The sequence below is a fragment of the Bidens hawaiensis genome, unplaced genomic scaffold (genome assembly GCF_021521415.1).
Source record: "Bidens hawaiensis isolate Kalapana, Puna unplaced genomic scaffold, B.hawaiensis_p1.1 tig00022149_1, whole genome shotgun sequence".
NCBI classification, from domain to species: domain Eukaryota; kingdom Viridiplantae; phylum Streptophyta; class Magnoliopsida; order Asterales; family Asteraceae; genus Bidens; species Bidens hawaiensis.
In genome coordinates this window covers 154,937-207,881 of record NW_027493430.1, presented here as the reverse complement: position 1 = coordinate 207,881, position 52,945 = coordinate 154,937, and the positions used below count along the sequence as shown (strand labels likewise).

The window sequence follows — 52,945 nt, the reverse complement described above, 5'->3', positions numbered from 1 at the left end:
TGAAAATGATTCAAAATCATGGAAATTTATTAAATACACTTTGACCAACAACAATATAAGATTAATTATATAAAAATCAATTAAATTACATGAATTGTGAAAAATACAAAAATACATGAATAATAAAAATATATACATCTAATCTTGAACAAAAAGTAAGACATTTTTACAACAAATACTCCATCCATGACATTAGCATTTTTAGTTGGGAGCCATAAGCTGAAATGATAAAATTAAATAAATGTTAAATAATATATTATTCTAACTAAACGGAACTTTAGTTATTAACCGGAATAATCATAATTAAATACAATAACAATTAATGTAAAATAATAGAAAAAATTACCAATTATGGAATATTTGAATTATGTGAACAAAAGTAAAATTGTTGTTATAATGTATAGCCGGAATAATTACCAATAGCCGGAAAAATTAATATTACAATGACTATAACCTGAATAATTAACAATAACAAAAATAATTTAATTCCAAATGGATGTAACATAAATAATAAAAATAATAAAACCAATAATTTAAATGGCAAATAAATGAATGAACAATGAAATAATGAATAATATGAGAATCGGGAATTATAGTATTTTCCATAATACCATACCAGAAACCCGTAATAGTTCAACATCTCCATTAAATCTTTGATTTTGATATAGAACCTAAAAAGATTATAAGAAAAATATATAATAATTAAATCAATACAAACAAAAAAGGGAAAAGAAAAATAATTGTTAATGAAATAATGAATAATATGATAATCGGCCATTAAAGTATCAATTAAAAACTTACCGGAAAATAATTAATCTTTCTTACCGGAATTGGTTCAAGATGGTGATGTCTTTTGGCTCCATTTTCCTAGTGGTTAAAAAATAAAAAAAAAACACAAAGTTGATTTATGAACAATATGAATTTTAAGCCGAAAAATACATTAAAAAATGGGAGAAAATAAGAACAAAATTTAAAAACCTTAAAAAGAAAGTAAAATGTTGTTGCTAAGGAAGTTTGGATAATGTAAGAATGAGCGTATGAATGCTAAGTATTTATACATGAATTTCGTATTGAATTAGAAAGAATAATTTAGGAAAAGTCAATTAACTTAAAATAAGGACGAAAATAAGGTAATTGCGATTAATGAATTTTTAAAATTTTAAATTTTGAATTAAAAGTTCATAAATTAGGGAACAATGGTGAAAACCTTAAATGTAATGTTCCTAAAATAATTCTATACTATATTTAAATTTAGACTATACTTAAATAGGGAATTAAAGTCTCTAAAGTTACTAACGTAAAAATATAAATTAACTTTATGTATTTACTATTATATAAAAAATGTATTTGAATGCCATCAAATATAATGATTGAACAAATATAATAGGCTATATCTAAAATACAAATTTACGGTATATATTTATATACTAAATACCCTGATTGAAAATTATAAAATTTTTGAAAATAATGTAATAGGTTATATATAAAATATAAAATTACGGTATATATCAGCATTTAAATAATTCTAAACTTAATATAAGGTGTGGAAAAATAACTAACTAATATGGTTTTGATTTATTAATATTAAAACATTTTAAATAGAATTGAACCGTATTATCAATTAGAATAATATGAATTAGAATTTGAATATTTAAAATTATAAATCAAAACAATATATTTATATCAATGTTTACTTATTTAGAAGCATTAAATTGGTCAACAGTTGTATTTATAATAAACACTTAAATGCTTAAAATATTTAAATCATTATTCAAATAATATACAACTTATAATTAAAATATACAATTACCATAAATAAATAATTTCATAATAAAAAAGGTGATTAATTGATAATTTGCGAAATTATAATAAAATGGGTCAAAATTGTATATTTAAATAATTAATTGCTAATTCAGAATAAGTTAATGGGTCAAAATCCGTTGTATAATTGTTAAAACTTAATGACCGTAATTAAGTCAGTGGGTCAACGGGTCACCACCCGTAATAATAGTAAAACTTAATGATTGTTATTTAATTCAAATTTGCATTCAAATTTACACCATAATTTATACAATAATTAATTCAAATTTACAAATTAATTACATTCAAAGAATAGATGATAATTAATTCAATTTTACAAATTCCGTAATTAAACCATTTCCTTAATCAAATGGGTCATCCTTTCCTAAATTTAACATGAATGTTTCAAACCTTTACAACTTTATGAATTTGTAAAAACCTTTACATTTATATATAATAACAAAATATTAGCAAAAAAATATAATAATTATACCTCAAATCACAAAACTCCATTGTTCTTCGGTTTTGATGTTGAGCTTCCCTTAAGAATGAGTTCTTATTATTAAAAAACTTGGTAACATGTCCGATGACATTTAGAAATAAAATATATAAATAATTATACATATAATGAGGGTTATTATGTTTAAAGTTAGTCACAAAATGTTTAATAATCAAAAAGAGGTGGTAAAAAATAAATACAAATAACCTATAGTTTCGTTATGTGGAAAGTTTTTGGCTTTTATGTCATCAAAAGTAACAAATTTCAGCCCATACAAGTGGCCTTCAAATTCATAGGAATTAGAGAGATGCGTCTCGGCTGCGAAACAAAGTTTGTGTGGGCAATCGATGTATTTGTAAGTAGACATATTTGCACCGAGCGAGGCCTTCCGAACAATCATAGATTTATTCTCTGCAAGTCAAACATCATGTTTGGGAATGCAAGGCTTCCTTACATAGGCTTGCATTTTGTTGCCCTGCCACATTATTATTAAGATTAGTAAATAGTTGTATGAATAATATAGTAAATTAATGAACGTGTTAAGATACCATTTCGTCTTGAACAATCATTTCGATGGACCAATCTTGCCCGGGCTTTGAGTTGTCCTTCAGCCGCCAAAGTTTCAAAATACGGACCTTTAGGATACACTCACTGTTAAGAACATCGAGTTGGTTCAACATGGTGATATTTGTTGGCTCCATCTTGCTAGTAAAATTTAACAAAAACACAAAAAAAATTAAAATTAAATAACAATAACAATTTTAAGCCTCAAAAATGAAATATGAAAATGGAAGATATATAAACAACAAAAACTAAAAACCTTGGCACAAAGAAACTCTTTTTTGCTAAAGATACCTTGATGGTGTAAGAATTAGCCTATCAAATGTACATATTTATACCAAATGAATTAGGGTAGAGAAAATTATAGAAGGAAGGTATAAATGTTTTTGATTAGAAACATAAATTTAGGAAATTTCAAAAAAATTATAGTAAGAAGGAATAGAATTGATATCGTAATTAATGGATTTTCAAATAATATGCAATGCTACATAATTAGATTCGAAATACAAATAATATATTTACAAATTTTTGAATTTTATGTAATGGTAGTTCTGTAAAATGCAATGTTACATAATGTAAAAATGTAAGTTACTAATCATATAGTATGTATTGTAATTGATATAAGGTGTGAATATAAAAAAGTTACTAATTGTTGTAATATATTGACAATAATAAGTGAATGGGTGAAAGGGTCAATGGGTTTATATTTTAATTCTTATAAGTTAATGACTGTAATGAAATCAGTGGGTCAATTGGTCAATTGGTCAACTAACGTAATTATAGTAAAACTTAATGATTGTTAATTAAATAAAATTTACATTCAAATTTAGACTATAATTTAGACAATAATTAATTCAAATAGGAAGGAGGGAATATCAAATTTAAAAATTTACAAATCCGTAATTTCCTTAATTTTCTTAATAAAATAGGTCATCCTTTCCTAATTTCCTTACGAATTTGACAAATTTAATTTAAATAATATAATATTTTAACAGAATTATAATATTTTATATCGGTATCTATATATATTATATATATATATATATATATATATATATTATCCGTAATCTCTTCTATTGATGAAATAATAAATAATTAATTAAATTATTTATTATATATTATAGTAAAACTTAATTCAAATAAGAAGGAGGGAATATCAAATTTAAAAATTTATAAATCCGTAATTAAACCTTACCTTAATAAAATGGGTCATCCTTTCCTAATTTCCTTAATTTCCTTACGAATTTGACATATTTAATTTATTTTATTTAAATTTAAATAATATAATATTTTAACACAATTATAATATTTTATATCGGTATCTCTATATATTCTATATATATATATATATATATATATATATATATATATATATTATCCGTAATCTCTTCTATTGATGAATATAACAAATAATTAATTAAATTATTTATTATATATTATCTATATAATTAATACAAGTGGTGAATGAAATCAAGCAAAAAATAACAAACGTGGTGAATGAAATCAACCAAAAATAATTAAATTTTCCAAAAGAAATTTTGAATATTTGGTATTCAAACTATAGCTAAATAATATTTCGTATTCTTGTCTTGACTTTTTTTCATTTTTGAATACTTAAATATTTCGTATTCAAACTATAGCTAAATAATATTTCGTATTTAATTAATCTAATTTACACTTTTTATAACAACGTGAAAATTTCGAGTTCAAAGTATAAATTTTCCGAAGTCTAGGGACTAAAATTGCCAAATTCCAAACTTGAGGGTTAAAAATGAAAATTCTGTTTTCCTGACCCATCGCGCTACGCGATGAGTCAGAAGAGACTCCCATCGCGTACCGCGATGGGATGTCTGACAACGTGTGCCATGTGGCACACGGTGGCACCATGTGCTGCCACGTGTCACCACGTGGCAACACTGCCGCCAAGTGGAGCGGCGCTTGCCACGTGTCAACACGTGGCAGGTCTACGATCTGCGTCAGCAGACCTATATCGCGGTACGCGATAGGTCTGCCGAAGCACCCATCGCGTACCGCGATGGGATCCGAAAATTTGCCTATAAATAGCAGCCATGGGATGTTCATTTCACACATCCAAAACTCAGCTTTCCACTCTCTCTTTAACCTCTCTCTAGAACCGATAACCGATTTGCCTCGATAAGCGTGCCACGATCCTTCGTTTGTGTATAACGTTTCCTAGAAGTACTTGCCAACCCTCTACCCACACTCAATCAAGAAGGTGTTGTTATAATGGCGAGGAATCTCGAGAGTCGTGTCCTCGAGTGTTGAAGATTTGGCGTTCCTCGATTAGCGTGTCGAGCAAAGTAAGGCGGCATCAGAGTGCTGCTCGAGTCCCTAGCATCTAAACGCCAACGAGGTTAGGCGTAATAATGAATTCAATATAATTGAATATTATATTCAAGGCTTAAGCCTTAAGTCGAGGTTATACTCGATACCTCGATAAAAGAAAAGAAAATAAAACATAACAAAGAAATGAATGAAAGATTGAATGTTGAATACGTGATAACATATATATGTGTGTAAGTATATATGTATGTATTCTTTGTTATGAAAATATTATTTAATGAATAAAGAGTATTCTTAAATAATAAAAGATTACGTTTCTTGGAGAAGAAGAAACGTCGGGTTTTTAATATAAACTAAAGGTTTATAATTTACTTTTAAACAAGAGGTTTTCAAGTAAATAAGAATTGAACTAGAGGTTCAATCGAGGATTGAGATATAAGACTAAAGGTCTTAAGCCGGATCGTGTATCCAACTAACAAATATTTATACTCGTAACTATAGGTTCGAGATAAAAGAAAAGGAAAGACCCTTGGACGGTGAGTGAAGCCGATCCTAAAGAGATAAGGTGAATACGCCCCCAAACTTTTAAACTTATTTCAAAAGAGTCAACTTGTTATATGAAATTGTTTACAAGGGACTATGTGTTCCTAAAACCGTTATAACTATGGGTATAAACCTAGCCCTCAGGCTGTGGTATACATATGTCTGGATCCTTACATAGGTGGTACTATGCGATGTATGGGCATGATCGCACCACCCTTGGTCGTAGGACGCTCTCCTGCAGGGAGTACGACCGTATGTGTATATTTACGGGTACTTAATGAAGTCGAACGCTGCGGTGTTTGTGAGGTGACCTAGTGTAGAGGCTCTAGTTTATAATGTGTTATTTGACTTTGTTATTCCTAAGCCACGTTGGGCCGAGACAGGCGTAGTCTCGAGGGGTAATAAAGTAAAAGAATTATTTTTGCGTCAGCGTGTTCACCAGCATTCGTTGCTGACGTATTTTCTTACATTTTGCAGGTGAACAAGTTTAGCACTTGGAGTGTCGAAGTGTTACTAATATCCGATGGCTCGGATTATTTTGTAATACCTTAATATGGTGGTTTGTAATCATAAACACATAAATATTTTGTAATAACTTAAACGGGTATTTTATAATCCCGTCTTTTGATTATATATATAAAGTTACACTTTCAATCCTTAAAGTTTTATAAGTCTTCCGCAACTAAATGCCACTCTGATTTATTTACAATTACGATACCAACTATTGAGTCACGCTCCTAGGCCCTAGACGGGGGTGTGACACTTTTAGCTAAATGTAATATTAAAATATTACATTATTACATTATTATTTATTATTTACGTATTCAAAATGAAAAATTAAAGATTAAAGGAAAGAGGAAAGATAATAATTTAATATCATTGATGAATTTTAATTTAATATATTATTGATTTATTTTATTAACTTGAAAATTAGAGAATGCATTGATATAAATTGAAACTATGAGAATCAACCAACAAGAAGGGGGTATATGGACTTAAAGCTTATTGCTTTAATAGTATAGTTATATGTTTATTTGGAATGATAAAAATATTATGAGTTGTTTATTTTCCTAAAATAAGTTTTCTTGATTTGCAAGTTGTTAGTTAGTATAAATAGATTGTTAGGGTTTATGTAATTTACAAGCATAAAAAATTATATAAAGCAGAGAAAGAGTCGATATTAGTTGAGATCAAATTTCGTGTTCGTATTCTAGGGCATGATTTCCAACAATTGTGACCTTTAAATAAAAACCGAATATACCGTAATCCAACCCGTAATGAAGAAAGACAACTCCGAAGATTTATGATGATGAAGAAGGTCAAGAACAACAAGAAAAGAATGGGAAAATGAAAATCATGAGCGCCTTGTAAGCATTGGAATAACGAGCAACAAGATGCTTTGGCCAATGTATGGATTCATATTCCCGAAGATCCTACAGTCATGTATCAACAAAAGGACAACTGTTTGTTTGGGTCGAGTGCATGATCATTACAAGTCACTAGTCAAGTGGAAGCAACCGAATGATTCAAGAAATATATTCAAAATAGTGGAAGCAGCAAGATGATTCAATAAACATATTTAAAATAAGACACTTAAAATAAGATGTTTAGTTGGTTCAACATAATGTAGATTTAAGCGGTACTATTTCTATAATTTTATTTTAAACACCTAATATAGAGGTAGGGTACCAAAAAGACCCAAATACCCTTAAGTGCTACCTGCAGGTTAACCAGAAGTCCCTCATAAGGCACCCGCGAGACATATGAACCATCCGCATAAATCATCTAAGGGAGAAACATTCCCGCAAGGCATGCGGAAGCATCCTGGCACCCTCAAAGGTCATCCGCAAGAAGGAATATCCTTCCGCATAAATGACCACGAGGTAATGCTCCGGGACAGTTGTCAATAATTAATTACCTTCTAGAAGACTTTCCAAGATGCTTTCTTGAGCAATACGTGATTCCTCAGCTAATCAGAGAAGGATACCTGGCAAGGCCGTTATAACCGTGCACATGGCCAGGGGGTGTATTCCACCCTATCAGATAAAGACGCGTGCCCAGGTTGTTATACATGCACATGCAACGTATAGACTGAGCCTATCACATGAGGACACGTGTCCAGACGGTTATTCGAGCATCTTCTAAAGGGACAGCTGGCCCAATCACTTCCCCACACCCTTCGGCTTTAAATACCCTCTCAATCATGAGGTATTCATTCACTCCCACTGTACTCTCTCAATTTACTTAAGTGCATTATTTTCATCGGAACTGTACTTATTCTCACGCCGGAGGGTGGTTACGGGAAGACCCCTCCTCTTGTCCTTCCCGTAACGAGCTCACGGTGTCTGTTTTGAAGGTCTTTGTCACTGGACTTTGGGCAATTGAGTTCATATCGTATTGGCTGTTAACCGTATCCTACCCTGTTGACTCATTGGATCTAGGACCCGTTAAGGGGAGTAGATCCGTGTTTCTTCACCTAATGTTATTTTAAGTTCCTATTTTTATTAATTTGTATTTGTAAAACTATGTAGGATTGTCTGAGGGCGAGTGGATGTGCCGATATTAATGTAATGAAGAAATCATGAAAAGTTTTGATATGAACCCATCCTTTTGATTGATGAGGAATTTTATGGTCAATCACAAATAAGAAGAAAATCATCATATTCTGGCGACTACACAACGACAATTCCAACACGAACATGAAAGAAATCGAGCGAGTTGTCAAGCAAAAGAAGTTTGCCCGACGCTGTTGCGAACTACACAACGTTGAAGGAAGATGTGGTAAGAAATGGTGGATTCCATAAAGAAAAAGAACATGCATATGTTATAACAATGAAGGAAGAGCAACAGTCGGCTATCCGGGAATGAGCATTATGATTGGGATAAGGAGACGTTTATAAAACCACATGACCATACTATCAAACCAGTGTTGAACATAATTCTTCAACGTAAAAGAAAATTTGCTTAGAATTGGGGATGTCCTTATAATCGTGGATTTACCAATCGTCATGAAACCATATATCATTACATGCACTCTTTAAATATCAAATCACATAATCACATGTATTAAGACATTCCATTCAATAAATGTTGAATAGACATCCATTCAATAGATTTTCATTTAACATACAAGAGTCAGTTATGTATTTATCAATTAAAATAAACAAACCCTAAAATGAGAAATATTACAATTTAATTGTCGTTTATTAAACTAAAACAAGTAGAAAGTGAAGTATGCTCTTCTTGACACTCGATGACGGATGAAAAACGTTCTCAACAACTGAAACTCGACCTATACTATTTTAGAGGTGGTACGGAATGGGATGAGAATTATGGGTTTGAACTTTGAACCCTCTATTTACAGGAAAATTTCAGACCGAGCATGACCATGCCAACATATAAGCACGGTTGTGGCATTCATGCTCCATTTGAATAATGTGAGGTCAGACAGTGTCTGTCAACACAAGCATGTGATTCTGGGAGCACAGATCTTGACTTTCAAGAATCGTGTATGCCCACCCGTGCTAACATCGAGGCACGATCGTGACATCTTCATATCATGCCCGCCAACTAGGCATGTGCAAAAGGTATGATCATGAATTAGATAACTCAAGTTGACCCGCTCATGCTTCTTCATTTGTACGATTGTGCTTCCTAGAGATCTTGTTGGACCAACCATGCTTGTGGGTGGCCACTATCGTGCCACCCTGCTTGGTCATTGAAGAAACACTAAGTGACCCGGGGCAGATTATAGATAATCTGGGGGTTAGGTAATGTTTCCCACGAGGATGAGGTTCAGCAGAGAAGATTGTTCTTCAGATGACCTGCAAAACAGACACCGTAAGCTCGTCACTGAGAAGGGGGGGTTCCTCCTTGTGACCACCCTCCGGCGTGAGAATCAGACTAGATTGCTCTGAATATAAGTGTATATTAAGAGATTGCTAGATAAGATGAGATATCAGATGATGTCCTTACCATTCCAAGGTGCTGGAGTATTTATAGCCGAAGGTAGGTTTCCTAGAAGGTACAGCCGGCTGAATAGTATTCCTGTTCTACCAACAGTGGACTACGCACAGGCCATGCTGGTTGGTGGATAGGCTACGGCCGACAGTAACAAGGTCGGCTGTACACTGTTCCTTTACTGCCGGCTATGCACTGTTCCACCAACTGTAGGCTGCGCACGTCCTATAGTAAGGGTTGGTGAGTAGGCAGCGGCTAATAGTGACAAACAGTACTAGAGGGTGCTCCTCCTCGTACTGTTGTCGGTGAGCTGTCACCCTGTGATTGGTTCATGGGCTGTTCTGGTCAGATCGTCTGTTCTGCCCATACCTTAGTAGGTATAGTACAAAAGATCTTCCAGAAGCATACGGACTGGCTCATTTAGGCGGGAGTATTCCCGCCTTGCTCATTCCTTCATGTGACTACTGAAGTAGCTAGTGCCTTGTGCGTGTAACCTTGCTGTTAGTGCGGGTAGCCTTCCCTGATGGCTTGTATCCGCAACTGCGGGAACAGGCGGGGTACTTCACCATTGGGAGGCTTTCCCCGCGGGTATAGCTAGCGTACTGCGCGTAAGGTTTTCTCTGAGCATGGTGGGTCCTGCGGGAGCAGTTGGTTGTTGCGCAGACGTCCCTGTTCAAGGTGAGTCTTGCGGGTCCAACTGGGCTCTGCTGGGACCTACCTCTTCAAGTCCCCCCAGTCCAATGTTCTTCTCATGAATTATTAATAAGTGAGGTGAACTTTTGGACTAGCAAGGGGTTTTGAAAAGGGTTTTTAGTTTTAGGTTTTCCGTGGGGATTCTTCCCGCGGTTTTCCTGATGTCACGCAGAAATTCCCGACTTTTCTGCTTGATCTTTGGGTATGAAGCGGGTAGGTTTGTAACCTCCTCGCAAGTCAGGAGCGTTGAGTCCCACTTGTGTGGATTCTCCATGGGGTTTTGGTAGTTTTCAACATTTTGATCAATTATGCTAAAACCACCAATTCCACCTTGGAGTTTCAAACAATATAGTTCTCGACGTTCCCGTCATGCGGGGATGTTATTCCCGTTTCCGCAAGCATGGCCCAGGAGATCCTTCTTGGTTTGAATTCCCTACAGAGTGCTAAGTATGTGAAGGGTTTTGCCTTGACACTGTACCCGCACTCGTCTTACGGTTACTTTACTTCCAAGGTATTCCTGGCGTCAATTCCCTGCGGGTGCTAAGTATGTGAAGGGTTTTGCCTTGACACTGTACCCGCACCCGTCTTATGGTTACTTGGTTGCCAAGGTAAGGGGTATTTTCCCGCTTACTTTTGAATCTTTTTGAATTTTTTTTGAAATTCGAAGAGTTGGTGAAAGGATAAGAACAGTCCAAACCTCTGAAACGTCGTGCGACGGTTTCTTCTGACTGTGTCAGGACGTGCAGGAAGTTATGGTGACGTGACAGTACATGGTCATTCCAGACGCTTTTTCAGGCGCGTGGGCGCGATTTTTCGGGCGCGTGGCCGCGAAATTAATGGTACGCGTCCTTTCAACAGCTGTTGCCAGCTTGCTTTTCGCCACGTGTCATAGTTTCATTGCACCTTCGATTTCTCTCTCTTCCGCATTAAATTCATCGCATTAATTGCGATTAGTATATAAAGGGGGAGAGGGTTCTTTGTAATCCACACTTTCACTCTTCTCTTCATCTTCAAAACAATTTCCGGCGAATACTCATCTTTTCAGTCGAGCATTCCCTTGAAATCGTTTTCTTCTTTCATCTGCAAGATGTCTTCACGTGATCTCGAATCTACAGCCGATGACAAGAGTACTGCTGGCGAGTGCCAGTGTGCTCTGCCTGTCGATCTGTATCAGTACATCGTCAGGAAGTTCATGCTCGAGTCTCTCGAGCCTGAGTTTCCTGAACCCCATCAGACGGTGTATGATGCCCCCAGAGGCAAGATCGGGGTATATGCTGCATTCTTTGTCTATGGGAATCTTAGGTTCCCATTGACAAAGTTTGTTTACCGTGTCCTTGAGAGGCACAGTGTACACTTGACCGAGGTGCACCCGATGGCGATCGCGAAGATTCGCCACTTCGAGTGGGTGTGCCGGATTCTGGGCATTGAGCCCTATGTCGACCGCCTGATGACCTTCTACTCTTGGAGGTGCATCCAGGGGTGGTATACGTTGATAACCCGGATCAAGGGTTTGAAGATTAGCGCAACCGAGCGCAGTCTTCGCTCATGGAAGCGGGAGTTCTTCTACATATCCGCTCGCGCCATCCCCCTTGCCATGAAGTTCAAGAATGGGCAAGCACTTCCCAGCCTTCACGCCTCCAACTACGAGGAGGCGGAATGGTTTTCGAAGATATCCCGAGTCCAATCTCCGGTTTACCGGTTTGCGGAGTCCGGGATGGTGATGCTCGGGATGAGCCGGGTGTGGAAGGATGCGGATGCGCGAAAGATCCCGATCGTCCTCGAATACGGTTTGAACTCTGTTCCTTACGGTATGCTCTGTTTCTTTTTGTTGATTTAGAATTTCTTCTAACTTCTTTCCTGTTTATTTCAGAGGGGAACGACTTGCAGTCGCTCCTGTACCCGCGGGAGGCTGACGGTCCCGCTCGGATGGGTACTCGCGCTCTAGACGAGAACGAGTTGCCCATCCTAGAACAAACGGCGGATCGGTTCGTGGAGGTCTACCCGCTAGGCCACGAGATCCTGAGCGCCAGGCGGCCAGGTAAGGCGCTATTCAACCCTCGACCCCTCAATGTTGAAACCTCTGCTGGAATTCCTCTAATCGTATGTTCTGATGAGGAATCCGCAGATGGTCCTCCGTTGGTGCGGAAGAAGAAGGCTGCCGGCGGGAAAGGGAAGGAGAAGGCCTCCACTGCCGATCCAGTGCCTCGGTCTGACTCAGAGGCCGAGAGCGAGGATGTGGCGGGGAACCCCGGTGGTGATAAAACCACTGCTCCGGAGGCTGCGACGATTGTCGCCTCCGGAGAGCCTAGGATGACAACGGTGACCGGCGTGAAGAGGCCGGCTCCATCGGATTCATTCCCGCCTGTCCGCACTTTTAGGCTCAAGAAAACCCGTAAGTACAAACTATATTTTTAACTGCATAGTTTTCCATCATTAATACTTCTTCTTGTGCAGGCGTGGATGTTGACGCATTCCAGGGCGGAGCGGGGAGGAGTACCCCTCCGCCCGTGACGGTAGGCTTGGTCAGCCTACCTGAGGCGACGACCCAGGCGGCTGCGCCTGCTTCCACTGGTTCAGTTGCTCATTCCATTGAGCCAACTGTTCCAGTTGTGACGACATCACCGCCGGCTGTCAGTGCCATCTTTACCGCATCTTTCACTGAGCCGGCGGTTACTTTTGCTGCGGACTCCACCATGCCTCCTCCGTCATCGGCCTCGACGGCCGATCCTTCAGGTATGCATGGGGCTTCTCGCCAACCTCTGCCTCCTTCCCATCTACCTGACCTCTTGGACGGATTTCCCTTGGGTTCAGGTGACGGGTTTGGCGGCTATCGACCTGTTATTGACCCTACAGGTGCGTAGGGTTCTCTTGGCCTATTATTATATATATATTTTTTTTATCATCTTTTCCTAACTGCTTTTTATTTTTTGCAGTGTCGGATTCCAATGAAGTGTATATTCCACGATGGAACATCCGCCGAGGAACAACCCTTCGCACCCCTGTGGAGTGCGTGGATTGGGCTCGTCACGCAGCTCCCAGTGGTGCGTTGGGGGAAGCCATGGCTAGCTACCAGGAGGGTAGGCTAACCAATGAGCTTCGGGTTCTCCTGGCCCGGATGCAGCCGCGCGTCGAGCTGCTTTGTCGTGAAAACGACAAGTTAAAAGCAGCTCGCATTCAAGAAGTGGCTCAGGCGCGGGCTGTCCGGGAGGAGAATAGGAGGCTCTCCGCCGCGGCTGCAGAGAAGGAGAAGGCGTTCAAGGCCCTTGAAGTTGAGGTTCAGGCCCGTCTCGAGGCCCGTTCCAAGGCTGCCCAAGCTGTTAACGAACAGCTTCGGCTGGCTAAGGAAACTGCTAGGAACTCAACTGAAAGGGCCACCAAGGCTGAAGCTGTTGCTGAGCCTCTACGCCTCGAGAATGAGGAACTTAAAGCTAAATTAGAGGCGCTTCAACAGGCTCATGATGCCTTGGCGATGGAGGACGCGAAGAAGCTCCAAGAGATCCTGGACCAGAGGGGCGTGCTTGACCACACTGAGCGGAAGCTAAAGCGCGTCGAAGAGGCTGCTGCAAAGAAAGTGTTGCTTGCCAACCTTAATAAAAGTGAAGCCGAACGCGCCTGTACCCAAGCTCAAGCCGCCCTCCAAGAAGCTCTGGTTGCCAAGGAATGGCTTCTTCGAGAAGCGTTGTCTCAGATAAGCTTTTCATGTCTTTACGCTTTTCTTTGTAAATAGAAAAGGTTTTGATACTTGTATTTTTTCTTTTTTGTAGGTTGTGCATCGGGTCTTCTCAGAGACGTCTTATGACGATGCTATGAGCGCAGCCCTCAACGCTTCTCATGAGGATGGGGAAAAGGCCGGCTTCCTGCTTGGTCTAGGGTTCGTTGAGAAAGGCATCCCGCCTTCCAACTTCCCTTTGTATGATGTGGATATTGAAGCTGTTTATGACCAAGCAGTGAACCAGTATGCCGCCTTCCCGCATCCGGCGGTGGAGAAGGTGAACGAAGTCGCTGCTGCTGATGATGGGCTAGCTATCCTTAAAGCTTTCCTTGAACCACCACGCTCTACTGATGGAGCGGGTCCAAGTGGAAGTGGTCCTGAAGCTTGATTCTGAAGATCCCTTTCCACCATTAGTGTAGATTTTTGCTTTTGTATAGCAATCTTTGTAATATTTGAATTTGATGGAATAAAGATTGTGTTAGTTCTTTGCCTTGTTTATTTTACGCATGTTTTGATCTAACTTAGCAATTTCTTTAGTACTTAGATAAGTTAACTTTTTAACGTGGCAAATTATAAGTTTGTTTCGCTTCCTCTTTCATGATTGTGCGGGTGTGACCGTCACTTACACTTAGTAGGATGGCTTAACTTTACTTATATCTGACCTGCGTGGAAGTTTTCCTCATCTTTTCCTTTGAAATTTTCTAAGTGTTCAGAATAAGTTAACCTTTGTGTAACACCCCGACCAAAGGCGGATTATACATCGGGGCGCCACATATTGCTTCATTACTCGCGACACTATTGGTGTCAATATTTATTAATACACATTTTATCACGCACGCGCAGCGGGGAAAATAAAGAACATAAATCAAACATAAATCAATATATTATAAATTATAACATTCAAACAACATTAACTTGTCTTGATACATTTTAATTCTAGGTCCAAAAGTGAAAACGTCCTACGTGTCCACAAGCTCCAAAACAGCTACTGCAAACCTGAACATGTGTTAAAATAAACGTCAAACACTTGCGTGTTGGTGAGAAATCAAGTTTAATACAATACATAGATAATCATAAATCTGCGCGCAACACGTGTATGTCTGGTGTTTAACAAGGGTGCAATCAGATTGTGATCAAGCCTAGATAGATCATAGCTCATAGTTCATAGTTCAATCCGTGCTCCCAATTGAGCACAAAAACGAGAAAACATCTGTGCAAGTGTAAACAAAGAAAACCGTAAACGATAGGTCTCCCGTGTTCATCTAATGGATCCATGAAAACTGCGGAATAGGCCGAACAAAGCGGTTAATGATACACACATACAAATAAACAGCCAAGTAAACGTCCTCAACACATGGGATACTGCGCGACTAAAGTTCATAAACAGTTTAAGACTCAAGTTTTGTATGAACACATGAACATCCCAAAGCATTTAAAATAAAAAGGGATTAGATACGAGATAACTCACTTGATAAACGATGCGGTGTAAGATAAAGCAAGAACCAACTTTAAACAAGCACAAGTTAACCTATAAATAAGATTATTGTTTTAACGATCGGTTTTAAGTCTTGATTACAAGTTAGCATAATTAATAAGTAAATTATTATATATAATATATATATTACCGAAAAAGCAGGGCAGAACAGGGAGGAAGACGGAGGCAGAGAGGAAGACGGCAGAGAGAGCAAGGGGCAAGAGAACAGGAGAGATTAAGTGTTTTGTGTGTGTAGTGTTAGGAAAAATAATACTATTATTTATAGAGAAACCCTAGGAGACACAATCCCTAGAAAAAGGGGAAAAGATCTCAAAAAGTAAAAGATTCCAAAATCAAAAGATATGGAAAGATATGGCAGCTGCAGGGGGCAAAGGAAAAGCTGACAGGGAACAGTAAAAAGCATGGGCGGGTCAGATAAAGGTACTGGTCAAGCATGGCAAAAGCAGATCTCAAAAGATAATGTCAGTCACTTTTTCTACCAACCAATGGGGTTGGTACGCATGCTGCGCCGAAAGTAACTATTCAGACATTAGATAGGTTAGGTCAATAGCTCAGAAGAAAAGACATTACAAAAGCAAACGGCTAGAATAAACAGAAGACTAGACTAAAGGGTCAAGCGCGAGAAGGCTGAGTGCGCGAGCGCGAAGGCTGGCACAACAAACCTTAGCGTGCTGCGGGAAGAATCACAAATCCTTAGCGCGCTGCGTGAAGAACCTGGAATTCTAAGCGCATCGCGGGAAGAACATACATTCTTAGCGCATTGCGGGAAGAACATGCATTCTTAGCGCGCTGCGAGAAGAGTTCTCTTCACGCATCGCAGGAACAAGATGTCTTCACGCAGGCTTCCATGTAAGGAGTCTGGCGCGTGGAGCTGCAGACATCCTTAGGCGGGAAGAACCAAAGGACAAGCAAAGAGTTGAAAGAGGGAAACAAGGCGTAAGGGCGGGACGGCGACAAGAGGGAAAAGAAGGCGGAAAGAGAGAAGGAAGAGGGAGGGGACGGCGGAAAGAAAGAGAGAGAAAGAGGCGGAAAGGAAAATATATATATATATTATTATTAAAAGTAAAATATAAGTATAGATAAATATTAAATCATAAAAGAAAGATCGGGTCAGAGAAACGGGTACCTGGGTCGGGTCGGACCGGGTCAGATGTCACAGTCTCCCCTACTTTAAGAAATTTCGTCCCGAAATTTATCTCGAAGTAGGTTGCGCAGAGAACAGGTGCGGGTACTTGATCTTCATTTGATCTTCCCTTTCCCATGTAAACTCGGCTCCGCGCTTGGACTCCCAGCGAACTTTCACGATAGAGATACGACTGCGCTTGGTTTGCTTAACCTCGCGATCCATAATCTCAACAGGCTTCTCAACGAAATGCATAGTTTCATCAACTTGAACTTCATCAAGTGGAATGTGAAGGTTCTCGTCAGCTAAACACTTCTTGAGATTGGATACATGGAACGTTGGATGCACATTACTGAGCGCGGGCGGCAGGTCAAGTCTGTAGGCAACTTTTCCCACACGCGCGAGAATCTTGAATGGACCAACATAACGAGGAGCAAGCTTACCTTTCTTCCCAAAGCGGACAACACCTTTCCAAGGCGACACTTTGAGGAGAACAAGATCACCAACTTGAAATTCGAGAGGCTTTCGCCTACGATCTGCGTAACTCTTCTGTCGGCTTCTGGCAGTCAGCAGATGATCACGGATCTTGGCGATTTTATCGGTTGTCTCTTGAACAAGTTCGGGTCCTGTGATCTGAGTTTCACCCACTTCGCTCCAACAAATCGGGGAGCGGCACTTACGACCGTAAAGTGCTTCAAATGGGGCCATACCAATACTGGAATGATAGCTGTTGTTATAAGAGAACTCGATCAAAGGCAGGTGTGAATCCCAATTACCTCCAAAATCAAGAACACAAGATCGGAGCATATCCTCAAGAGTTTGGATAGTTCGCTCAGACTGACCGTCAGTCTGAGGATGATATGCCGTACTCATGTCCAAGCGAGTTCCTAGCGCAGATTGGAGAGATTTCCAAAAGCGAGATATAAAACGGCCATCGCGATCGGATATGATGCTCAAAGGAGTACCATGGCGGCAGACAATTTCCTTGACATAAAGCTGCGCGAGATGCTCAACACGGTAGTTTTCACGAATGGGCAGAAAGTGAGCAGACTTAGTCAATCGATCCACTATTACCCAAATGCTATCATGTTTGCTTGCTGTCAAAGGTAACTTGGTAATAAAGTCCATCGCTACACATTCCCATTTCCACGTAGGAATTTCTGGTTGTTCGAGCAAACCAGATGGGCGTTGGTGTTCAGCTTTCACTTTAGAACAAGTCAGACATCTAGCTACGAACACAGCAATATCCTTTTTCATACCGGGCCACCAATAAGTAATGCGCAAATCCTTGTACATCTTATCAGCGCCAGGATGAATAGAATACCGAGATTTGTGCGCTTCACTCAGGATATCAGCGCGAAGATTCTCATCAAAGGGAATCCAGATGCGATTGAGATAACAGAGAATTCCACTCAGATTGGGCACAAAATGCGCTTCCGCGCCACACGCTAACTCGGCGCGAAGGTTACCATTACTGATGGATGCGCGCTGCGCGTCACGAATACGCGATTCAAGGTTGCTTTGAATCGGCGCGAAGTGAAGCTGGGTGCGCGGCAAGATACAGTTAAGCTGACAGGGTTTTCGGCTGAGCGCGTCGGCTACCACATTAGCCTTACCAGGATGATACCGGATCTCACAATCGTAATCGCTGATGAGTTCGTTCCATCGGCGTTGCCTCATGTTAAGTTCCTTTTGATCAAAGATATGCTGAAGGCTTTTATGGTCAGTGTAGAGGATACACTTAGTACCATAAAGGTAGTGTCTCCAGATCTTCAAGGCAAAAACAACTGCACCAAGTTCGAGATCGTGAGTTGTATAATTCTTTTCATGAACCTTAAGTTGCCTTGATGCGTAAGCGATAACCTTGCCTCGTTGCATAAGAACACAACCGAGACCTTGGTTGGATGCATCGCAATACACGACAAAATCATCATTACCCTCAGGTAGCGCAAGAACAGGAGCTTCACACAACAAACGCTTGAGCGTCAGAAAGGCTTCTTCTTGCTTCGAGCCCCAAATATACGGTTTACCTTTGTGCGTTAAAGCTGTTAAAGGCAAAGCGATCTTCGAGAAGTTCGAAATGAATCGCCGGTAGTAACCAGCTAAGCCCAGAAAGGAACGGATCTCAGAAGGAGAGGATGGCGTAATCCAGTTCTTGATTGCTTCAATCTTGGATGGGTCGACATGAATACCCATCTTGTTAACAACATGACCAAGAAACTGTACTTCATCAGACCAGAATTCACACTTGGAAAGCTTAGCATAGAGTTGCTCAGCTCTAAGCTTTTGCAATACCAATCGGAGATGTTGCTCATGCTCGGCCTTGGTCTTAGAATACACCAGAACATCATCGATAAACACGATCACGAATTTATCCAAGAAAGGCCTACACACCCGATTCATTAGATCCATGAAAACGGCGGGTGCATTGGTTAAACCGAAGGACATGACCAAGAATTCAAAATGGCCATAACGAGTTCGAAAAGCAGTCTTCGGAACATCTTCATCGCGGATGCGCAACTGGTGATAGCCAGAGCGGAGATCGATCTTCGAGAAACAAGAGGCACCTTGGAGTTGATCAAAGAGGTCGTCAATACGCGGTAAGGGATACCGGTTTTTAATGGTGAGTTTGTTCAACTCGCGGTAATCAATACACATGCGAAATGATCCATCTTTCTTTTTAACGAACAACACCGGAGCACCCCAGGGCGAAGAGCTAGGGCGGATGAATCCTTTAGCAGTCAACTCTTGAAGTTGGCTTGCCAATTCTTGCATCTCAGCGGGTGCAAGACGATAAGGAGATTTAGCTACGGGGGAAGCACCAGGGACAAGATCAATACGGAACTCGACTTCACGAGCGGGAGGGATACCAGGAAGATCATCAGGAAAAACTTCAGGGAAATCACGCACGACAGGGATATCGCGAAGCTTCTTCTCTTCAGCAGGTTTAACCACATGGGCTAAGAAGGCAACACACTTCTTCCGCATGAGTCTTTGGGCTTCGGCGCAAGACATAAGTTTAAGACCGCGGGAGGGTTTTTCGCCGTAAATATGAAGATCACCATTTTCTCGAGGTATGCGAATCAATTTCTTGGCGCAAATAACTTCGGCGCGATTCTTCGAGAGCCAGTCCATACCAATGATAACATCAAAGCTTCCAAGAGGCATGGGGATGAGGTCGATCAGAAAATCGTTTTCGTTAAGGTTAAGCGTACAATCTTTAATCACTGAGTTTATTAAAACAGTTTCACCATTAGCCAATTCAACTGAAAAATCTTCTTTTAAGTCATCGCGCGGTCGCGCAAGCTTCTGTTCGAAGGCGCGAGAAATAAAACTTCGATCGGCGCCAGTATCAAAAAGTACAGAAGCATAAAATCCGTTAAGCAAAAATGTACCATTAACTACGTCATTATTCGCTTGCGCTTGGTGCGCGGTTATATTAAAAGCTCGTCCACGCGTCACTTGGTTCGAAATCTGGTTCACCGGATTCGCTTGTGTGATTTGCACTTGTAGTCTCGGGCACGCGTTCCGGAAATGACTGGGATCACCGCAGTTAAAGCACGATCTGGGTCGTGGGTTTTGGTAGGTTGGTTGTGGGTTCTGCGGGTAGACTGGTGGTGTTGGCGCAATTGGGTTGGCGGGAGGGACTCTACAGAACTCAGCAGAGTGACCAACGCGGCCACATCGGTTACATTGACGACACGGGGTTTGGGTTGGGTGGTGAAGTCTACAGGTTGGGCAAAAGGGTTGATTTCCTGTGTAAGGTTTCTTAGGTGGCGGGGCAGGGAGTGCTGGATTGGTTAAGGCATAGTTGTGAACTACAGGGGGAGTTGGGTAGGCTGACAGTGGGTTAGGCGTGTAAACTGGAGGTTGATAAATGGGTTGTTGGGTAATGGGCGGGTTGGTAAGCGCATAGGCCTTGCGCCTGCGCTTGAGGTTGTTACGGTTTGAGGGTTCTGGTTTGGTTTCTGTTGGTTCAGGGGCAGTCTTGGTGAGTTTGATCTTCTCAGTTCCCCGCAGGAACAGGGTTCCTGCTCTGACATGGTTGTCGCTGAGCACAGCGGCCAACTCAATGGCGTCAGAGAGGGTAACTGGGTTTCTGGCCCATACAGAATCTTGAATTTCCATGGGGAGACCCCCAAGGAATTTCTCGATTGCTCGGCGTGAAGGGGTAACAAGGTGAGGGACCAGTAAGCTTAGCTCGTGGAAGCGCGTCGCGTATTCGCGCGCTTCTCCGCTGTACTGCTTAAGATTCCAAAATTCTTCCTCCAGGCGCTTAACTTCGTTGGGAGGGCAGAATTCTCGCGTCAAGAGATCCTTAAATTCCTCCCAGAGTATGCTGGAAGCAGCTTCTGCGCCACGCGCATGAGCTACTCCATTCCACCATGTAAGCGCTCTGGATTCCAGGACACTGGAAGCATATAGGGTTCGTCTGTCTGAGGGGCATTGGGTGTGGAGGAAAGTGTTTTCAATCTTCTCGAGCCATTGGAGCATCACGGTGGCTCCTTCAAGACCTGTGAACTTTGGAGGGTTACCCGCATTAAATGACTTAATGTTATAACTCGAGGTGTTGGTATTGTTTTGGCTCAAAGCTTGGGCTATTGCGGCGGCCATTTCCTGGGAACGTTGCTGTCTACGCATGCGCGAGGCTTCTCTTCTCTGAAATCGGCGAGATAGCGGAGGCATTCTATAAAAGTTTTAATTTTGGTTAATGTCTTAGCGCAAAGTATAATCTTATAAAGCTTGGTTTCACGGAGTCAGTTACAGTCAAGAGTTAAAGTAAAATAAATGATCCTAAATGCAGACTTAATAAAGGTAACAAATTTGAATCAAGAATCGACAATTCATGTATCACCATGACTTTCCGAATTCCCAATTTAAAATATACGAGCAAACGAGCATTGGAGATTGACGATTCATGTATCACCATGACTTTTCAATCCTCAATATAAAATATACAAGAAAATGAGTATTGGAGGTTGACAATTCATGTATCACCATGACTTTTCAAGTCTCCAACCTCAGAACATAATCGTAAATGGAAATTGAAAATCAACTATTCATGTATCACCATGACTTTTCGGATTTTCAATCCCAACAAACGAATATGTAAGTAAAATCAATAAAAATCGAAATTCACAAAAATCGAAATATCGCGGAATAAAATCGTATACTGCGCAAGTGCGAGCATATTCATAAATAACGAGTAATTAACAATAAGCGTGCAAACATGAGATTTCTCTCATGCGCGAGAAGGGACTCTTAGGTATTCTAGGCCGTTACGTCTAACCACCTATCCTAAAGTCAACGAGCTCTGATACCAATCTGTAACACCCCGACCAAAGGCGGATTATACATCGGGGCGCCACATATTGCTTCATTACTCGCGACACTATTGGTGTCAATATTTATTAATACACATTTTATCACGCACGCGCAGCGGGGAAAATAAAGAACATAAATCAAACATAAATCAATATATTATAAATTATAACATTCAAACAACATTAACTTGTCTTGATACATTTTAATTCTAGGTCCAAAAGTGAAAACGTCCTACGTGTCCACAAGCTCCAAAACAGCTACTGCAAACCTGAACATGTGTTAAAATAAACGTCAAACACTTGCGTGTTGGTGAGAAATCAAGTTTAATACAATACATAGATAATCATAAATCTGCGCGCAACACGTGTATGTCTGGTGTTTAACAAGGGTGCAATCAGATTGTGATCAAGCCTAGATAGATCATAGCTCATAGTTCATAGTTCAATCCGTGCTCCCAATTGAGCACAAAAACGAGAAAACATCTGTGCAAGTGTAAACAAAGAAAACCGTAAACGATAGGTCTCCCGTGTTCATCTAATGGATCCATGAAAACTGCGGAATAGGCCGAACAAAGCGGTTAATGATACACACATACAAATAAACAGCCAAGTAAACGTCCTCAACACATGGGATACTGCGCGACTAAAGTTCATAAACAGTTTAAGACTCAAGTTTTGTATGAACACATGAACATCCCAAAGCATTTAAAATAAAAAGGGATTAGATACGAGATAACTCACTTGATAAACGATGCGGTGTAAGATAAAGCAAGAACCAACTTTAAACAAGCACAAGTTAACCTATAAATAAGATTATTGTTTTAACGATCGGTTTTAAGTCTTGATTACAAGTTAGCATAATTAATAAGTAAATTATTATATATAATATATATATTACCGAAAAAGCAGGGCAGAACAGGGAGGAAGACGGAGGCAGAGAGGAAGACGGCAGAGAGAGCAAGGGGCAAGAGAACAGGAGAGATTAAGTGTTTTGTGTGTGTAGTGTTAGGAAAAATAATACTATTATTTATAGAGAAACCCTAGGAGACACAATCCCTAGAAAAAGGGGAAAAGATCTCAAAAAGTAAAAGATTCCAAAATCAAAAGATATGGAAAGATATGGCAGCTGCAGGGGGCAAAGGAAAAGCTGACAGGGAACAGTAAAAAGCATGGGCGGGTCAGATAAAGGTACTGGTCAAGCATGGCAAAAGCAGATCTCAAAAGATAATGTCAGTCACTTTTTCTACCAACCAATGGGGTTGGTACGCATGCTGCGCCGAAAGTAACTATTCAGACATTAGATAGGTTAGGTCAACAGCTCAGAAGAAAAGACATTACAAAAGCAAACGGCTAGAATAAACAGAAGACTAGACTAAAGGGTCAAGCGCGAGAAGGCTGAGTGCGCGAGCGCGAAGGCTGGCACAACAAACCTTAGCGTGCTGCGGGAAGAATCACAAATCCTTAGCGCGCTGCGTGAAGAACCTGGAATTCTAAGCGCATCGCGGGAAGAACATACATTCTTAGCGCATTGCGGGAAGAACATGCATTCTTAGCGCGCTGCGAGAAGAGTTCTCTTCACGCATCGCAGGAACAAGATGTCTTCACGCAGGCTTCCATGTAAGGAGTCTGGCGCGTGGAGCTGCAGACATCCTTAGGCGGGAAGAACCAAAGGACAAGCAAAGAGTTGAAAGAGGGAAACAAGGCGTAAGGGCGGGACGGCGACAAGAGGGAAAAGAAGGCGGAAAGAGAGAAGGAAGAGGGAGGGGACGGCGGAAAGAAAGAGAGAGAAAGAGGCGGGAAGGAAAATATATATATATTATTATTAAAAGTAAAATATAAGTATAGATAAATATTAAATCATAAAAGAAAGATCGGGTCAGAGAAACGGGTACCTGGGTCGGGTCGGACCGGGTCAGATGTCACACTTTGGACGTGGTAGATGATAGGTTGAAGTTTTGCCTCCTTGTTCGTGATTGTGCGGGTAAGACCGTCACTTGCACTTACAAGGATGGCTAAACTTTACTTACATCTGACCTGCGTGTAGGTTTTCCTTAAAACTTGAAATTTTTACTGTTGTGTTTATGCGGGTTTTGCCGCCTTCCACACGTAACGACTTACTTCTTCCCCTATTTATGCGGTGAATACCGGCACATCAGTGTGGGAAGTTCATAAGTATAAAGGTAAGGCTATTAACACATTGCGAAAGGAGAATCATTTCCATTAGAAGTGGCTCTAGGCCTTTTCTTTACAAGTTTGGAATTGATCTACATATAACATTTGCGTAATTGAGCTCCATTCCATGTTCTTAGGATGGGAGTGCCATCGAGCCTTTCGAGCCGGTACGCGCCCTTTCCCAGAACTTCTTTGATAAGGTATGGCCCTTCCCAGATCGGGGCCAGCTTTCCTGGGCGTTCTTGGTTCGAAGCCTCGTTGTTACGCAGTATGTAGTCTCCTACATTGAAGTTGCAGAGTTTTACCCGCGTGTTGTAGTACTTTTGCATTTGTCGCTTGTAGTTCTCTTCACGTACTGCGGCTAAGTCTCTGCGTTCCTCGGTTAGCATAAGATCTAACCGTCTTTCCGCATCATTGTCTTCTGGCTGAATCAAGACCCTTGGTGAGGGTAAACCAATTTCGACCGGGACCATGGCTTCAGTGCCATAAGTGAGACTGAACGGGGTTTCTCCCGTACTGGCCTTCTTCAGCGTTCTGTTTGCCCAAAGGACGTGCGGAAGCTCGTCCACCCAGCCGGATCTGTGTTTCAAGAGTCTTTTCTTTATGCCTTCAACGATGCTCTTATTTGCTCTTTCCACCTCACCATTACCTTGCGGGTGTGCCACTGAGGTAAAGGTGTGGGTGATTTAAAGTTCTTTCAGCCACTGTTGTAGCTTCTTGTCAGCAAAGTTGGTGCCGTTATCGCTCACCAAATTCTGTGGAAGTCCAAAACGACAAATAATAAATTCCCAAATAAATTTTTTGATATGTTTCGCGGTTGTTTGGGCTAAGGGTTTTGCTTCTATCCACTTGGTGAAGTAGTCGATGGCTACCACTAGGAACTGAACATTTCCTGCTGCTGTAGGAAATGGGCCTGTCACATCGATGGCCCACTTCTGAAATGGCCATGAAGAGGTGACTGGAACAAGTTCATTCTTCGGGCGGTGCGTGTTGGGTGCGTAGAGCTGGCAAGACCTGCATTTTCTGATGTATGCCAGCGCATCCGTATGCATCCCCGGCCAAAAGTATCCCGCGTTGTTTAGCTTAGCTACAACAGCGCGGGGACCTGCGTGTACTCCACAGATGCCTTCGTGTACTTCCCTTAGGAGGTAGTCAGCATCTTGGTTGTCCACGCATCTTAAGAGTGGGCCAAGAAAGTTACGTCTGTAAAGGATGTCATCGATGAGTTGATAATTCAGTGCTTTACAGCGTAGTTTTCATGCTTGATACTTTGATGTGGCACGGCTCTAGCTTCAATTTTGGTTGGCTGCTTTGTGGTCCACACTTGTATTTGTTTCGAAAATATTCCTTTCTCATGTTTTTCTCATTGAAACCACATCTGTTTGGCCCTGTTTATTTTTCAATGTGAAAGGACATTCTTTTTGACTTGATGTTGATGTAGTGATGCAACTCATGGATAACGTGGGTGAAGTCATTGATATTTGCTAATGTTGTGGTGATGTCACTCATAGATATCTATTTTGTGAAGTTTCTCATATAATTTGGCTAGTTACAATCTAAAAAGAAGTTTGCTCATACTTAATATTTTTATTTATGTATATTACGTTAAAAAAAATTAACGTAACCGTTTTAAAAAATAGTAGGATTTTTTCACCTTTTTTTTCTTTTAACAGCGCTTGAAATGATTTTAAAAAATTGTATAATTCATAACAGATACACAATGAATTTTATGATTGTTTAGGTTATCAAAACCGATTATTTTGATTTCTTATCCGTGTGAGATTTTACATGATGATCTAACTTGACGTGTTCTATTTACTAAGAATAAAAGTGATCGGTTTTTCACAAATTTAAGGTGTTCTATTCATGACCTGGATGAAACTTGAAAGTAATATTTTTTTAGAAAAAGATAGGATTTATGTGACTTTTTCTTATATGAGAAACAATAAACATTTTATTAAAATTGAGAGTCATGTCATGTGTTACACGTATTTATTCTCCACTTGTGGTTTAGTGGTAGAAGGCTTGGTTCTCCAGTGGAGACTCAAGTTCGAATCTCACTTGTGTCACATTTGGGTGGTATTGGCAATGAATGATTTGAGTTATACCTTGTGCAAAGGTTATCAGTTCAACCCCTGAGCCCACCCGGGTTTTCGTCCCACCGTGTTTTATGCCAGAGAGTCATGCTCTTGTGGTGGCACAACGACTGTCAAGTGGAAGTCGGCAGTATGGTTTCCCGTGAGAACGCCCAAGCCAAACTCTGAAGCCAACGTTGATCCGGTTAAGACAACATAGTCTGGCCAGAGTAGGGCATCGGAGCTCTTCAAATTTAAAGAGTGCGGTATCCTAAATTCAAGAAAGACCTTGTTTAAAAAAATGTGTTACACGCATTTCAACGTTAGGAACTTCGTGGAAGCTAGTGACATGATCGTACTTCCTTTTAAGTATGGAGTACCAATGTGGCAACTGCCTCGCAAATATATCATATTATCAATATGGGTAACTTCTTGGATGATGACGTAAACAATGTTTCCAAACACACATACACACACATATATATTTGCATATAAATATATGTGTACATGCAGCAGTGTCTCAATCATTAATAATATCATTATAAGTAGTAAGTAGCAAGATGAGTACCGGCTTAAAGAGAGGTTCATGGAGTGCTGAAGAAGATGAGAAGTTGATATCTTATATCAAAAGATATGGCATCTGGAACTGGTCTCAAATGCCCAAATTTGCTGGTGAATATACATCGGGTCTTGTATCTTTTAGATCACACATATATATGCATGAGATAAACATTAAAGAAACTTATAAAACTTTGTTTTAAATATTTATAGGTTTGTCCCGAAGCGGGAAGAGTTGTAGACTTCGATGGATGAACTTTTTGAAGCCTGACTTAAAGAAAGGCGAGTTTTCTAAGGAAGAAGAAGAGTCCATCCTCCATCTTCATTCACTTCTCGGCAATAAGTATGATGCTATTTGTTAACAAAAAATGAAAATTAAAGACAAATTGGATTTTGATTATCCAAATTCCAAACTATCATCATTGGTCAATAATAGTCTATACTAACAACGTGACCAATGATACTCATAACTTTCATTACTGTTGTTACCGATGTCAATCAAACTATAACAAAGGGTAACTATGGTTGCCTAATGGACAACTGGATGGTTTTTATCGCAATAAAAGTTAGGAGTTGGTAGAGTTATTTCTTTGTGAAGTTTCATTTGTCACATTATAGGTATGGACTATTTATTGGTCACTATGTTATAGTTTGAGTTATAAAAATTGTATTTCCCTAATAAAATGTATATTTAAAGCAATTTGTTGACGTGTAATTGGAATGGTAGGTGGTCTGCCATAGCAGCGAGACTTCCTGGAAGGACCGATAACGGTGTAAAAAACTATTGGCATGCACATTTGAAGAAATGCACATGTGAACAGAACCTACGAGCATGCCAAACAGTCGAGCAAGATAACAATAACTCATCATCATCATTTGACAACATACAAGAGCCTACTTGTCCTATAACCAATGGCATCTCTTCATCTCGATGCACTACAAGTTCCGAGGATCAATGGCTCGAGTTTAGGGACAACTATACCGACACTAGTTCACAAGGAACAACAACCTTTGATGATCTTCATTGTTTCTGGGACCAACTTTGCCCGTTTGAGAATTTGGAGTTTAGAAACATTAATCATCATATTGATACGTTTTATGGTCATGTCTTTCAAGATTCAAACTATGATCCGATAAGCTCATACACATCGTACACCGACGACTACAATGGCAGTTTACTACCCGACCCTTAGAATATTATAATTGTAAGTTGTAGCAATTTTCATTCAATAAATAAACTATGAAGGTTGGTGTTTAAACAAAAATGTACGGCAATTAATGAAAGTGAAAGGTGGTTGTGGTCTATGTAGTTGAATTTATGACATGGACTAATCATACCTTCTTGGACCATGACAGTTCACGTGAAGACCACTTAATAAGTCCATCCTCTATCACGAGGGGTTTCAAACTCCCTTCACACTACCATTTAAGCGTCACGTGTCCATTAGAGCATCAAAAAGCCCACCAAAAAATGTCCCTTTATGGTGAGGGCTTCGAAGCCTCTTTAATTTTTTTTATAAAACCAGAAAATCAACAAATTTATTAAATACAATAATAATAAAAATCAAACTAAATTAAATTTAAAAACATAAAACTAAAAAAAATCAACTATTTTTAGTTGTTGTCATTGCCGTCGTTTTGTTGTTTATTTTTCCAGATATGTTCTACCAAATCCGATCGAAAACTGAAATTTGTTTCACTTCTTCGTGTTTTTAATAAACTAGCAAGTTTCTCATCTTCGTTTAGTATTGTGATCGGCTCTGGCACATCGTTGTACTCGTCTTGGCAAATTGCTCTACCAGAGTCCTCCACTATCATATTATGCAATATAATACAAGTGTACATGACATTTTTTTTAACTTATCCATTTGCTGAATACGAGCCGAATGTCTAACGATAGACCAACGTTTATTTAATACCCTGAATGCCCTTTCGACGTCCTTTCTGGCCGACTCGTATTTTTCTTGTAATATTTTCGTTTATCATCAGTCGGGCACGTAAAACTATGAACCAACGTGGCCTAATCCGGAAAAATGCCGTCGACTAAATAATATCCGTATTCGTAGTTGACATAATTCGTGGGAAATTAGGTGTCGGGTCCAACTCCGTTTATGAGGCGGTCAAAAATAGGGGACACATTTATTACAACTATATCATTGTTTGCACCGGGCATCCCAAAAACGCATGTCATATCCAAAGAACAAATGATGCAACAACCTCAAGGATAATTGTTGGTCCATCATGATCAACCCGATGATATTGACCTTGCCAAGTAACTGGGCAAGCTTCCCAATCCCAGTGTGTGTAATTAAGACTACCAAGCATTCCGGGAAAACCGTGTCTCTGTTTATGCACCTCCTATATATTTTGTATGTCGGTTTGAGTCGGCCTCCTCAAATATCTTTTATGATACAGTTGAGGAATACCTAATATTAAGAATTTTGCATTTAAGAGGAATTATAAAGTTTGTAAAATAAGAGGATTTATAAATAAATATTTAAAATGATAATAATACTCAAATTCGCAAATGAGGTCGTCTTACACGATCCCGATCTCATTGAAGATGAGGTCGTCTTGTTCTTGGTTATGAGCTTTCGCAATGCTCGACTAAGATGGGGTGTTGGGGCTGAATATCGCTCACTTTTTGGGCATTTCTCGCCCCAGTGTTTATACCCTTAGGGCACTGGAGGTGCTTATCAAAAGTACTATGAAGTACATTTGAACACCATCAATCATATGCCGTCACATCTTTTTTTCTCATCAATGATCTTGAACTATCATAGAATTCTATCTTTAGTGACGTCACTCTTTCAAGTGCCATAGACTAATATTTTTTTTAATAAAACACATATTATACTTTTAAAGAATAAGTTAAAAATAAACTGTCATTAGGCTGAGGGGTGCGGAGCGCTAGTCAGGACGCGAGAGGGAGTTCGCTCGCGCCCCGGGGCGCGAGAGCCACACCACCGGGGCGCTAGAGGGGCGCGAGAGGGGCGCGAGAGCGGAAAACGAGGCTGGCGCCAGGAGGCTCGCGGGACAGGTTGAGCGTGAGGGGTGTCTTGGGATGCAAAATAGAGCCGTTGGGGTTTAAGCTGGGTGTCTTGGGAATGTTTCAGCATATATATATATATATATATATATATATATATATATATATATTCGTGCAGAAAAGCTTCAATTCAACCACCGAGTGTAGGTGACGCCGATGGTGGTGGAGGTTACGGTGGTGGTGAGGAGGAGGAGAGAGAGTGAAGGTGCCATGGTTTTGACCGGATTCCGGTGGAGGTTACGGTGGTGGTGAGGAGGAGGAGAGAGAGTGAAGGTGCCATGGTTTTGACCGGATTCCGGTGGAGGTTACGGTGGTGGTGAGGAGGAGGAGAGAGAGTGAAGGTGCCATGGTTTTGACCGGATTCCGGGTTGAGAAATTCCGGTTTTGACCGGATTCCGATTGAGTTTTTGAAGACCGGATTCGTTGAGGTTTTGACCGGATTCCGATTGAGTTTTTGAGAAATTCCGGATTCGTTGGGTAATACATTTATAAAAAAAAAAAAAAAAACCGCTCGCGCCCCCTCTCGCGCCCCTCCACACCATGCCCCGGGGCGCTATCACCACTACCAATACCCATCTTATCAAGTTTCTCTCTCTGCCACACGTCACAATATTATTGGATGGCGCCCCCACTCACGCCCCCTCTCGCGCCCCCCACACCCCTCAGCCTTAGAGATTAAAAATTACATAATTGAACATAAAATTATGTAAATTTTAATAAGCAGATATAAACTTTATAGCAATTGCGATTCAAATGTATCTAGGGCCTTGTGTGATACCATCACATATTATGGTTGCATGATTGATTAATTTAAACATGAAAAGGAAAAACAAAAGAAATGATAGAAATCAACATTTGTAAACTATTGGTGTATCACATCGTCATATCCCCCACACTATATGATATTTGCAAGATGAAGTGACCTATCATGGGTGGAAAGGAAAGGCAATCAGTGAGACTACAAAGGTTTCACACACAACTTTCTTCGGCATCTAGTAACTTAATTGAACATGATGAGCGGCTGCCCGCATCATCGACGACGATGATGTAGCCGCATGGTAAACTCAATCTAAGGTGCTGTTTGTTTTTGCAGACATAAACTGTCTGCAAGCTGATTTCATCTGTTTTCATGTCTGCAACTGAAGATGTGGTCTGAAGATCTGCAAGCTGAAAATATAAGACTGTTTGTTTTTATAAGCTGATACTGTCTGCATAACTGTCAAACTTATCTCACAAGATAGAAGTCATTTATTCAAGTTACATCTAGTTTTTAGTCTTTGCTTGCCATGCCGATTTGGTTTTGGTGGGTGGTGGAAGGTGGTGGTGGTGGATGGTGGTAGTGGCGGCGGACGGTGGGTAGTGGCGGTGGATGGTGGTGGTGGACAATGGGTGGTGGTGATGGATGGTTTTGGTTGGTGGTGGACGGTGGTGGTGATGGATGGTGGTGGTGGTGGGTGATGGATGGTGGTGGTGGCGGTGATGGATGGTGGTGGTGGTGATGGATGGTGGTGGTGATGGATGGTGGGTGGTGGACGGTGGTGGTGATGGATGGTGGTGGTGGTGGCGGACGGTGGTGGTGATGGATGGTGGGTGGTGGACGGTGGTGGTGATGGATGGTGGGTGGTGGACGGTGGTGGTGGCGGTGATGGATGGTGGTGGTGGTGGCGGTGATGGATGGTGGTGGTGGTGGGTGATGGATGGTGGTGGTGGCGGTGATGGATGGTGGTGGTGGTGGCGGACGGTGGTGGTGATGGATGGTGGGTGGTGGACGGTGGTGGTGATGGATGGTGGGTGGTGGACGGTGGTGGTGGTGGTGGCGGTGGATGGTGGTGGACGGTGGCGGCGGGGTACGGGGGTGGTGGTGGCGGCGTACGGTGGGTGGTGGTGTTGGCGGACGGTGGTAGGAGCAGTGGATGAGAGGGTGGCTGCAAAGGGAGAAGAGTAGGGTTTTTTTGTGAAGATGTTTTAAGCAAGATTTCCTTGCTTTTCTTTTAAGATGAAAGAAGATAACTTCAGATCTGTTTTAAGAAAAAAAACAAACAGTCTTCAAGGGTAATGTCTGCGCGCCTGCAGACATTAGCTCCTTGAAGATGTTTGAAGAAAAAACAAACACCCCCTAAGTGAGGGTACACAAATACCCCCTACCCCCATGGCCCACCCCCTACCCCCAGCATGTTTTTGTACATCGAGTTTTTAACATTTTCAATCTTATTTATATTATTATGTATGTCTTTATCCCACCCCCTCATCCCCCCCCCTACCCTACATGTTCAACAATCTGGTACAAATCTACAATCAATTGCATTCCTAAAAAGTCCAAATAATGTTTCAGTCTATAAACTCATGCTTTGACCATTTTCAAACAAAAATTACAAAGTATTATTATACCTATTTGTAGGATATTAGGCTCATCTAGAGGTGCAAACAGAAACCGGTTAACCAGTTTCTAACCGGTTTGTAACCGGTCCAATCCTAACCGGTCACTAACCGATCCTAACCGCCGGTTTGTATTCTTGATTTCAAAACCGGTTATAAACCGGTTAACCGATTTTTTTAATTATTATTTTATAAAAAACCGGTTAACCGGTGAAAACCGCTTCTCTATCAGTCCAAAACCGGAAACTACCCTAACCGAAAAACCGGTATAACCGGTTAATGCTCACCAAAAAAAACCCGGTTATAGGTTAACCGATTTGTGCACCTCTAGGCTCATCCTTTCTACCCGGGTCACATGCGAACAAGCGAAAACAAATGAAAACATAAAATAGAAGTAGAAATCAGAAACTTAACCCTATTAAGGTTCGGGTTGGTTAGGTTGATCGGGTTCCAAAATTCATGATTCAAAATTCATCATCAACAAATTATTTATTGTGATTGCAATATCGGTTATCTGCTTGCACAAATTCTTTAAATATCTTTTAGGATTTAGTTTGCAACATATTCTGAATAGTCACCCGAATATTTGAAATTCTTTAAGTGTATTAGAAAACAGATAAAAAGACTACAAAAACGGCTCTAAGTAGGGGTGTTCAAAATTTGATACGAATTCGAAACATTCGAAATTCGACTCGATTCGAATTCGAATTCGATTTCAAAATATTCGAATTCGATTCGATTCATATTCGAGTATAGTAAATGATTCGATTCGATTCGAAATTCGAATTCAAATTATATAATATATTAATATATATTTAATTTATTAATTTGGGTCAAATCCTTAAATAATACGTATAAATGATTAACTAATTACATTACCATATCATTTTAATGTATTTCGGGAGTTGGGGTAACCCGAAACCCATTTTGTTTTTCAAAAATAAACCCAAAACCGACCCTGATTACAATTTGGGTTGTCGGGTTAACCCGATTAACCCTATTAAGACTTTTTTACCCTATTTAATCCTACCCTAATTAGCTTATTTGGGTTCGGGTATTTAAAACCAACAGAAAACTGCACAGTATATGATGTTTTACTAATCAAACAAAAGTTTAAAAACATAAATCATAAATCAAATACAAATCATATATCCCATTATCATTTGACCATTTGTACAGTTATATACTAATAAAAACAATGGCACTAACATTAGATAAACAGTTTATAAAATATCAATTTTATTAATACATCATTAATGTCTTTATTCATACCAAAACCTAAGAAAGTGCAGCAAATCGAATTCGAATTCGAATTCGATTTCAAAATATTCGAATTCGATTCGATTCATATTCGAGTATAGTAAATGATTCGATTCGATTCGAAATTCGAATTCAAATTATATAATATATTAATATATATTTAATTTATTAATTTGGGTCAAATCCTTAAATAATAAATGTCAAAACATAATAATAAATCCCAATAACCTATACTGATATTTCTTAATTTTGTCAATACTAAATTTTGAATTTATTTTCATGTGGTGTTGTAGCTACTTTAAACTTATATTTATGTGTTTTACATTGATGATTATAATTTTGAAGTTTTTGACATATGTGAACTTGAAGCAATTCAAATTTATTCGAATTCGAGTTTCAAATACTAATAGAATCGAATTTTGAATATGGGATGTAACACGAACACGAATACGAATCGAATAATCCAACTTTTAAACGAATACGAATCGAATACGAATACCAACAAAAAAATAAATTATTCAAATTATTCGATTCGATTAACTTGAAACTTCGTTATTCGATTCGATGAACACTCCTAGCTCTAAGTTATTTGCAATACATTTTTATAACTATATAAATTAAGCTGTTATACTTTAAATTTTAAGTATAACAAATACGTATAAATGATTAACTAATTACATTACCATATCATTTTAATGTATTTCAGGAGTTGGGGTAACCCGAAACCCATTTTGTTTTTCAAAAATAAACCCAAAACCGACCCTGATTACAATTTGGGTTGTCGGGTTAACCCGATTAACCCTATTAAGACTTTTTTACCCTATTTAATCCTACCCTAATTAGCTTATTTGGGTTCGGGTATTTAAAACCAACAGAAAACTGCACAGTATATGATGTTTTACTAATCAAACAAAAGTTTAAAAACATAAATCATAAATCAAATACAAATCATATATCCCATTATCATTTGACCATTTGTACAGTTATATACTAATAAAAACAATGGCACTAACATTAGATAAACAGTTTATAAAATATCAATTTTATTAATACATCATTAATGTCTTTATTCATACCAAAACCTAAGAAAGTGCAGCAAATCACCAAGCTTGGTAATGAGAAGTCCATTTTAAACTAGAACTATGCTTAAGGGCATGAGAGGTCATCTTATTATATAAAGAGTTTGTATCTATGGAGTACACTGACTGACTATTTGCAAAGGAGCGTGCCTGTTATACCGCGTTATGCAGTTATGACTTGTACATGTAGTTCTATTAATACAAACAAACACCTGTTCATAGTATATCTCCACTTAAACTGGATTTCTTACATGCTCCTTCAATATTGATTTAACTTTGTTACATTCAAACAAGAATGTCAGTCTATTCTACTCTTTGTGATCATTATACTAAACTCGTATAATAGCATTTGAAGTTTAGCTACTCATATGGCACATTTATTTAACTACAAGGCACTAATAGTATACCAGACTATCTGAATTCAGAACGTTAAAAAAAAATACCTAAAATCAGTCACATGAGAAGAGCCTCGAGATCTTCGAGACCATGATATGGGGACATCATGTAGAGTGAAATTGGAATGAACTGTGGTAGATAAAAGCTCTGGGTCCACATTGGTCCAGCTCATCAAACCGGGACACTGCTCATTCATTAGAATTTTTTTAACTGAAGATGTAAGCTATAAGTATACCTTGTGTGAATGGCCCCACACTCCACATTGTCCGATCCGTCTCAGTTCAAGAACAGGAAAGGCACTGCAAGCAGATTGGCACCAGAGGGTTATACCTTTAAACTGTGCAGATCCCTTTGGTGCTAAAAAAGTGTTCTGCTCATCGCCTCTGGCGTGTCTCGTTGAATTCATGCTTTACACTTCATTATTTAATCCAATTGTGTGCATAGCTATTTGGTGCATTGGTGTTTGATTATTTAAACTGAACTATAAAAACCAATATCCTTAGGTATTGGTTTCAACTGCAGGCTTTCATATGTGTGATGCGTGCATCTTTTGGATTCTGCTTATGACTACCCACAACTTGGCATAAAACAGTCAACGGGTAGTTTTGCCTTAGGTTGGTGCTGCTAGTTTGATTATTCATAGGCCCGACCAATACTCTGCTAACCGATTAGACCAAATAAAACAAAACCTACTTGGGTTCATTTTGCCGTTAGTTGGTGCTGTTAGTTTGGGTGCTATATTATTCAGATATCTTTTATCACATGTGTTGTATCAAAGAACACAAGAAGTTAAACACGCGTAAAAAAACAATCTATAATTTTCTAACATGCTGCACAACGGCCAGAAAGATAAGACAGGGTTACAAAACATCGTTAACAAATGTTTTTAATCTAGTCTCTATGTATAGGACTCTATGTTCATTACCATAATGATTGAACACGTTGTAAATGTCGAACTCTTGGACAGAGGCATCCGGTAACAATCTACATGTTGGATTTCCTTTCCCATCTTTCTTTCGTGTCAAGCCTACAAATGAACATATTAATAATACCAAATGAGTAAAAACACTTGTATCTAAGGAAGCTATAAAAATACATAAAGTTCAACAAAATTTAGTAGTTTACCCCCAGTGTAGCTTATGTGGTTTCTTCGAAGCCAATTGTGCTACCGCTTCCACATTTTCGTGGTGACCGTCTAACGTGATTGAATTGCCGTTATCCTGAGTCGTTTTGTGCAGTATTATGGTTTCATCCTCTTGTAATTTGCTCCCTGCACAAGTTTTAAAGGAACCTTTGGATTTGTTTTTGGTGTTGGATTTTTGTTTAATTTGTAAACGCCTCTTGTGCAACTCCTATAATCATATCATAAGTGTTAATCGAATAATCAGGTGTGGGTCTGAATAGATATATGAATAAAGTGCATCAAATTAACATGAAAAATGGAATTGAATAATAATAATAATAATAATAGTAACCTGGAATTTGGAAAGACGGGCTTGGGAAGCAGCAGAGGAAGAGGATGGGTTGAATTTGGAGGCGAGTGATGCGATTGCTGCTTCTCTCCTTGAGTCCTCTTCCATTATTCTTTCTTTCTTTAACCTAAACTCACCCTGTTCTTTACATTGGCTGACTTACAGAAACAGTCCCTAGACTCTTGTCACTATTCAACTTTACTTCATTCAAACTTAAATATTCTCATTTATTTATTTACTCTAAAAAATACATCTTAAATTCTAAACAACCATATAACAACAACAATAGAGTTAATTATACAGGTCATCAAGGGTTAACGTTTATAAGTAACAAGTTTGAGGTTCAAGACAGAACTCTGTTAAATTTTCTGTTGACTTAAACTAAAATAATTAGAAAGATAAAGAAATCACATAAGATGAACTGTAAATGTAATTTTCTCAAACTTGATTTCTCTCTTTAGACCATCACTTCCAGCATCATTGTAATGGGCTTGAACTCGTAATCATCATCACCATCATCAACTTTTTCAGATATTTTAATTTTTAAATAGTCGTATCAGCTGGAATCTACTCACACCATAATATTTTACAAAATTGAAAGCGTAAATCCATAATTTATTATTACTTTTATTACACCTTAGATTCAAATATGTTACTTTGTCTAAACCACAATAAACATATGTGTGACTAACTCGTAGTAATATTATATTTCCCTAATAAAATATGTTCATATATAAAAATGGCATTTCAAGCATTTCAAATTTTATATATTAAACTCTCTATGAATATTTGTTTTTATGTTCTCGACTTTTATCTGTTGGTTGATACCATTCCCAACTTTGATTTGTTACCTACCACTTCACTCTATTTGTTTCGGGCACTCTCGAACTTAACGAACCCTAACTCTGTTATATTTTTACTGATGTGGCATTATTCTTACTAACATGGCATTTGGTTTTGCTGACATGGACGCTTTTATAATTAGGCAGGCAAGGCTATATAGAAAATACACTTTAAAGAAAATTCATAATTTCATCTCATCATTTCATCTTCATCTTTATCTTTAAGATCTCTAAAACCCTAACAACCACCACCACCACCACCACCCACCTAACCACCTCCTTTTCCACACCCACACTTACCCACCCCTTTCCTTCAGCCACCACTAGTAAAACAACTGCCGTAGCACCGCCGTCTACTCTCGTGCAAAAAGTCTAAATTCCCCAATCCTCTTCCCCACGTTCTCTCCAGACTTACTCCTGGTCATTCACCACCGCATCACCTCACCTGAACGAGTGTTCCCGGGCCTGATTTCGCAGCTTCAACCACCGTTGCCTGTCACTCTCACCCTACACTACCCACCTTTCTTCACCGTAGCCACAATCTCTGGCAATTACAACCCTAATTTCCTGAATGAAGAACAAATTTGAAATCTCTACAAATTATGTGGTGGTCGGAAAAAAAAGGGTAGAGGGGAAGATAGATAAAGAGCAACAAGAAAGGTAAAAGGGGCGGCTCAAGTTGCAAATCATTGTGGATGTCGACAATGACGATGATTTGCTTGACTAACCTTGCTGCATATGCTCCCACCACACGCCCACTTCCTCCAACCTAGAATGTAGATCATGAGAGATGGAGAAAATAAATAGATGGTGGCGGTGGTTCTAATCGTGGTGGTATGCTTGTTGATTAGGGTGAGGGTGGGGTAGAATATGGTTGGTTGTTGGAGTTTTGGAATTTTAGGAATTTAGAATTTAAAAAATAATTACACATAAGCTTGCCACTTAATTAAAAAAATGAAATTTTAGCATCTCCACTAACGACGTTAGCTATCAGTTAGCAAGGGAGTGACAAAAACAAATAGGTTGAAAATTGAGAGTGACGTATAACAAATTTAAAGTTGGAAGGAAGTGATATTGACCCATTGATGAAAGTTTGGAGTATTAAAAACCAATACCACAACTTTCTAAATCTAAATGTTCATATATTAGAAGGATATTTATCTAACATCTACATAAACATATTTTGTATTTTTTTATAGGTATAATAAATTTAGGTTTTTCAGAAATATAAGAAGTTCATGTAATGTGGCCCTCCCACCAAGTACATGTAGTTATCATACAAGTTGAGAATGTTGGACCGCCCACTACATCGACTACAAAGTTGGATGTGCGATTATGCACTCACGGTTGATGGTCCCATGTCACACTGTCATTGTACCAAACATATGAAAGATGTTTTTTTTTTCTACTTAAATCATGAGCTTATTTAACAATTTTTTTTATATTTTTTTGGTTTGTTATATCTAACATGTTTAATAAAAGGTTATCTTTTCATTTAGCGTGTAACTAAACATATCAACCCGTCAACATGTTTAACCATGTCAACTCACTAACCCCTTTATGATCCGTTTAACTTATCTTTTTACAATCCATCAAACCTAATTAATATGTTTATAACTTGATTATTACCCATCATGATACGATCCAAATCCCACAACGGGCTCGATCTAAAATAGAGATCCGTAAGCTGACCCGTTAGGAAGATTAAAAAGATTTGAATGGATCTTCTTCAAATATTATCAAGAATGTAATTTCTTGATCTGTAAGTTATTTTATTTTAATTATGAACTTGTTTCCTAGTTTGATTATATTTCATGTTATTCTTGTTTTCTTTAAATATCGTTGAACTTTTTAATAACAATCAGAGAATACTTATTTGATTTTTGTTCTTCTCTATCTTGTGTTCTTGGAAGATTCACGGGTGTCTCGAATAAACAGTATCGCATCACCTCAACTAGTTTGATACATTTAGATAAATGTCCAGGTTACATAATACTAAATACGTGCGTTGGTATGTGTTCAGAACAATTATACTCATCAATTTGACACAGTCTACAAACCCGATTTTGCGAGATAACATATGATGATTCAAATTATATCAGTTGTAAACATAAGAAAATATCTTTGTTACAAAGTGAAAGGTGGTCAACACAAAAATGGAGGGAAGATTTTCAAAATAGTAATTTTTGACCAAACCTTTTCAATTCTAGCCCATGATCAAAACTAATTCCCAAAATAGCCCGATTATTCTGTTGAATCCGACGGAAACCATTCCTGATCCGACATAATTTTTAGCTTAACGTAGCATGCTTTTCCGTCGGAACCAACATTTTAAGGTTTTGGCCGACCGATTAGCCGGACAAACAGTCGGAGGAAAAGATAGTCAGATATGACGGTTCAGTTCATGCTTCCGTCGGTTCTGACTGTTTAATTTGTCCGACGAACCCTAGATTTTTAAATTCGGGTGTTTTTGATTTTGAGTTATGTAGTGAAATTGAACACTATGGTTGTGTTTTTCTCGAAAAACTAAGCGATTTGCACTATTGATTTGATTGATTTTGTGAAGAAATAAGAAATATGGAGATTGAAGTTGGTTATGGAGGTTTCGGGGTTGAGAGGTAAAATATGAAGAATTCAGTTAAATCCGACGGAATTTATCAAGTGACGTGATTTTAAAGGTTCAAAAATGTCATCAGACGGCGTTAAAATTCAGTCGGGTTCAACGAAAAAAATGGTTAATTTGGGGAGTTTTTTTTTTTTTTTTAAACCTAAGTTATTTTTGGAAAAATTAGGTAAATATGACTTATTTTAGGAAATTTCTCTATAAAAATAAGTTTAGAATGTGGTGTTATGAAATTGATAACCACGAGCCCAACTAACATGGACCCATCCCTGTCTGTCACACTTTGACAATGCTATTCGTGTGTCGTCTTATTTAAGTCCGCAGACAGACAGACAGACAACTGACTCATCCACACACACTCTTTCAAGTTTCAACCTCCTTAATCATCGCCGGAATCAGATGGACGACCACCTGGGACTCGTTTTTGTAAAGGAGACAACGTTGTACAACCAGATAGTGCTCGGGAGTTTACTGCCGGATAAACTGTGGACCCCACTCCCACACTTGGTTCAAGGGTGGCTGCGTACCTACGTTGCAGCTACCCTTCTTTACTTCATCTCTGGCTTCCTTTGGTGCCTTTACATATACCATATCAGGCGTAATGTTTATCTTCCCAAAGGTCAGTCAGATATATCATTCAATTTCTAATTCATGTATGATTAATGTAGTTATGAAATATGAGTGCTGTTTTGAGGGTCTTGTTTACATTGGATCTTTACCATATGACAGTGATTGGTGATTTACCATTCTAGATTTTTTAGGATTCGTTATTCCGATCCCATTTGCTTAGGATTTGAGTGTTTGGACTTTTAGCAGGGCTGTTTCGGAAATCATGAGAGAGGGATTTGTGTGTGCGTGTTTGTCGCATCAAACGGGAAATATGATGTCAAATCGAGCATGCACACCAAAGTCTGCCACATCATACAGACCGTATGATAGAGCAGAAAATGGTCATACCGCCTGGCGCCCGCATGACTTTGTTAATGGTCACATCAGTCACTTCTTTTTAAGTCTAGAACATCATATATGGGGCCATATGATTTGACCCTCATATGACCATTTTTCGCGTATCATACGCCTTGTAGGATCATTTTACCTTTTTATATGGCCCGTGTGATAAACATTCTTTATCAAAACTTGCGTAATATCATATATGTGTAAAAAAGTAATAATGTCAAACATAACCATTCAAAACACTTAAAATTGCCAATTTCTATCTATGAAAGTTTGGTTACAATTATTAAAGAACATAAAATCTTTATTGGCCTGCAGATGCTATTCCTTCTAACAAGGCAATGTATTTGCAAATATATGTTGCAATGAAGGCCATGCCATGGTACTGTGCGCTTCCTACAATCTCCGAATACATGGTTGAAAGTGGATGGACCAGATGTTTTTCAAGGATATCTGATATTGGATGGCTTTCATACACTTGCTATTTAATACTCTACTTAATATTTGTTGAATTCGGCATCTATTGGATGCACAGAGAATTGCATGACATTAAACCTCTATACAAATACCTTCATGCAACTCATCATATCTACAATAAACAAAATACCCTTTCTCCATTTGCTGGTGAGTATTATGATCCTTGTCACACTTTCATAACATAAAAAAAAACTTTATTGGTTTATAATTATTTTTTTTTTAAATCAGGATTGGCGTTCCACCCTCTAGATGGGATACTGCAGGCAGTGCCACATGTTATTGCTCTATTTGTCGTGCCGACACATTTCACAACACATATTGCGTTATTATTTTTGGAAGCTATATGGACTGCTAATATTCATGATTGTATTCATGGGAAGTTATGGCCAGTAATGGGTGCAGGATACCACACAATTCATCATACAACATACCGTCATAATTATGGACATTATACAGTTTGGATGGATTGGATGTTCGGTACCCTTCGTGATCCTTTGGAAGACCAAAGCAAGGATATATAACAGTTCAAAACCCTGTTTTTAGTGACGTGTGTTAGGACTCTTTATTGTTTGTAAACGGATGTTTGACGGTTAAATTAGGTTCTTTTTCTCATATTAGAAATTTAGATTTATGTGATCTTATTGATAGGTTTTTAAGTGACTCTTTGGACCAGGTATCAGTTTTACTTGTATTATTTGGTCAAATGGAAATAAAAATCATGCAATGTGACACATTTGGTATTGGTGAATCATGTGAAGATCCAAGGTTCCAAAATTAAGTTGTGTTCAAGTGATGACATACTTGATAGCAACAGCCAACAGTGTCATATTGTTTGTACCTTGTGTAGACAGAGTTGTACCCTGGTCTTGTTTGATCATGTTTGTTCACTTGTGAAATAAATGAAATGAATAGTGAAAACTATATTGGTTTTACATGGGGAACTCTTTACTTGTTCATATTCTTAACGTTCATTTTCCTTTATACAAATGCAAAACAAAGACTTTTGTAAAAAGGTCAAAATATAATTGAAAATTAGTGTTGTGCATGGGCCGGTTTTTGTTTTGTTGTGAGCTCAACCGTACCAATACCAAATTTGGTTTTTGGATTTTAGAAAAATGTTATGTTACGAGTTGATTTTAAATTTTAAATTGGGCTTGAGATGTTTGGCCTAAAAAATGTTCACTCAAGATAATTTAATTTGAAGCCGAATTTGTGTAAGCCACTTATTAAACAATAAACATTGGGCATAAAACTTTTGATCCCAAAATAACAATTTTAAACCAATAAAAACATCCAAACAAGTTCGGTGTGGTTCGCTTTTGGAGTTCAATTTGGTTCGGTTTTGTTTTGGAGTTCGATTCAGTTTGGTGCAATTCGATTTTGGAGCGAGTAATTAGCAAAACAGAACCTTGATATTCAGTTTTAAAGAAACCCAACCTGGATCGTTGCTTATTAATTTGGATCGATTAACTCTCTTTAATTTTATTGATTTTTTCGGTTTTGATTTGGTTATTCACTATTTTTTTCTCACCCTACCTGAAGATCATCATCATCATCATCATCATCAAGAAGTTTCTTTCAATTTTTTTATAGATTCAAACTAGTTATACTTTTTTTGTAAAAGGTATATAAAACAAGTTCATTTTTCAAAAACCGCGTTTTGTGATAATTAGACCAAGTGTAATGAAGGTGCTAGGGGCGTCATCCACCTGTCACCTCAGCACACGTCAACCCATTCTCGTCAACAATCTAACGCTCAAGAGGGCTTATTTTGTGGGGTCCACTCCCATTTCAATCAATTTGTTTTTTTAAATCTTGATTAGACCATCCGTAGTGCCACAGCTTTGTGGCGTTTTGGCTCCAAAACGCTGACGGGCACCCCCCCCCCCCCCCGACTTTTTGGCCTAGCGTTTTACGGTGGGCGTTTTCTACAAAACGCGATGATGGCACACATTTTGATAAAATTGTGTGTGGGGGGTGGAGACAGAGGAGAATATATGTAATTATTATATGAGAGTTGTGTCGTTTCGATTTGTCCATTACACTACTTTTTGTAAAACTCTCCAATGTTGACGGGATGCCACATGACGCAAAATGCGCAAAGGTATGACATTTTGACTACGCATGATCTTAACTAAACCCCCTCCATTACACTTTGCCTTTTGAATTAGTTAAAGGTCACTATCTATATGAAAACTTGTGGTTAACTGATAACTTGACGAAGCTTAAACTAACCAAACCATAATACATGTTCATTGCATCAACCATTCATGATTTCATGCCACGTAGATGATGACATGTCACAGATATTTCTAGCACTTGGATAGTTGGATAGATCAGTCCAGTCTCCACACACTGCAACTCAACCTCAGAATTTAGCTTAGCTTCCATCACAATGTCAGCATCCATGTTTCTCTCCCACACAATACTCTCAAAACCTTCAAACTTCCCTAAAACCAAAATAATCAACTCCTCAAACCACACACCTGAAACCCATGATAAAAATCTTGACTTTAACCCAAATCCATCAAATTCGGCCACCAAAACAGCCCCATGGATGAAAACCCCTCTTGTTCTTGAACCCAATCAAGTCCTAGACTTCACAAAACCCAAAAACAACAACAAATCACCCGATACCAAACCCGAAAAGACCCGAAAAGCATTAACCCAGAAAGTCAGCGGCGGAAGAGGCAAACAAGCCATGAAGAAAATCCTCTACAGTATAGACAATCTTGAACAACAAAATCAAGAAGAATTACAGGATACCCACAAACACATTGAATTTAATTTACAATTAGATGAATTGGGTGATGATAATAATATTAATAATAATGTTAATATTGATAATATTGATGGAAGAGATAAGAAATGGTTTCGGCGAAAGCTTCCGTGGGAACGAGACGAAAGAATGGTGTTTAGGAGGATGAAGAAGGAGAAATTGGCGACTGCTGCTGATTTGAGTTTGGATGAGGGGTTAATTGAGAGATTAAGAACTGAAGCTAAGAATATGAGGAAATGGGTCAAGGTTATGAAAGCAGGTGTGAATGAAGGTGTTGTTGAACAAATTAGGTTGATTTGGAAGACTGATGAGCTTGCCATGATCAAGTTTGATGTGCCCTTGTGTCGGAATATGGATCGCGCACGAGAGATTGTCGAGGTTAGTTCTTAATCAATATCATTAGGGTGCAAATGAGTTGAGCTGCTCGTGAGTTACTTGAGATCAGATTGACAAAAAACTCGAAAAGGGCTGTTTTGAGCTTGGGCACAAATAAAGCTTGTTTAGTTATTGAGTCCGAGCTCGGGCCTTGTATGGGAAGGTCGTTTTAAGCTCGTCAAGCGTGCTTTTACAAGTTTTACCTTGTTTTGACTTGTATGATTAATTTTACAATGCACAGTCAAGCTCGAGCCAGGCTTAGGCTCGTTTTGAGGTTTTTCTTAAAATATATAACTACAATTAAAAACGTATATAAATTAACTAAGACATAATATGTGAGGTTAGTGCTTAATCAATTCAGGGGTGCAAACGAGCCAAGCCGCTCGCAAGCTACTCAAAATCTAATCGATAAAAAGCTCGAAATCAGCCAAGCTTTTTCGAGCCTGAGCCTTAAATAAAGCTTGTTTAATTATGGAGCCTTGTATGGGAAGCTCGTTTAGGCTCGTTGAGTCTTAACAAGCGTTGTGTGCTTTATAAGTTTTACCTATTATGGTCTTGAATATATTAATTTCACGCTGCATAGTCGAGCTCGAGCCGAGCATTGACTCGTTTAAGGTACTGCACAAGCTCAACCCGAGCCTAGGCCCGTTTTGAGGTTTTTCTCAAAATATCTAAAAATAATTAAAAACGTAAATAAGTTAACTGTAAATGAATAAATGAGCCAAGCCCTAGCTTAAAAGAACAATTCACGAGCCGTGCTCGAGCTCGAGCTCTTGCAAGTCAAAGCAAGCCACAAATTAGGTCATGAAACGATGAATTTTCTCAAAAATGGTCATGAAATGATAATTTTTTTCAAAATTTAGGTTATTGAATCTTTGTTGGCAGATTAAGACGGGAGGTTTTGTAATATGGAGTAAGAAGGATGTTCTGGTTGTCTATAGAGGATGTAATTACAGAGATAAACATGTCACTGGGACATTATATCAAACTGTTGGTGTGCATGATGAAAAAGTGGAAAGCATGCCTGTACAAGGGTCCCTCTTTGAGAGGGAAGCTGATAGATTATTAGACGGGCTGGGACCGCGGTTTGTTGATTGGTGGATGCCAAAGCCATTACCCGTGGACGCGGACTTACTTCCCGAAGTGGTTCCTGGTTACAAACCACCGTCACGGCTTTACCCGTTAACCGGTAGAGCTAAACTCACAGACACCGAGTTGACTCACTTGAGGAAGCTTGCCTACCATTTACCTACTCATTTCGTCCTCGGTATTCACATTTATCTTTCTAATATTATGTGATGTTAAATGAATAATAATCTGAATCAAATGAATACTTGTGCAGGAAGAAACCGAAACCTTCAAGGCTTGGCTGCAGCCATTTTAAAACTGTGGGAAAAATGTCATATAGCAAAGATCGCAGTAAAATGGGGAATTCCTAACACAAGCAATGAGCAGATGGCTTCTGAGCTTAAGGTAAGATTATAAATAATATCGGTTTGACCAAAAAGTCAATGCTATAATTTGTTTACATGTGCAGGTTCTCACCGGCGGAGTGTTATTACTACGTAATAAATTCTATATAATACTTTACAGAGGCAAAGATTTCCTTCCTCCCAACGTTGCAGATCTTGTTACCGACCGAGAAACGGAGATTAAAAGCTTCCAGCTTGAAGAAGAAACAGCACGTGCTAATACTGTTGGAACGTTTGACTATCTTGACCAACCGTCATCAGACGTTAGCACTGTGGGTACATTAAAAGAGTTTCAAATTATTCAATCGGAACATGAGGGATTCAATGGTGGAATTAGTGAGAATGAAATTCAAGTAGAAGCCGAGAAGCTAAAGTTAGAAAAAGAAATACGGATTCAAGAGCGCAAGTTTTTAATCGTACGTGTATTTTCAGTTATTTTATTTCCGGTTGTTATTTTTGTTGTGAGAAATGAAGATGGGCTAAAAAAATATTATTTTGCAGCTTAAAATGAAGATAAATAAGGCGTCAAAACAGTTAGCAAAGCTAAATTCTGCATGGGAGCCGGTTGAGCCAAATGACGACCGAGAGGTTATAACAAGTGAAGAGCGAGAGTGTTTAAGAAAGATGGGATTAAAGATGGATAGCACATTAGTACTTGGTAAGTAAAAACTCTAATATTAAATTTTTTGAAAAAAAAAATAATGAATTTTGATAATGCTAATAAGAATGATGATGTTGGATTTTAGGGCGACGAGGTGTTTTTGACGGTGTAATAGAAGGTTTGCATCAACATTGGAAGCATAGGGAAGTAGTGAAAGTGGTGACAATGCAAAGAGTGTTTTCAAGGATATTGTACACCGCACAATGTCTTGAAGCCGAAAGTGGCGGGGTACTTGTTTCCATAGACAAGTTGAAACTCGGATATGCTATTATTATATATCGCGGGAAGAACTATAAACGCCCTTTAAAGTTTTCAAGAAACCTTCTTAGTAAAAGAGAAGCGTTACAAAGATCTTTGGAGATGCAAAGAATTGGGGTAAAATAATGTTATCCTTTTCGTGCTTCATTGATACCATTGAGTTGCGGTAAATAATGATGTCTTTTGTTGTTTCAGTCATTGAAGTTTTTTGCAAATATGAGACAGCAGGCTATCTATGAAGTCAAGTGCAAATTGGTGAGTCTCTGCACTAGCCATATACACATAGGTTACCCTTAGTTTTCATATTACCAATATGATTAAATTGTTGGCTTCTAATTCAGGATGCTCTTACAATACATTGATGTAAAAAAGAAGACACTAAAGCAAAGATTTATGAGGTATGCATCGTTTTCTATGGTAGACCGTGATGTTGCTTCACTAATACGGGCAGGAGAGCTTTTCGACGTGTACAGCACCCGTGTAGACTCGTAGAGGCCAGGGTATATCATAAGCTTGTTGAAGCACAAAGTATCACATTTTCATACCAGTTTTAACAAAGTATCATCTAAATTTGAAAAGGTATGTTTTACAAGATGGTCTAAATTTTGTTGAGTGGTCAAACTACTAAAGTGTAAAAGTCATTGTCTTGCACAAAACATGTCGGCAAGTTAAAGATATATTCATGTTTAACACAAAATTTATCAAATTAGTTTAAAATAGCAATCCATTAATGTGTGTGAACTTTTTGTTACATTTTGTGTTTGTATTGTTTTTTTTATATGTATGAACTTTTTATTACATAAATCTAACTTCAAAATGCCTTCCTAGAAATAATAAAAATTAAAAAGAAGAGTTTCACTTCATTATATATATTTTTTAATTAGTTATTAACCTATTGTATTTGAAGTTATATCTACCGTTTAACGGGTTTGATGTTTTGTCATTAAATTTTACGTGAATAAACTCTTACATGTGTAAAGCACTATTCCAAGCATACCATCACATTTGTGCATTGGTTTTGGATAGTCCGTTCATTAGATATATCAACCGTCTTACATTTTTAGACCAGTGTAGTGGGTTGTCCAAGCCACCTGACCCTTTTAATGTCCATGAAACCATTGATCACAATAGGGGCTAAGGCGGTACTGGGTGCGAGGGCTCTGTGTGTGGGGCCATAACTTTTTCCAACCAATCAAACTATCTCGCTCACATTTTTATGAACCAAAAAAAAAGATTAAATAATATGTGACTTTAATAAAACCATTACGCGGTTTTAAGGTGTGTGGGGCCGTAACTTTTTCCAATCAATCAAACTAGTTCACTCACATTTTTATAAAAAATACATTAAATAATATACGTGTTTTTAATAAAACCATTGCATGGTTTTGAAAGAAAAGTTAACGGGAGCCCTCATGCCTACGTGGTAGTGACGTAACAGTCATATTTTCACATTTTAGTTAAACCACTAGCAGTTTTAACAAATAAACCGTGTGATGCAAAATGTGAGAGTCGATATCAAAATATTCAACCAATAAAAAGTTATAACTAAAAATAAAAAAAATCTAAAGACAAACATTACTATTTTGGCTTCTCTTTCTCTCTTCCAATACGTATGATCACCACTCTATCTATATGTTATGCTATAGTTCTTGTGCTTATTTGTTACTTTATTGAAATGCTTTTATGCAGAGAATGTATGGGATGGGGCTGGTTGTACAACGTTGTCTCCTTTACAAAAACGAGTCCCAGGTGGTCGTCCATCTGATTCCGGATTGTGCTCGGGAGTTTACTGCCGGATAAACTGTGGACCCCACTCCCACACTTGGTTCAAGGGTGGCTGCGTACCTACGTTGCAGCTACCCTTCTTTACTTCATCTCTGGCTTCCTTTGGTGCCTTTACATATACCATATCAGGCGTAATGTTTATCTTCCCAAAGGTCAGTCAGATATATCATCCAATTTCTAATTCATGTATGATTAATGTAGTTATGAAATATGAGTGCTGTTTTGAGGGTCTTGTTTACATTGGATCTTTACCATATGACAGTGATTGGTGATTTACCATTCTAGATTTTTTAGGATTCGTTATTCCGATCCCATTTGCTTAGGATTTGAGTGTTTGGACTTTTAGCAGGGCTGTTTCGGAAATCATGAGAGAGGGATTTGTGTGTGCGTGTTTGTCGCATCAAACGGGAAATATGATGTCAAATCGAGCATGAACACCAAAGTCTGCCACATCATACAGACCGTATGATAGAGCAGAAAATGGTCATACCGCCTGGCGCCCGCATGACTTTGTTAATGGTCACATCAGTCACTTCTTTTTAAGTCTAGAACATCATATACGGGGCCATATGATTTGACCCTCATATGACCATTTTTCGCGTATCATACGCCTTGTAGGATCATTTTACCTTTTTATATGGCCCGTGTGATAAACATTCTTTATCAAAACTTGCGTAATATCATATATGTGTAAAAAAGTAATAATGTCAAACATAACCATTCAAAACACTTAAAATTGCCAATTTCTATCTATGAAAGTTTGGTTACAATTATTAAAGAACATAAAATCTTTATTGGCCTGCAGATGCTATTCCTTCTAACAAGGCAATGTATTTGCAAATATATGTTGCAATGAAGGCCATGCCATGGTACTGTGCGCTTCCTACAATCTCCGAATACATGGTTGAAAGTGGATGGACCAGATGTTTTTCAAGGATATCTGATATTGGATGGCTTTCATACACTTGCTATTTAATACTCTACTTAATATTTGTTGAATTCGGCATCTATTGGATGCACAGAGAATTGCATGACATTAAACCTCTATACAAATACCTTCATGCAACTCATCATATCTACAATAAACAAAATACCCTTTCTCCATTTGCTGGTGAGTATTATGATCCTTGTCACACTTTCATAACATAAAAAAAAACTTTATTGTTTATAATTATTTTTTTTTTAAATCAGGATTGGCGTTCCACCCTCTAGATGGGATACTGCAGGCAGTGCCACATGTTATTGCTCTATTTGTCGTGCCGACACATTTCACAACACATATTGCGTTATTATTTTTGGAAGCTATATGGACTGCTAATATTCATGATTGTATTCATGGGAAGTTATGGCCAGTAATGGGTGCAGGATACCACACAATTCATCATACAACATACCGTCATAATTATGGACATTATACAGTTTGGATGGATTGGATGTTCGGTACCCTTCGTGATCCTTTGGAAGACCAAAGCAAGGATATATAACAGTTCAAAACCCTGTTTTTAGTGACGTGTGTTAGGACTCTTTATTGTTTGTAAACGGATGTTTGACGGTTAAATTAGGTTCTTTTTCTCATATTAGAAATTTAGATTTATGTGATCTTATTGATAGGTTTTTAAGTGACTCTTTGGACCAGGTATCAGTTTTACTTGTATTATTTGGTCAAATGGAAATAAAAATCATGCAATGTGACACATTTGGTATTGGTGAATCATGTGAAGATCCAAGGTTCCAAAATTAAGTTGTGTTCAAGTGATGACATACTTGATAGCAACAGCCAACAGTGTCATATTGTTTGTACCTTGTGTAGACAGAGTTGTACCCTGGTCTTGTTTGATCATGTTTGTTCACCTGTGAAATAAATGAAATGAATAGTGAAAATGAAGAAACACTAATCGGACCCCGGGCAGATTACGGATAACCTGGGGGTTAAATAGATGTTTCCCACGAGGGGTTAGACCCGGCAAAGATGGTTCTTCTGATAACCTGCAAAACAGACACCGTGAGCTCGTCACTGAGAAGGGGGGGGGGTTCCTCCTTGTGACCACCCTCCGGCGTGAGAATCAGACTAGATTGCTCTTGAATATAAATGTATATTAAGAGATTGCTAGAGCAGATATCAGGTATATATGTAATACGAGATAGTATATTATGATAAGATGAGATGATCATACCATTTGGGGTATTTATAGCCGAAGGTAGGTTTCCAAGAAGGTGTAGCCGGCTGAATAGTATTCCTGTTCTACCAACTTTGGCCTACGCACGTGCCATGCTGGTAGTTGGTGGGTAGGCAGCGGCTGACAGTGACCAGGCCTGCTGTGTACTATTCCTTTTCCACCAACTGCCGGCTATGCACGTGGTATGACAGGAGTTGGTGAGTAGGCAGCGGCTAATAGTGACATACAGTACAAGAGCATGCTGCTCGCCATACTGTTGTCAATGAGCTGTCGTATCTTTGGTCAGATCTTTTGCCCATACCTCGTCAGGTACAGTACAGAAGATCTTCCCGTATCGTACGGACTGACTTATTTGGGCGGGAGTATTCCCCCTCCCGCCTTTGTGCGGGATTGTTCCCGGCTTTGCTCATTCATTCAGGTGACAACTGAATTATTGAGAGCTAAGTGCCTTGTGCGTGTAGCCTTGCTGCGCGGGTGGCCTTCCCTGATGGCTTGTATCCGCAGCTGCGGGAACATTCAGAGTACTTCACAATTGGGAGGCATTTCCTGCGGGAACAGCTTGCGTACTGCGCGTAAGGACGTCACGTCTCTGAGCATGGTGGGTCCTGCGGATCCAGTTGGTTTCTGCGCAGACGTCTCTCTTCAAGGTGAGTCTTGCGGGTCCAACTGGGCTCTGCTGGGACCTACCTCTTCAAGTCCCCCCAGTCCAATGTTCTTCTCATGAATGTTTAATAAAGTGAGGTGAACTTTTGGACTTAAGCAAAGGATTTTGAAAAGGGTTTAGTTTTAAGGTTTTCCATGGGGATTCTTCCCGCGGAAGTCCTTATGTCACTTGCAGAAATTCCCGACTTTCCTGCTTGATCTTTGGGTATGATGCGGGTAGGTCTGTAACCTCCTCGCAAGTCAGGAGCGTTGAGTCCCACTTGTGTGGATTCTCCATGAGGTTTTGGTAGTTTTGAACATAGTGATCAATTATGTTAAAACCACCAATTCCATCTTGAAGCTTCAAACAATGTAGTTCTCGACGTTCCCGCTATGCGGGGATGTTATTCCCGTTTCCGCAAGCATTGCCCAGAAGATCCTTCTTGGTTTCAATTCCCTGCGGAGCGCTAGGTATGTGAAGGGTTTTGCCTTAACACTGTACCCGCACTCGTCTTACGGTTACTTTACTTCCAAGGTATTCCTGGCGTCAATTCCCTGCGGGTGCTAGGTATGTGAAGGGTTTTGCCTTAACACTGTACCCGCACCCGTCTTATAGTTACTTGGTTGCCGAGGTATTCTTGGCTTCAATTCCCTGCAGGTGCTAAGTATGTGAAGGGTTTTGCCTTAACACTGTACCCGCACCTGTCTTACAGTTGGTTGCCAAGGTAAGGGGTATTTTCCCGCTTACTTTTGAATCTTTTTGAAATTTTTTGAAATTCGAAGAGTTGGTGAAAGGATAAGAACAGTCCAAACTGCTGAAACGTCGTGCGACGGTTTCTTCTGACTGTGTCAGGATGTGCAGGAAGTTATGGTGACGTGACAGTACATGGTCATTCCAGACGCTTTTTCAGGCGCGTGGGCGCGATTTTTCAGGCGTGTGGCTGCGAAATTAATGGCACGCGTCCTTTCAACAGCTGTTGCCAGCTTGCTTTTTGCCACGTGTCATAGTTTCATTGCACCTTCGATTTCTCTCTCTTCCGCATTAAATTCATCGCATTAATTGTGATTAGTATATAAAGGGGGAGAGGGTTCTTTGTAATCCACACTTTCACTTTTCTCTTCATCTTCAAAACGATTTCCGGCGAATACTCACATTTTCAGTCGAGCATTCTCTTGAAATCGTTTTCTTCTTTCATCTGCAAGATGTCTTCTCACGATCTCGAAGCTACAGCCCAGGAAGTTGGGGTGTACGCCGATGACAAGAGTACTGCTGGCGAGTGCCAGTGTGCTCTGCCTGTCGATCTATATCAGTACATCGTCAGGAAGTTCATGCTCGAGTCTCTCGAGCCTGAGTTTCCTGAACCCCATCAGACGGTGTATGATGCCCCCAGAGGCAAGATCGGGGTATATGCTGCATTCTTTGTCTATGGGAATCTTAGGTTCCCCTTG

The 52,945-nt window shown here is 39.1% G+C and overlaps 5 protein-coding genes across 6 annotated transcripts; 4 read left to right on the top strand and 1 right to left on the bottom strand.

The window, feature by feature from the left end:
- The first annotated feature begins 26,755 nt into the window (after positions 1-26,755).
- LOC143564710 (uncharacterized) lies at positions 26,756-28,047 on the top strand. Its single transcript, XM_077051903.1, has 3 exons — positions 26,756-26,933; positions 27,033-27,162; positions 27,547-28,047. The coding sequence occupies exons 1-3, from the start codon at positions 26,822-26,824 to the stop codon at positions 28,010-28,012; spliced, it is 708 nt and encodes a 235-aa protein (XP_076908018.1). The 5' UTR covers positions 26,756-26,821; the 3' UTR covers positions 28,013-28,047.
- Positions 28,048-35,692: 7,645 nt separating this feature from the next.
- LOC143564709 (uncharacterized) lies at positions 35,693-36,576 on the bottom strand. The gene is made up of 3 exons (XM_077051902.1): positions 36,455-36,576; positions 36,105-36,331; positions 35,693-36,006 (listed from the first exon to the last, which is right to left on the bottom strand). The coding sequence occupies exons 1-3, from the start codon at positions 36,557-36,559 to the stop codon at positions 35,964-35,966; spliced, it is 375 nt and encodes a 124-aa protein (XP_076908017.1). The 5' UTR covers positions 36,560-36,576; the 3' UTR covers positions 35,693-35,963.
- A 3,707-nt stretch (positions 36,577-40,283) lies between these two features.
- LOC143564708 (delta(7)-sterol-C5(6)-desaturase-like) lies at positions 40,284-42,210 on the top strand. The gene is made up of 3 exons (XM_077051901.1): positions 40,284-40,535; positions 41,189-41,494; positions 41,576-42,210. The coding sequence occupies exons 1-3, from the start codon at positions 40,316-40,318 to the stop codon at positions 41,866-41,868; spliced, it is 819 nt and encodes a 272-aa protein (XP_076908016.1). The 5' UTR covers positions 40,284-40,315; the 3' UTR covers positions 41,869-42,210.
- A 1,494-nt stretch (positions 42,211-43,704) lies between these two features.
- Positions 43,705-47,613, top strand: LOC143564717 (chloroplastic group IIA intron splicing facilitator CRS1, chloroplastic-like). 2 transcript variants are annotated; one of them, XM_077051910.1, is made up of 8 exons: positions 43,705-44,504; positions 45,387-45,768; positions 45,844-45,974; positions 46,039-46,389; positions 46,475-46,631; positions 46,720-47,009; positions 47,088-47,147; positions 47,234-47,613. In XM_077051910.1, exons 1-8 carry the CDS (start codon positions 43,743-43,745, stop codon positions 47,252-47,254), a joined length of 2,154 nt encoding a protein of 717 aa, XP_076908025.1. In that variant the 5' UTR covers positions 43,705-43,742; the 3' UTR covers positions 47,255-47,613. The 2 variants fall into 2 exon arrangements, with proteins under 2 accessions (XP_076908025.1, XP_076908024.1); XM_077051909.1 differs by having other exon boundaries at positions 47,088-47,613.
- A 1,060-nt stretch (positions 47,614-48,673) lies between these two features.
- Positions 48,674-50,503, top strand: LOC143564706 (delta(7)-sterol-C5(6)-desaturase-like). The gene is made up of 3 exons (XM_077051900.1): positions 48,674-48,829; positions 49,483-49,788; positions 49,869-50,503. Exons 2-3 carry the CDS (start codon positions 49,506-49,508, stop codon positions 50,159-50,161), a joined length of 576 nt encoding a protein of 191 aa, XP_076908015.1. The 5' UTR covers positions 48,674-48,829; positions 49,483-49,505; the 3' UTR covers positions 50,162-50,503.
- Positions 50,504-52,945: the final 2,442 nt, after the last annotated feature.

Bases quoted from the DNA above. Each gene is read 5' to 3' on its own strand.
- LOC143564710 (XM_077051903.1), top strand. From the start codon at position 26,822: ATGAGTACCGGCTTAAAGAGAGGTTCATGGAGTGCTGAAGAAGATGAG. The intron at 26,934-27,032 runs GTGAATATACAT...AAATATTTATAG, and splicing joins TCAAATGCCCAAATTTGCTG to GTTTGTCCCGAAGCGGGAAG. The intron at 27,163-27,546 runs GTATGATGCTAT...TTGGAATGGTAG, and splicing joins CATTCACTTCTCGGCAATAA to GTGGTCTGCCATAGCAGCGA.
- LOC143564709 (XM_077051902.1), bottom strand. From the start codon at position 36,559: ATGGAAGAGGACTCAAGGAGAGAAGCAGCAATCGCATCACTCGCCTCC. The intron at 36,332-36,454 runs GTTACTATTATT...ATATGATTATAG, and splicing joins CCCGTCTTTCCAAATTCCAG to GAGTTGCACAAGAGGCGTTT. The intron at 36,007-36,104 runs GTAAACTACTAA...GTTCATTTGTAG, and splicing joins CCACATAAGCTACACTGGGG to GCTTGACACGAAAGAAAGAT.
- LOC143564708 (XM_077051901.1), top strand. From the start codon at position 40,316: ATGGACGACCACCTGGGACTCGTTTTTGTAAAGGAGACAACGTTGTAC. The intron at 40,536-41,188 runs GTCAGTCAGATA...ATTGGCCTGCAG, and splicing joins TAATGTTTATCTTCCCAAAG to ATGCTATTCCTTCTAACAAG. The intron at 41,495-41,575 runs GTGAGTATTATG...TTTTTAAATCAG, and splicing joins TACCCTTTCTCCATTTGCTG to GATTGGCGTTCCACCCTCTA.
- LOC143564717 (XM_077051909.1), top strand. From the start codon at position 43,743: ATGTCAGCATCCATGTTTCTCTCCCACACAATACTCTCAAAACCTTCA. The intron at 44,505-45,386 runs GTTAGTTCTTAA...CTTTGTTGGCAG, and splicing joins GCGCACGAGAGATTGTCGAG to ATTAAGACGGGAGGTTTTGT. The intron at 46,390-46,474 runs GTACGTGTATTT...ATTATTTTGCAG, and splicing joins AAGAGCGCAAGTTTTTAATC to CTTAAAATGAAGATAAATAA.
- LOC143564706 (XM_077051900.1), top strand. From the start codon at position 49,506: ATGTATTTGCAAATATATGTTGCAATGAAGGCCATGCCATGGTACTGT. The intron at 49,789-49,868 runs GTGAGTATTATG...TTTTTAAATCAG, and splicing joins TACCCTTTCTCCATTTGCTG to GATTGGCGTTCCACCCTCTA.